The 72,089-nt window shown below is 43.2% G+C and overlaps 2 protein-coding genes across 2 annotated transcripts; one reads left to right on the top strand and one right to left on the bottom strand.

Moving 5' to 3' along the window:
• The first annotated feature begins 30,690 nt into the window (after positions 1-30,690).
• gpr27 (G protein-coupled receptor 27) lies at positions 30,691-31,812 on the top strand. The gene has a single exon (XM_039015483.1). It carries the CDS (start codon positions 30,691-30,693, stop codon positions 31,810-31,812), a length of 1,122 nt encoding a protein of 373 aa, XP_038871411.1.
• A 3,259-nt stretch (positions 31,813-35,071) lies between these two features.
• LOC120064919 (toxin MIT1-like) lies at positions 35,072-42,095 on the bottom strand. Its single transcript, XM_039015508.1, has 3 exons — positions 42,024-42,095; positions 35,363-35,488; positions 35,072-35,197 (listed from the first exon to the last, which is right to left on the bottom strand). Exons 1-3 carry the CDS (start codon positions 42,093-42,095, stop codon positions 35,072-35,074), a joined length of 324 nt encoding a protein of 107 aa, XP_038871436.1.
• Between the last annotated feature and the right edge of the window lie 29,994 nt (positions 42,096-72,089).

Below are 72,089 nucleotides of genomic sequence, written 5' to 3'. Positions count from 1 at the left end.
AAGATTATCTGGTCTGATGAAACCAAGATTGAACTCTTTGCCCTGAACGCCAAGCGTCACGTCTGGAGGAAACCTCGGACCATCCCTACGGTGAAACATGGTGGTGGCAGCATCATGCTGTGGGAATGTTTTTCAGTGGCAGGTACTGGGAGATTAGTCAGGGTTGAGGGAAAGATGAACGGAGCAAAGTACAGATAGATCCTTAATGAAAACCTGCTCCAAAGCGCTCAGGACCTAAGACGGGTGTGACGGTTCACCTTCCAACAGGACTATGACCCTAAGCACACAGCCAAGACAACGCAGGAGTAGCTTCGGGACAAGTCTCTGAATGTCCTTGAGTGGCCCAGCCAGAGCCCGGACTTGAACCTGATCGAACATCTCTGGAGAGACCTGAAAATAGCTGTGCAGCGACGCTCCCCATCCAACCTGCCAGAGCTATAGAGCATATGCAATTATCACAAAACATACACTGGGTGTACAAAACATTACAAACACCTTCCTAATATTGAGTTGCATGCGCACCCCAGAATATCAGAATTGGGCTGCCTGTGTAAACACAGCCGTACTCAAAGTAGCCTACTCAAAACCAGGCCAGCTACAGAATTGGCAAGACTACTTTCAAGAATGTAGCCTCGAGCCATGTGTGTGTCGTAAACAACAATTATGTGAGCAACAATAGTGGAATCGGTAGTTTGCCTTCAAAATAAAAGTCCTCCATTGAAACTGATGCGACATCATGCCACAATTGGACTAGATCATGCTTAACAAGGTTGGAATGACGCTATATTAAGTCAACAAAAGACAATTTTTAGTTAATTGGAACCCCAAATAAATTAGCGGTTGAAATCGCACTGTGGATGTATTAGACTTCAGAATTGCATTGGTGTAACGGTAAAATGATAAGAGTCTGCTGAATTACTAAAATGTAAATGAATGCCAAGATTGAGGTGTGGTGGCTTCAAAACAACGCCCCCTGTCAGTCATCTAGTGTATATATAAATGATTTCCCCATACATTATGCCATCATTGACTTGAATTTGAATGTCCATTCCATTTATATGGCAGCACATGCATGCTGAGGAGAGGAGAAAATGGGTCTTAACTTCACTAGGGTAGGGGGCAGCATTAGGAATTTTGGATGAAAAGCGTGCCCAAATTAAACTGCCTGCTACTCAGCCATAAAAGCTAGAATATGCATATAATTGGTAGATTTGGATAGAAAACAATCTGAAGTTTCTAAAACTGTTTGAATGATGTCTGTGAGTATAACAGAACTCATATGACAGGCAAAAACCTGAGAAAAAATCCAACCAGGAAGTGGGAAATCTGAGGTTTGTAGTTCTTCAACTCTTTGCCTATCGAATACACAGTGTCTATGGGGTCATATTGAACTTCCTAAGGCTTCCACTAGATGTCAACAGTCTTTACAACCTTGTTTGAGGCTTCTACTGTGAAGTGGGGGCGAATGAGAGGGGAATGAGTTAGAGGTCTGACAGAGAGCCACGAGCTGGCCACGCGCGTTCAAGTGATAGTTAGCTTGCGTTCCATTGCAATTCTACATACAAAAGAATTCTCCGGTTGGAACATTATTGAAGATTTATGTTAAAAACATCCTAAAGATTGATTCTATACATCGTTTGACATGTTTCTACGGACTGTAACAGAACTTTTTGACTTTTCGTCTGCACCTAGTGATCGCGCCTCATGAATTTTGATTACTGGGCTAAACGCGCGAACAAAAAGGAGGTATTTGGACATAAATGATGGACATTATCGAACAAAACAAACATTTATTGTGGAACTGGGAATCCTGGGAGTGCATTCTGATGAAGATCATCAAAGGTAAGTGAATATTTATTATGCTATTTCTGACTTCTGTTGACTACACAACATGGCGGATATCTTTTTGGGTTGTGTTGGTCTCTGAGCGCTGTACTCAGATTATTGCATGGTGTGCTTTTTCCGTAAAGTTTTTTTTAAATCTGACACAGCGGTTGCATTAAAGAGAAGTGGATCTAAAATTCCATGCATAACAGTTGTATCTTTTAGCAATGTTTATTATGAGTATTTCTGTAAATTGATGTGGCTCTCTGCAAAATCACCGCATGTTTTGGAACAACTGAACATAACGCGCCAATGTAAACTCAGATTTTTGGATATAAATATGAACTTTACCAATCAAAACATACACGTATTGTGTAACATGAAGTCCTATGAGTGTCATCTGATGAAGATCATCAAAGGTTAGTGATTAATTCTATCTCTATTTCTGCTTTTTGTGACTCCTCTCTTTGGCTGGAAAAATGGTTGTGTTTTTCTGTGACTTGGCTCTGACCTAACATAATCGTTTGGTGTGCTTTCGTCGTAAAGCCTTTTTGAAATCGGACACTGTGGCTGGATTTACAACAAGTGTATCTTTAAAATGGTGTAAAATACTTGTAAGTTTGAGGAAGTTTAATTATGGGATTTCTGTTGTTTTGAATTTCAGTTTCACTGGCTGTTGACGAGGTAGGACGCTACCGTCCCACATACCCTAGTGAGGTTAAAAATATATATATTTGAACGGTTATTACGGTGACCACAATGATGTGGCTGGCAAATTACCTTCATCCAAAATGTCATAGCCGTCACAGCCCTAGTTGAAGTGGGGACTAATTATTTAATATATTAATAATATATGTGTGTGTGTTCTGGTGAGAACGACATAATATCAGCATTACATTTTTTTAATGAGAAACTAATTGTATTAAAGTTTTAGTACGGTACATACAGTATTTACTTAAATTTTATTATCATATTCACCCAAAACATAATTTCTAAAGAATGCATTTGCAACACTTTCAGAAATGTTTCAATTAAATGTGCTATACGATATTTATGCACTACTTTAAATGTTAAAAAATGTGTATGATACAACAACAAAAATACCTCATGCATAGTAACAGCTTTACAATCCAAAGTGTAACCATAATCAATTCTAAATCTAATTTTAAATTGTCACATGCTTGGTAAACAACAGGTGTAGACTAACAGTGAAATGCTTACGGGGCCTTCTCAACAATGCAGAATACAATAAAAAAATAAAATTATACTAATAGAACAAAACAATTGGTATAAGAATGTCGGGGACAAAAATCTAATTACATTTTATTTGTCACATGCGCCGAATACAACAGGTGTAGACTTTACCGTGAAATTCTTACTTACAAGCCCTTAACCAACAATGCAATTAAGAAAAATAATAGTTAAAATATTTACTTGAAGTACATTTTTTAAAGAGTAACAACAAAATAACAGGCTATATACCGGTACAGAGTCAATATGTGGGGGTACAGGTTAGTTGAGGTAATATGTACATGTAGATAGGGGTAAAGTGGGGGGGGGGGTAGTCTGGCAAGCCATTTGATTAGCTGTTCAGCTGTCTTATGGCTTGGGAGTAGAAGCTGTTAAGAAGCCTTTTGGACCTAAACTTTGCGCTCCGGTACCGCTTGCCATCCGGTAGCAGAGAAAACAGTCTATGACTAGGATGGCTGGAGTCTTTGACAATTTTTAGGGCGTTCCTCTTACACCGTCTGGTATAGAGGTCTTGGATGGCAGGACACTTGGCCCCAGTGATGTACTAGGCCGTACGCACTACACTCTGTCGCGCCTTGCTGTCGGAGTCCGAGCAGTTTCCATACCAGGCGGTGATGCAACCAGTCAGGATGCTCTCGATGGTGCAGATGTAGAACTTTAAGGATCTGAGCCCATGCAAAATCTTTCCAGTCTCCTGAGAGGGAATGGGCGTTGTCGTGCCCTCTTCATGACTGTCTTAGTTTGTTTGGACCATGATCGTTTGTTGATGATATGGACACCAAGGAACTTGAAGCTCTCAACCTGCTCGGCCTTCCTTTTCCTGTAGTCCACACTCATCTCCTTTGTCTTGATCACGTTGAGGGAGATGTTGTCCTGGCACCACACTGTCAGGTCTCTGACATCCTCCCTATAGGCTGTCTCATCGTTGTTGGTGATCAGGTCTACCACCGTTGTGATGTCAGCAAATTTAATGATGGTGTTGGATTCGTGCTTGGCCATGCAGTCATGAGTGAACAGGGAGTGCAGGAGGGGACTAAGCATGTACCCCTGAGGGGCCCCCGTGTTGAGGATCAGCGTGGCAGATGTGTTGTTGCCTACCCTTACCATCTGGTTTTGATGTTTTTTTTTTACCTGGATTGACTTCTGTTCAATGGTGGGGGAGGTGGCAGGTAGCCTAGCGGTTAAGAGCATTGGGCCAGTCAGTAACGTTTCCCTGCATTAAAGTCCCCAGCAACTAGGAGCGACACCTCTGGATGAGCATTTTCTTGTTTGCTTATGGCCTTATACAGCTCGTTGAGTGCGGCCTTAGTGCCAGCATCAGTTTGTGGTGGTAAAAACATAGAAGAAAACTCTTGGTAAATGTTACAGGAGCAATGTCTTCAACTTCAACTCTGATGTTAACATTGGTGAGACTTGATTGTGTGTGTGCCAAAAAGAAAACACTAGCAACAGCTACAAATACTAACATATTTACAGTGCCTTCAGAAAGCTCCTTTCATCTTTGCCTCCAGTCCCTGCCACTGAAAAACACCCCCACAGCATGATGCTGCCACCACCATGCTTCACCGTAGGGATGGTGCCAGGTTTCCTCCAGACATGAAGTTTGGCATTCAGGCTAAAGTGTTCAATCTTGGTTTCATCAGACCAGAGAATCTTGTTCCTCATGGTCTGAGAGTCCTTTAGGTGTCTTTTGGCAAACTCCAAGCGGGCTGTCATGTGCCTTTTACTGAGGAGTGGCTTCCGTCTGGCCACTCTACCATAAAGGCCTGATTGGTGAAGTGCTGCAGAGATGGTTGTCCTTCTGGAATGTTATCCCATCTCCACAGAGGCACTAGAGCTCTGTCAGAGTGACCATCGGGTTCTCGTCACCTCCTTGACCAAGGCCCATCTCCCCCAATTGCTCAGTTTGGCTGGACGGTTGTCTTGTTTGTTCAAAACTTCTTCCATATAAGAATGATGGAGGCCTCTGTGTTCTTGGGGACCTTCAATGCTGCAGACATTTTTTGGTACCCTTCCCTAGATCTGTGCCTCGAACCAATCCTGTCACTGCGCTCTAAGGACAATTCCTTTGACCTCATGGCTTGGTTTTTGCTCTGACATAAACTGTCAACTGTGGGACCTTTCCAACTCATGTCCAATCAACTGAATTTACCACAGGTGGACTCCAATCAAGTTGTAGAAACATTTCAAGGATGATCAATGGAAACAGGATGCACCTGAGCTTAATTTCGAGTCTCATAGCAACGGGTCTGAATACTTGGGGTATTATGTGTAGATTGCTGAGGATTTTTATTTATTTAATCAATTTTAGAATAAGGCTCTAATGTAACAAAATGTGGAAAAAGTCAAGGGGTCTGAATTCTTTCTGAAGGCATTGTATAGGACAATTATTTAGTGTGTGTCTCTCTCTGTGTGACTCTCTCTCTCTGTGTGTTTGTCTCTCTCTCTGTGTGTTTGTCTCTCTCTCTGCGTTTGTCTCTCTCTCTGTGTTTGTGACTCTCTCTGTGTGTTTGTGACTCTCTGTGTGTTTGTGACTCTCTCTGTATGTTTGTGACTCTCTCTCTGCTTGTGTGACTCTCTCTCTGCTTGTGTGACTCTCTCTCTGTGTGTGACTCTCTCAATTCAATTCATTTTCAATGTAAGGGGCTTTATTGGCATGGGAAACATATGTTTACATTGCCAAAGCAAGTGAAATAGATAATAAACAAAAGTGAAATAAACAATGCAAAATTAACAGTAAACATTACACTCACATAAGTTCCAAAAGAATAAAGACATTTCAAATGCCATATGTCTATATATAGTGTTGTAATGATATGTAATAGTTAAAGTACAAAAATAAAAATAAATAAACATAATTATAGATTGCCATTTTCTTGTCACAACATGTCACAAATCTTGCTGCTGTGATGGCACACTGTGGTATTTCAGCCAATAGATACGGGAGTTGATCAAAATTGGATTTGTTTTTGAATTATTTGTGCATCTGTGTAATCTGAAGGAAATATGTATCTCTAATATGGTCTTACATTTGGCAGGAGGTTAGGAAGTGCAGCTCAGTTTCCACCTCATTTTGTGGGCAGTGTGCACATAGCCAGTCTTCTCTTGAGAGCCAGGTCTGCCTTTGCCTGCCTTTCTCAATAGCAAGGCTATGCTCATTGAGTCTGTACATAGTCAAAGATTTCCTTAATTTTGGATCAGTCACAGTGGTCAGGTATTCTGCCACTGTGTACTCTCTGTTTAGGGCCAAATAGCGTTCTAGTTTGCTAATTTTTTTGTAAATTCTTTTCAATGTGTCAAGTAATTACCTTTTTGTTTTATAATGATTTGGTTGGGTCTAATTGTGTTGCTGTCCTGGGGCTCTGTCGGGTCTGTTTGTGTTTGTGAACAGAGCCCCAGGACCATCTTGCTTAGGGGGCTCTTCTCCAGGCTAATTTATCTGTAGGTGATGGCTTTGTTATGGAAGGTTTTGGAATCGCTTCCTTTTAGATGGTGCAGCAGTGGGTTGTCTGTTTTGATTGTCTTGTCCTGTCCCTTGAATATATCGTTTCTCTTCGTATATATATTTATTATTTTTTATCTGATTTTCCATCTACGGACTGAACATACTCTCCTGCAACCCGCCTCACCAAATGTGGTATGGAACTGCTATTTTTACACTTTCGAACCGGAACCCCCTTCAGAAGCTAGCCAGCTACTAGCTAGCAGTCACTAGTACTAGCGGTCATCACCGCTAACTCGGACTGCCAGCCTCAGCCCGGGCAACTCCTGCCAGCCTGCCAGCCTGCACAGCGCGATATCTACCCAGAGCATATCGGACTGCTTTTCTCTACCACATCTCCACATCTCCGGATTCCTACAGCAAGTTCTGAACCTTTACTCCAGATCATCGCAGCTAGCTAGCTGATATCCGAGTGGCTACTCCTGTCTAACGTCTCTGTCCCGAAGCAAGCACCAGTTAGCCTGGAGCTAGCCTTGAACTAGGCACATCTCCCGGCTAGCCGAATGAGATCCATCAAGCAATTCCTGGGCTTCAATTACCTCTTTTGCCAATTGGCCAGGACCCTTTGCTGCCGACACGGAGCCCCGCCAATCCATCACGACTGGTCTGCCGACGTAACCGTCCGAAGGGGTTTCAACAGGCTCTCCTGTTGCGACGTCCCCCGAAGGCCCTTCTGCTAGCCCGCTAGCTGTCTGAATCGCTGTGCCTCCAGCTCGCCTAGCTACTCACTGGACCCTATGATCACTCGGCTACACATGCCTCTCCCTAATGTCAATATGCCTTGTCTATTGCTGTTTTGTTTAGTCATTTCTGTCTTATTTCACTGTAGAGCCTCCAGCCCTGTTCAATATACCTTAGCTAGCCCTTATGTTCCACCCCCCACACATGCGGTGACCGCACCTGGCTTAAATGGTGCCTCTAGAGACAAAACCTCTCTCATCATCACTCAATGCCTAGGCTTACCTCCACTATACCCACAACCTACCATACCCTTGTCTGTACATTATCCCTTGAATCTATTCTACCACGCCCAGAAATCTGCTCCTTTTATTCTCTGTTCCCAACTCATTAGACGACCAGTTCTTATCTTTAGGCGTACACTTACCCTACTACTCCTCTGTTCCCCTGGTGATGTAGAGGTTAACCCAGGCCCTGCAGCCCCCAGCATCACTCCCATTCCCCAGGCGCTCTCATTTGTTGACTTCTGTAACCGTGAAAGAATTGGTTTCATGCATGTTAACATTAGAAGCCTCCTCCCTAAGTTTGTTTTATTCACTGCATTAGCACACTCCGCCAACCCGGATGTCCTAGCCGTGTCTGAATCCTGGCTTAGGAAGGCCACCAAAAATCATGACATTTTCATCCCTAATTATAACATTTTCCGACAAGATAGAACTGCCAAAGGGGGCGGAGTTGCAATCTACTGCAGAGGTAGCCTGCAGAGTTCTGTCATACTATCCAGGTATGTGCCCAAACAATTCGAGCTTCTACTTTTAAAAATCCACCTTTCCAGAAACAAGTCTCTCACCGTTGCCGGTTGTTATAGACCCGCCTCGGCCCTGTTAGGATTTGTGTTTATTGCACTATAACCCAATGCTATATCACATGTGATTGAATATTAGCAACTGTTGGCCTGGGCGCCTGGGTGTCTGTGTGTGTGTGCTGGAAGTAACAGTTAGCCCCAGATAAGTGTGCTGGGAAGCTGTGGTTAGCCTTGAGCGAGAACAGTGTGCTCTGTATGCAGGTGCAAATAGCTCAGACAATGTTACAGAGCTATCTGACCTCAGTCTCTGGGGTGAGGGAGCGTAATCTACACAGCAACAGCGCCGGGACACCAAAGAGCGCAAAGAGGCTGGGACTAGCCTGAGCGCCGGCGATAGGCTGAGTAGAGTTTAAACCACGCTCAGCCTCTACTGTGATAGGCCAACAGATGGGTTGGAACTAGTCTGTCACAGTATAAGAACAGCTGTTTACTTACATCCTGCCAGTTCCCTGTTCTACCCTGCGGGGTGGTACAGTGAACCCGTATATACGAAAATTGCATTTACCATTTATCGCTTGAGTTTAATAAAAATACTTAAAGTATATTCGGTGACTCTGAATCACATTTTGTCCTGATACCAGATTTGAATTGACGCAAATCCCTTATAGCCCCCAGTTGTGCCCTGGACACCATATGTGAACTGATCGCCCATCATCTATCTTCAGAGTTTGTACTGTTAGGTGACATAAACTAGGACATGCTCAACACCCCAGCCGTCCTACAATCTAAGCTAGATGCCCTCAATCTCACACAAATTATCAAGGAACCTACCAGGTACAACCCTAAATCCGTAACCATGGGCACCCTCTTAGATATCATCCTGACCAACCTGGCCTCTAAATACACCTCTGCTGTATTCAACCAGGATTTCAGCGATCACTGCCTCATTGCCTGCATGCGTACTGGGTCCGCGGTCAAACGACCACCCCTCATCACTGTCAAACGCTCCCTAAAACACTTCAGCGAGCAGGCCTTTCTAATTGATCTGGCCCGGGTATCCTGGAAGGATATTGACCTCATCCCGTCAGTAAAGGATGCCTGGTTGCTCTTCAAAAGTGCTTCCCTTTCCATCTTAAATAAGCATGCCCCATTCAAAAAATGTACAACTAAGAACAGATATAGCCCTTGCTTCACCCCAGACTTGACTGCCCTTGACCAGCACAAAAACATCCTGTGGCGTACTGCATTAGCATCGAATAGCCACAACAAGATGCACATTTTCAGGGAAGTCAGGAACCAATATACTCAGTCAGTTAGGAAAGCTAAGACTAGCTTTTTCAAACAGAAATGTGCTTCCTGTAGCACTAATTCCAAAAAGTTTTGGGACACTGTAAAGTCCATGGAGAATAAGAGCACCTCCTCCCAGCTGCCCACTGCACTGAGGATAGGAAACAGAGTAACCACCGATAAATCTACGATAATCGATCATTTCAATAAGCATTTTTCCACGGCTGGCCAAGCTTTCCACCTGGCTACCCCTACCCCGGGCCAACATCTCAGCACCCCCTGCAGCAACTTGCCCAACCCTCCACCCCCCAACGCCGTTTCTCTTTCACCCAAATCTAGAAAGCTGATGTTCTGAAAGAACTGCAAAATCTGGATCCCTACAAATCAGCTGGGCTAGACAATCTGGACCCTCTCTTTCTAAAATGATCCGCCGAAATTGTTGCAACCCCTATTACTAGCCTATTCAACCTCTCTTTCGTATCGTGTGATATCCCCAAAGATTGGAAAGTTGTCTCCCCCTCTTCAAAGGGGGAGACACTCTAGAACTGTTATAGAGCTATACCTGCCTTTCTAAAATCTTCGAGAGCCAAGTTAATAAAAAGATTACCAATCATTTAGAATCTCACCGTAACTAATCCACTATGCAATCTGGTTTCCGAGCTGGTCATGGGTAAACCTCAGCCACGCTCAAGGTCCTAAACGATATCATAACCGCCATCGATAAAAGACAGTACTGTGCAGCCATCTTCATCGACCTGGCCAAGGCTTTCGACTCTGTCAATCAACGCATTCTTATCGGCACACTCAATAGCCTTGGCTTCGCAAATGACTGCCTCGTCTGGTTCACCAACTAATTCTCAGATAGAGTTCAGTGTGTCAAATCGGAGGGCCTGTTGTCCGGACCTCTGGCAGTCTCTATGGGGGTGCCACAGGGTTAAATTCTTGGGCCGATTCTTTTCTCTGAATATATCAATGATGTTGCTCTTGCTGCTGGTGATTCTCTGATCCACCTCTACACAGACGACACCATTCTGTATACATCTGGCCCTTCTTTAGACACTGTGCTAACAAATCTCCAAACAAGCGTCAACGCCATACAACACTCCTTCCGTGGCCTCCAACTGCTTTTAAATGCTAGTAAAACTAAGTGCATGCTCTTCAACCGATTGCTGCCCACACCCTACGCCCAACTTGCATCACTACTCTGGACGGTTCTGACCTAGAATATGTGGACAACTACAAATACCTAGGTGTCTGATTAGACTCTAAACTCTCCTTCCAGACTCACATTAAGCATCTCCAATCCAAAATAAAATCTAGAATTGGCTACCTATTTCGCAACAAAGCCTCCTTCGCTCATGCTACCAAACATACCCTTGTACAACTGACTATCCTACCGATCCTTGACTTTGGCGATGTCATTAACAAAATAGCCCACAACACTCTACTCAGCAAACTGGATGTAGTCTTTCACAGTGCCATTTGTTTTATCACCAAAGCCCCATATACTACCCACCACTGTGACCTGTATGTTCTCGTTGGCTGGCCCTCACTACATATCCGTCGCCAAACCCACTGGATCCAGGTCATCTATAAGTATTTTCTAGGTAAACCCCTGCCTTATCTCAGCTCACTGGTCACCATAGCAGCACCCACCCGTAGCACCCGCTCCAGCAGGTACAGTTGAAGTCGGAAGTTTACATACACCTGAGCCAAATACATTTAAAATCAGTTTTTCACAGTTCCTGGCATTTAATCCTAATACAAATACCCTGTCATAGATCAGTTAGGATCACCATTTTATTTAAGAATGTGAAATGTCAGAATAATAGTAGAGAGTGATTTATTTCAGCTTTTATTTCTTTCATCACATTCCCAGTGGGTCAGATGTTTACATATACTATTTGAGTGTATGGTAGCATTGCCTTTAAATTGTTTAACTTGGGTCAAACATTTCGGGAAGCCTTCCGCAAGCTTCCCACAATAAGTTGTGTGAATTTTGGCCCATTCCTCCTGACAGAGCTGGTGTAACTGAGTCAGGTTTGTAGGTCTCCTTGCTCGCACACGCCTTTTCAGTTCTGCCCACAAATTTTCTATAGGATTGAGGTCAGGGCTTTGTGATGGCCACTCCAATACCTTGACTTTGTTGTCCTTAAGCCATTTTGCCACAACTTTGACAGTATGCTTGGGGTCATTGTCCATTTGGAAGACCCATTTGCGACCAAGCTTTAACTTCCTGACTGATGTCTTGAGATGTTGCTTCAATATATCCACATCATTTTCCTGCCTCATGATGCCATCTATTTTGTGAAGTGCACCAGTCCCTTCTGTAGCAAAGCACCCCCACAACATGATGCTGCCACCCCCGTGCTTCACGGTTGGGATGCTGTTCTTCGGCTTGCAATGGTCATTATGGCCAAACAGTTCTATTTTTGTTTCATCAGACCAGAGGACATTACTCCTAAAAGTACGTTCTTTGCCTCATGTGCAGTTGCAAACCGTAGTCTGGCTGTTTTATGGCAGTTTTGGACCAGTGACTTCTTCCTTGCTGAGCAGCCTTTCAGGTTATGTCGATATAGGACTCGTCTTTAGGAGATCCCTGGGCCTGGAAAAAGTGATCTCTCCCTCTAGAATGGAGAAGCTGTCTTCATTAAAGTATGGGGAATCTACTGGGGGGATATAGGTAGCACACAGGAGGACATTTTTCTCTGTTGAGATAATTTCCTTATTAATTTCTAGCCAGATGTAAAATGTTCCTGTTTTGACTAATTTAATAGTGTCTTAGGTCTGCTCAGGTCCTTCAGGAGGGGGTCTTGCAAGACTGGGAGGGTGTCTCGCTGGTCTGGGCGGGGTGTCCTTTGCTCTGTTGCTTCTGTGTGAAGTGCTGGGGCTACGGTTGATCAAAAAGTGTATCCTCTTGAATGTATTTGTGCATCAGAGGCTTATGTCCTGAACGTCCTCTTTCAAAAGCATGATGTTCCCTGTGAGCTGAAAGATGAAAACAGTCATATCCAATGTACACCCTTGACTTTATATGCTAAGCTAATATTTTATCTTGGATAAAATATGGGCAAAACACACCAGGGGCATGCAGGTGGAGACGGCCAGGCAGAGGGGTGAAACCAACTAAAAGCGTGTGAAAATCACATCGGATCCTAGCTCAATAGCTAGCAAGATTTTACGCCTTACTGCTACTAAAAATGAATGAACCCCCATCAGTTATGATTAGTATTTACCTAGCCAATACCACCAGTAGAAAGCAAAGTTTGGTAGCAACTTGGGGAAGTAAATGCACTGTTGGGCATTGGGATAGATTAGCAGACAGGGTAAAGCCTCAACCCTTTTATACGTTTTTTCATTCAAATAAGCTTGAAAAAGAACGGCATACGGCATATGTTCTAATTTAACAGATCATCAAACCGACCAAAGCGTTCACCGACCCGCCCGGCTTCGGGCTGGATAATTATCATTCAATACAATGCATTTTAAAGTAAATCGTATGCACGCCTGGCCATGGTGAGTTCAGCCCACAACAGATATGTAATCATACCACCACTATCGTACAAATGTAACTGCTACATACAAAAATATCAGGTCGTCAGAAAATTACAAAAACAAAAGACCATACTTACATTTATAAAACACTGCTTTAAAAGTTATGTGCGGAAGGAGTTCATAGACTTTCCCTAAGATATTCGCTTCACTAGCTAGAGATGCGTTTCCAATCCAGACTTGAAAAACGTCATCTCGATCTCAAATACTAAAGCTGACCCCATCAACCTCTTCCTCTTCAAAGGAAAAAAGATCAACAAAGGACAAAAAAAATATACATTATAAATGGTACATGTTTCGGCTACCTCAGTCAGTCACTTCAAATTCTAGCATTAGTGCCAGAGGGTCGGTCGGTAGTGTAACAATAATTTGGTTCATTTGTTAAAGCTGGGTGGATGGTCATTTATAGTTTCAAAGCTATACATAGTAATCAGTATTTTATACATTTGTTAATTTTACTGATAATCAAACAAAACAAGATTTTATCCACATCCTCTGTCCCATTGTCGCAACATGTTTTAGGTTTCTACCAAAAACTCTTGTCTCAGGCAGTAATAACTTGTAAATTATCATAATTTGCAAACAGGTTTCTGATTTGTGCCACTTAAGTCATGAAAGGTTATGTAACAATGTTTCCAAGAAACCTTCCATTGAAACCACAATCTAAATGAAATAAGTGATTTATATTTTCAACCAAGGAAGTGGACCTACCATAGAGGCCTTCTATCTCCATGCATTAAGTGATAGACAGGCAGGGCAGTTACAGGAGGGATGTTGTTGGAAAAACAAAAAAACTGTACTCAGAGAAAATCAATGCATAATTAACTACTACTTACTTGCTCGAAGAGATAAAATGAAGTTCCTCACTTGAACTCAGCTGAACTGTTTGTACTTCGTAGATCTTTTTCAGATTGGATTCACACTCCCTTGAAATGACCTAAAAGAGAACAAGCTGCTTCTGGAAATCAAGCCCATTCCCAAACACAGATGTTTACCAAAACCTGTATCAAAGTAAGACGTTCCTTGGGCACATTGGAGCTGCATTGATACTTGACATGGCACTGTTAGCCATATCTAGAAATGACACATTCAAGGATGTGATAAGGAATTCAACATAGAAAATCAGGGAAAATAGTGGGTAGGTCAATATCTATGATTAGAGGATGATGTAGATCCCACACTATGAACTTGAAGCATGAAAAAACTTTCTCTCTGCATTTTGACTGCAATTATGCAAATGTTATGGTAAACAAGGCTATCTGCTGAACTTCGACTAAAATGTACAGTACCTTGGACAGCTGACTTTTCCAATAAACGAGTCCAGAAGTCACATGATGTTGTTAAGGTTGCCTTTACACACAAATTGGTCTTTTGACCTAGTTTGGCTGACACCTAACTCAAAGTCCACCTGAGTTCAGTCTGAAAAGGCTCCTTGATGTTTTCTGCATGATTCATCGATAATGAAGGGGGCTGTGCTATTTACAGGTTGGTTCTTCTGTGTCTTTCTCACTCAAACACCCACATGGACAGCCACACCGAGTGCCGCCCCCCTTTCAAATCCAAACAATGACAGGCCTCAACCCCGAAGGATTTTTAAGGAGAACCAATCATAACGCTCACACAATTTCTGCGCAAATACTGCATTTACAACGACCTCCTGTCCAGACCAGTGTGTCACAGCTCTCCCTGCGCTGTCAGTCACTTGTGCCGTGTCAGCCAGGCTACTTTTGACCAAAGAGTATCTATTATACTGACAAGATAGTCCAGTGACCTTTCTAACAATGGAAATACATGTCCTCAAAGATGGAAGGCATGTGGGAGGAGGCGAGAACAGGTGGAACCATTCTAGCCATTGAGAGGGCAGATATGAATGTGAACAATAGGCACAACTCCGATATAAAGAAAAAAAATTCAAAGTTGTGGAAATGCCACGTGTGTCCACTTATATCAGTGCATTCATAACCTAACCATTACGAAACTTTTATTCGATAAAATAAGCCTCACGTAGCAAATTAGCTATTACATTTTTTGTTGACCAAATTCGAAACTCTCTCATTGACCTCCATACAAAAATTCCTCACTTCGTTTTCTAATTTTCAGGGACAGATTTTGGACAGAGTAAACCCTCTCGCTTCACCTCTTCCTCTCGGTTTTGACCCACCACATCAGATCTTTTCACAGATACAAATATGCTATGTAGAACTGTTATGAATTTTATGAATAATGACTAAATGATGTATACATTTAACGTAGATCTATAACTAACAGAATTCTACCCTGTCATTGTATGATTGTATGAAATTTATTAGAATCATACATCTATAAATCTGATGTGTGTAGTTTTAGTCAGAATTAGAACAAGGACTTTTTGTTCCTTTTTTGTATGTAAGCAGGGTGCAAGTGTGAAACAAATGATAAGAGGAGCTATCGACAGACAAGCTGTACTACTGTGTTCCTTACAGGACATTCTGTCCCCACCCAGGGAGGGGAGAGACCTTGGGCTTGTAATAGATTGTATAACAGGTGGCAGACAATGTATGAGAAGGAGAAGACTTGTGAACTATATTGTCATTGTCTCGGAGAGGAGGAGGGACATTTATGATGAAATGTGAGGTATATAGACCAATGTACAGGAAATGATTAGCAGAGCTCTCGTAAATAAACATTCATGACTATTGTAGACTGGCCTCTGTCTGTTTTCATTTCTATCAGTATCCTACAAATCCTGATATAGTAGACTGAGTAGTTTAATTGAATTGGTTAATGAACATGAGAACAAAATTCTCATAACAAGAACAAACATCTCTAATATGTTGAATTAGAAATCATGTCGGCTCTATATGAGGTATTTCTGTCTGCAACGTTGGAGCAGTGAGTCAGGCTTTCCCCAAAAATGTACTAAGAAAAAACATTAAATAATTTAGCTATAGTCTCTCTGTGTTCCATAATTTTCCTACAATTCACTGAATGTACAGTGCATTCGGGAAAGTATTCAGAGCCCTTTTTCCACATTCTGTTACACTACAACATTATTCTGAAATGTATTAAATTAAAAAAAATCTTCATCAATCTACAGATAATATCCCATAATGACAAAGCGAAAACAGGTTTCTAGAAATTCTTGCAAATGTATAAAAACAAAAAAATGGAAATACCTTATTTACATAAGTATTCAGACCCTTCTCTATGCGACTCGAAATTGAGGTCAGGTGCATCCTGTTTCCATTGATAATCCTTGAGATGTTTCTACAACTTGATTGGAGTCCACCTGTGGTAAAATCAATTGACTGGACATGATTTGGAAAGGCACACCCCTGTCTATATAAGGTCCCACAGTTGACAGTGCATTTCAGAGCAAAAACCAAGCCATGAGGTCAAGGAATTGTCCGTAGCGCTCCAAGACAGGATTGTGTCGAGGCACAGATCTGGGGAAGGGTAGCAAAACATTTCTGCAGCATTGAAGGTCCCCAAGAACACAGTGGCCTCCATCATTCTTAAATGGAAGAAGTTTGGAACCACCAAGACTCTTCCTAGTGCTAGCCTGCCCGGCCAAACTGAGCAATTGGGGGAGAAGGGCCTTGGTCAGGGAGGTGACCAAGAACCTGATGGTCACTCTGACAGAGCTCCAGAGTTCCTCTGTGGAGATGGGAGAACCTTCCAGAAGCACAACTTCTCTGCAGCACTCCACCAATCAGGCCTTTATGGTAGAGTGGCAAGACGGAAGCCACCCCACAATAAAAAGCACATGACAGCCCGCTTGGAGTTTGCGAAAAGGCACCTAAATGACTCTCAGACCATGAGAAACAAGATTATCTGGTCTGATGAAACCAAGATTGAACTCTTTGCCCTGAACGCCAAGCGTCACGTCTGGAGGAAACCTCGGACCATCCCTACGGTGAAACATGGTGGTGGCAGCATCATGCTGTGGGAATGTTTTTCAGTGGCAGGTACTGGGAGATTAGTCAGGGTTGAGGGAAAGATGAACGGAGCAAAGTACAGATAGATCCTTAATGAAAACCTGCTCCAAAGCGCTCAGGACCTAAGACGGGTGTGACGGTTCACCTTCCAACAGGACTATGACCCTAAGCACACAGCCAAGACAACGCAGGAGTAGCTTCGGGACAAGTCTCTGAATGTCCTTGAGTGGCCCAGCCAGAGCCCGGACTTGAACCTGATCGAACATCTCTGGAGAGACCTGAAAATAGCTGTGCAGCGACGCTCCCCATCCAACCTGCCAGAGCTATAGAGCATATGCAATTATCACAAAACATACACTGGGTGTACAAAACATTACAAACACCTTCCTAATATTGAGTTGCATGCGCACCCCAGAATATCAGAATTGGGCTGCCTGTGTAAACACAGCCGTACTCAAAGTAGCCTACTCAAAACCAGGCCAGCTACAGAATTGGCAAGACTACTTTCAAGAATGTAGCCTCGAGCCATGTGTGTGTCGTAAACAACAATTATGTGAGCAACAATAGTGGAATCGGTAGTTTGCCTTCAAAATAAAAGTCCTCCATTGAAACTGATGCGACATCATGCCACAATTGGACTAGATCATGCTTAACAAGGTTGGAATGACGCTATATTAAGTCAACAAAAGACAATTTTTAGTTAATTGGAACCCCAAATAAATTAGCGGTTGAAATCGCACTGTGGATGTATTAGACTTCAGAATTGCATTGGTGGCACACTTATATGCACTGCACAGCCTAACCTATGGATTGTGCACCCATGAAACGGGGTATCAGTCTACTCAGTGACACCCACAAAACACAACGCTAACACAAATATTAGCATCATAGCTCTTATTGCCGGGCTTTGATTGTGGATAGCCACCTACCCAGTTAGTCTATTATGTGTGTTGAACATTCGTAACGCACTGTACGGCCTAACCTATGGATTTTCTTAAACTCTTTTTGTTCTGTATGTGTCACTGAGTAGGCTGATACCTATGGATTGTGGAACCATAAAATGGGGTAAGGTTGTAGAGTGCAATATGAACGTTTAATTCGCATAGTAGGCTAACTGGGAGGTGATTTGAAAATGTGTAACGTTCGCTAGCATCACAGCTTATTGGATGGTTAGCTAGCTTATATTATAGGGCAAGAGCAATGCATTATTGTTCCAAAATAGTTTAGTTACACGTTCATGCTGGTCAAGGTAGCATAACATTAAAGTTAGCTAGCTAGTTGGGTGTAGGTGTAACTTATGTGGAAGACCCTCTTTTCTTGTAGTTAGCTAGCTAGTTATGCAAGGCAGACACAGCAGTTTTTTTGGTTGCCTTTTGATGCATATCTCACTCCTTTCCTATCACAATGAATTGTGTTGCTGCTAGATACATTTAAGTTGGTCATTTGTGTATTTATGTTAATTGTCAAGCTAAGATGTCCACGGAGAGTGCAGGTGAAATGTTTGTCGTGTTTTGTTTTGTTTCCCCTTTCATTTTAGTCAATATGAATATCATTTTGAGATGGATTTGTGAGGTTGTTCTGTGCTCATCTGCAGATTTGTACCAGCAGGAACCTTGTTTTAGTGAAACCGCTCGGTGTAGCGCCTAAAATGGTTTGCCTCTTTCGTGTTCACCACCACTCAATTATGTATATAAACCCTGGATTGCTGATGCCATGTATTGGACAATGAGAGGCTTTGAAGCCACCGATTAGCCATATTGGCACTCCCCAGAAGGAGCAGTCCAATTCATTCCTATGGTGTCAATGGTATCAATTTAATGGATTTAGAGGACAAAATTACAGATATTTAAGTATTTTTTGTTGTAGTGGGGACAGTAAGATTATAACTTTAAAAAAAAGATACTAAGGATTTTTTTTATGTTTAGCTGTCACGCCCTGACCATAGTTTGCTGTGTATGTTTCTATGTTTTGTTTGTTCAGGGTGTGATCTGAGTGGGCATTCTATGTTGTTTGTCTAGTTTGTCTATTTCTATGTGTTTGGCCTGATATGGTTCTCAATCAGAGGCAGGTGTTTGTCGTTGTCTCTGATTGGGAGCCATATTTAGGTAGCCTGTTTTGTATTGTGGTTTGTGGGTGATTGTTCCTGTTCGTGTGTTCCTGTGTTTAGTGTTCACTATTTCGGGACTGTTGTGTCTTCGTTCGTTTATTCTTGTTAGTTTATTGTTTTAATTCTTTCTTGAAAGTATTCTAATAAATATGAATACTCACCACGCTGCATCTTGGTCCGACATTTCTTTCTCCTCGTCAGAGGAGGACGAAGACTACCGTTACATTAGCTCACATAAAATAATTTAAAAGTATGCATTAAGGTGTCTGTAATAGAATAAACAAATGTTGACATAAATGCAGTTCTATAGCTTCAAAATATTTTTTACAAATGGTGGAGGGTGCCAAGATGAAGGAATAGTGTCTTCAAAACAGTCATCTAGTGCAAATCAAGACTGTTCTCAGGGCAGGTCTGCCGATTTTGTGTCACAGAAGTCACTTTTTGGAGCAGGTTTGGAGAATTTACACAGCATGTTAGGAGAATTAATGTGGCAGGTTAGGATAATTACCGTGGCAGGTTAGGAGAATTAGGTTAAGGTAAGGAAAAGGGTTAGGGTGAGCTAAAATGCAAAATTGGCCAAGACGTGACTTTAATCTAGCTGTTAAGATGGCGGTGAAGAAGATGGCTGATGTTTTACATGCCTGTAACCAATTGTGCTATTTTGTTCGTTTTTTTTGCATTGTTTGTAACTTATTTTTGTACTTATTTTGTACATAATGTTGCTGCTACTGTCTCTTATGACCGGAAATAACTTCTGGACATCAGAACTGGGATTACTCACCACGAACTGGAAGAAGCTTTTTCCTTTAACGTGTCCGACGAGAAAGATATACTGCTCTCCCAGGAACAGGCCCAGATCCCCATCATTTGCGTGAAGAAAAGATGGAGGAAAAGAAGTCACAGATCGGGCTGTCTTTTGAGAATCCGTAGGTGAGCGAGTAAACTCCCACTGCCATCAATTCTACTTGCTAACATGCAATAATTGGAAAATTAAATTGATGACTTACGATTACGATTATCCTACCAACGGGACATTAAGAACTGTAATATCGTATGTTTCACCGAGTCGTGGCTGAACGCTGACACAGATAATATAGAGCTGGAGGGATTTTCAATACACCGGCAGAACAGAGAAGCTATGTCTGGTAAGACGAGGGGTGGGGGTCTGTGTCTTTTTGTCAATAACAGCTGGTGCGCAATGTCGAAAATGAAAGAAGTCTTGAGGTATTGCTCGCCTGAGGTCGAGTACATTATGATAAGTTGTAGACCACACTATGTACCAAGCGAGTTCTCATCTATATTATTCATAGCAGTTTATTTACCACCACAAATGCTGGCACTAAGACCACACTAAACCAAATCTATAAGGCCATAAGCAAACAAGAAAATGGACACCCAGAAGTGGCGCTCCTAGTGGCTGGGGACTTTAATGCAGGCAAACTTAAATCAGTTTTACCAAATGTTTACCAGCATGTCACATGTGCAACCAGAGGGGAAAAAAACTCTAGACCACCTTTACTCCACACACAGAGACACATACAATGCATACAAAGCTCTCCCCTGCCCTCCATTTGGCAAATTTGACCATAATTCTATCCTCCTGATTCCTGCTTTCAAGCAAAAACTAAAGCAGGAAGTACCAGTGACTCGCTCAATATGGAAGTGGTCAGATGATGCGGATGCTACGCTACAGGACTGTTTTTATAGCACAGACTGGAATATGTTCCGGGATTCATCCAATGGCATTGAGGAGTATACCACTTCAGTCATCGGCTTCATCAATAAGTGCATAATCGACGACGTCGTCCCCACAGTGACCATACGTACATGTCCCAACCAGAAACCATGGATTACAGGCAACATCCGCATCAAACTAAAGGCTAGAGCTGCCGCTTTCAAGGAGCGGGACACTAATCCGGACGTCTATAATAAATCCCGCTATGCCCTCAGACGAACCATCAAACAAGCAAAGCGTCAATACAGGATTAAGATTGAATCCTACTACACCGGCTCTGACGCTTGTCAATGAGGCAGGACTTGAAAACTGGGGTGTGTACTTAGTCCCCAAATGTACTCCCTGTTCACCCACGACTGCGTGGACAAACACGACTCCAACACCATCATTAAGTTTGCTGACGACACAACAGTGGTAGACCTGATCACCGACAACAATGAGACAGCCTACAGGGAGAAGGTCAGAGAACTGGCAGTGTGGTGCCAGGACAACAACCTCTCCCACAATGTGAGCAAGACAAATGAGCTCATCGTGGACTACAGGAAAAGGTTGGCCGAACAGGCCCACATTAACATCAACAGGGCTGTAGTGTAGCGGGTCGAGAGTTTCAAGTTCCTTGGTGTCCACATTACCAACGATCTATCATGGTCCAAACACACCAAGACAGTCGTGAAGAGGGCACAACAAAACCTTTTCACCCTCAGGAGACTGAAAAGATTTGGCAAGGGTCCCCAGATCCTCAAAAGGTTCTTCAGCTGCACCATCGAGAGCATCCTGACCTGTTGCATCGCCGCCTGGTATGGCAACTGTTCGTCATCTGACCGTAAGGTGCTACAGAGGGTAGTGCATACGGCCCAGTACATCACTGCGGCCAAGTTTCCTGCCATCCAGGACCTATATAATAGGCATTTTCAAAGGAAAATCCCATAAAATTGTCAAAGACTCCAGTTACCCAAGTCATAGACTGTTTTCTCTGCTACCGCACGGCAAGCAGTACCGGAGCGCCAAGTCTAGGACCAAAAGGCTCCTTAACAGCTTATATCCCCAATCCATAAAACTACTGAACAATTAATCAAATGGCCACCGTACTATTACATTGACCCCGCCCCCCCCATTTGTTTTGTACACTGCTGCTACTCGCTGATTATTTTCTATGCATAGTCACTTCACCTACCTACATGTACAAATTACCTCTAACCCCGCACACTGACTCGGTACCGGTACCCCCTGTATATAGCCTCGTTATTGTGTTACTTATTATAATTTTTTTACTTTAGTTTATTTGGTAAATATTTTCTTAACTCTTCTTGAACTGCACTGTTGGTTAAGGGCTTGTAAGTAAGCACTTCACAGTAAGGTCTACACTTGTTGTATTCGCCGCATGTGACAAAGATTTGATTTGATTTGATAGCTACAACCAGGCCTGCCCTGAGTACAGTCTTGGTTTCCACTAATGCGATCCTGCCTTTTGTAGGTCTGCAGATCAAGGAACGCACTCAGAATGTGTAGAATTGCATCAAACTTGCATTAAAACTGCAACATTTTCTCTGCTCCACTTGGCAAAATGTGTAGAATTGCAGGAAACTAATGATTTGCTTGTGTAACCTTCCGGTTCTAACTTCTTTCCAGGGCAACCAATTAACAGGCATGAATATGATGGTACTGGAGCTCATGCAATCTTTTTTACATTTCTGGGACAGACAATACACACCGCAATTTTAGTTGACTTATGGCTTCTCTCACTCGCCAATAATTCCATCAGGATGAAACAGTCTGTTATATTTATCTTGTTTTGATTGCATTGTATTTTTTATTTCTGAATGCATATGTATGTGCTCCATATAAAATGATCAAATACAAATGTACAATAACAATTACATAGAACAAATACAAATTCCCCATGCACAACACATTCATTCACATACCTGGGATAGACAATAACACACCCCGCAGTGTTAGATGACTTATGGCTTCTCTCACACTACAACATTTAAGTGACAATGCTCGAGATGTCGGTGTTTGGAGGATATATTGGTATGTTATTAGGCCCGAGACAATGTCAAGGGCCTTGGAAAGGAGTTATACTATTTCCACAAGATATAGTCCCGACACAAATCTAGGGCTGCTACCCAAGCGGGCTGGTCGTTCGTTCTATCGGTTCGGTTGCTAGAGACGCGACCCAGTCGTTCAGTCTTTTTGTTCTTTATCGACCCAGACATTCGTTCTAAATGTTCCATTGCCATACTGGCTTGCTTGCTAGCTAGCCAACTACAGTTAACTTACAGTCACGTCAAAAAGCACAGCCAGAATAACATCAAAGTAGCCGCATTTGCATTTGTTAATGAAGCACGATTTCACCTGGCATAGAAAATATGCTCTGTCGTTAGGTCACTATTATTCAGAGGAGCTAGCCAACAACACAACTAACACAATCACTTCAACCTGAAGCTGGAAACACTACAAACTAGCTGCACTTCGTTTCATTTTACCTTTTTTAAATGTACATTTCTATGTATATATCCATAAAAATGATGCCAGCTGATTCCTGATTTCGACTGGCTGAGAAACGCTGCCTGCATCTCGTTCCGACTCCCGACACACTCATTGCTATGGGACAGCTGGAGATTGAATTTCAATATAGAAACAATTTTATAATGTCAGAGAGACAGACAACATGCAGATCTCCGCTGTTGAAAACTAAATGTTAGTCTAAAAGAAATGTGAGATAATGATTAGATGCTTTTTATAGTGGAGATCAAATTTATAAATTGCTTGACTGATGAGACAGTGGATTGCGCAGTCAGATGGAACAGAGTAAATAGGCATTTTAAAATCATAGATTTAGCCTGTGGTAACTTGTGGAATAGACACCGGCTGGAATGTGGTTTTAACCAATCAGCATTCAGGATTAAACCCACCTGTTGTATAAAAAAGTATAAAAAACGCTACAAAAATGTGGAACTTCTAGGCTTGAACGGCACGCACATGTTGAAAACAAGCTAGCTAACAGTGTACATGGCTAGCAGGACAAGAACTAGCACAGCTACCGTAAACTCACTCACTTTTGTACATTGCCTTGGTCCATACAATTGACCTTATTTTAGCGCCCAAAAAACGTAATACTTCCAGATCAACTGTAATGTCAATACCATTGTAAAGCACAATTTCTCCCCTTTCCAACATATTCCCTGCCGAGACCTCCACGCTGCCCATTTCTGCATGATTCAAGAAGGCAATGAGCTCCGTCGGGTCTTTTTAAAAATGGCGGGTGGGGAAGCAAAACTAATGCGTGGTAGTGAGAAGGACAGATGTCGTGTGGGGAAACGGCTTTTTTTCACTCGATCTGTCCAACTTATCGCCTTTTCACCGCTAAAATGGAAATAAAACACTATAAAGAGTTTATATAATGTGTCATTACATACCTATTTGAAGGTTTGTGTCGAATTTGAATCGGGTTTTTAGGGAGGTGCTAAAGTGATCTTCAGAAGTAAACAGCGGCTTTTGAGAGTCATGATCGCTTGCAGTGATGACGCATTTCTTGTTTTAAAAAGATGAGAGAAGTGCTACACCTGGTGGAGAGAGATTGTAAGACAGAAATAGTTGCTTTATGTGCTGTACGTTACGGCATGACATGTCACGATGTAACGGAGGGTCAGTTTTTCAACTTTTCTCCAATACTATAGAACCATTACCATGTCGATCAACGCATGAATAAAAACCTAGTTCACACCCCCGATTTTGAAGTCAACACAGTCGCTACAGTCCCATTAGTTTTCTTTGTAGCCTCGTTTGAATGTCGCGGTTGCGCACATTTGTACGGAATGGGGTGAGTTTACGTTAACAAGTTAGCATGAAAACTTGGTTAAAACAACCAAAATACACTTCACATTATGACAAACTACATGTCATACATTGTACATTAGTTCATACATATTTCGTGACAGTTTGGTAGTAATTATATCAAAAGAAAGTGACATTAACTGGGAAAAGGAGCGGAGAAGCATTTTCAACCTACCATTAATTCCATCAGCATGAAACAGTCGGGGAAAATGGTGTGCAAAAATAATACAGCAGCTAGGGTGCAATACCGTCACCAAACCACACGACTTCTGTCAAGTACCTCTGAATGAAAGCTGTCAATATGAATAATTGAAACTATAAGACATATTCAAACATGAACTCAATAACATGAATTCAAAGCTTATGAAACGAATTTTTGCAAATTTAAAACAGGATATATTTTCTTACTCTGTTACACGTGCAAGGTGGGAGGTCATATATAACACCATGGAGTCTTCAGGAGGACCATTCATTCCCTCAACCCTTTTGACAACCATCTTACATATGAAATGCTCTGGAGAGCCCTGACTTTGGCAACCTAATTCTCTTTCGACCTCGTCGGGCACAATTGCAACACTTCACACATTTATTATATCAAAATTATCTTATTTTCCACAACTTTCACATATCGACTTCTCCTACAGACACTTGACACATGTCCAAAAGCCATACAGTGATTACAATGCATCGGAGCATGGAACGAACGATCTGTCAAGGTGATTCACATAACCCAAATGCACCTGGTAGAGAGGGACTCCGTACAAAAAAACAGAAGAAAAACAGAAGAACAAACAGACTCTTGACTTTCACTCCTTTCGCCACACGATTCATCCGACGTGCATCAACCACTCCAGGGATACTCTTCATTTGTGCAACAACGACTTCCCACGAGATGCCAGTTATTACCCCCGTTACAGGTGCCCTACACTACAGCAATGCACGACACGGCATATTTGTAGAATCGGATGAGACTCAACATGTGCTCTTTCTGCTACTCCGACTAACAAAAAAAATAAAAAGGCCACTTCTCGTGGTCCTTGCAGCTTTGACTTCACCCACCTCCTCTTCCACCAGTTTGGATATCAAAATGGTTCCTCAAATTTGGTACTTCATTCAGGTGGTCATCTTTTAAAAAACGTACTCCTACAAAATAATATGGGACTTTAGCAGAACACAATGTTTTCTTTTCCAAAACAACTTCAAAACAATAAAATTCTTCATCAGCCCATTTAAAATGATTATCAAAAACATGCCTGATGCTTGTTGTCAACAAAATAATATAATATGTTGTTGATACATTCCCAGTGGAAATCTAATGATCTTTAGGTCTATATGAGTAGGTCTAGTAGGCTGCAGCATGTTGCAAGAGATGTATGCCTAATTTGACCTGGGATTTAGGCATCCTTTTTATTGGCACTTTAGGCCGTATAGGCCTACCTAATTCAGTGTTTATTGGGTCTATAAAGTAACAGAACACCCTACTGTTATGAAGCATAGGCCTACATTAAGAAAAAATATTTAAAAAACAACAGTCAATAAAAGTCACATCATATGGCTACTGGCTGTTATTGTCTACCAAGGATCTGCTCTATCCTAACTGCAGGCAAATAATAGCATTCCCTAATCATGGCATTCCCTAAATGCCACTGGCACAGTTTGAGAGTTGTCCCATAGATGTTTAGTTTGGTGAAGTTCTCTAAAGTTGAATAACATATAGCATCTTTGCACAAAATAAGTACTATACAACATGAAGAGAGGTGCATTCCATAAGCTGTGAAACGGTAAGGGCCATGCTTTCTTCTCTAACCTTTACTTACACTTCCTGGTCAGTCACATAGGGTCATAGGTCACTGGTCACATGTACAGTATACAGGTAGTCTCATTGACTGTATAGGGCCTGTATAGGGCCTACACAGTCAATGAGTCTACCTGTATACATGTGACATATAAACACATGTGAGAGTGTCCCTAGAGTACAAATCATCATTAGACAGACTACAACACATAAGCTGGCCAAAATACACTACATGACCAAAAGTATGTGGACACCTGCTCGTCGAACATCTCAATACAAAATCATGGTCATTAAGATGGAGATGATCCCCCTTTGCTGCTATAACATCCTCTATTATTCAGGGAAGGCTTTCCTCTAGATGCTTGAACATTGCTGCATGGATTTGCTTCCTTTCAGCCACAAAAGCATTAGTGAGGTCGGGCACTGATGTTGGGTGATTAGGCCTGGCTCGCAGTCAGCGTTCCAATTCACCCCAAAGGGGTTCGATGGGGTTTAGGTCAGGGCTCTGTGCAGGCCGGTCAAGTTCTTCCACGCTGATCTCGACAAACCATATTTTTTCATTTTTTCTTAATGTACTTTTACCCCTTTTTTGTGATATCCAATTGGTAGTTACAGTCTTGTCCCATCGCTGCAACTCCACTACAGACTTGGGAGAGGTGAATGTTGAGAGCCATGCGTCCTCCGAAACACGACCCTACCAAGCCGCACTGCTTCGTGACACACTACTCGCTTAACCCAGAAGCCAGCCGCACCAATGTGTCGGAGGAAACACCATCCAGCTTGCAGGCGCCCAGCCGTCCACACGGGGTCACTAGAGCGCGATGGTACAAGGAAAACACGGCTGGCCAAACCCTCCCCTAACCCGGATGACGCTGGGCCAATTGTGCGCCGCCTCATGGGTCTCCCGGTCATGGCCGGCTGTGACACAGCCTGGAATCGAACCAAGGTCTAGTGATGCCTCAAGCACTGCAATCCAGTGCCTTAGACCGCTGCTTCACTCGTGAGGCCCCGACAAACCATTTCTGTATGGACCTCGCTTTGTGCAAGTGGGCATTGTCATGCTGAAACAGGAAAGGGCCTTCCCCCAAACTTTTGCCACAAAGTTGGAAGCACATAATCATCTAGAATGTCATTGTATGCTGTAGTGTTAAGATTTCTCTTTACTGGAACTAAGGGGCCTAGCCCGAACCATGAAAACAGCCCCAGACCATTATTCCTCCTCCACCAAACTTTACAGATGGCACTATGCATTCGGGCAGGTAGCATTCTCTTGGCATCCGCCAAACACAAATTTGTCCGTCGGCCTGCCAGATGGCGAAGCATGATTCATCACTCCAGAGAACGCGAACCCTGCTCTAGAGTCCAATGGCGGCGAGCTTTACACCACTCCAGCCGACGCTTGGCATTGTGCATGGTAATTTTAGGCTTGTGTGCGGCTGCTCGGCTATGGAAACCCATTTCATGAAGCTCCCGACAAACAGTTCTTGTGCTGACGTTGCTTCCAGAGGCAGTTTGGAAATCAGTATTGAGTGTTGCAACCGTGGACAGAGGATTTTTACTCGCATCAGCACGCGGCGGTCCCGTTCTGTGAGCTTGTGTGGCCTTCCACTTCACGGCTGACACGTTTTTTGCTTCTAGACATTTCCACTTCACAATAATGCCTCGATCATACCTACAGCGTCATTGCGCAAAAATGGTACGCAGCATCATCTGGATAAATGTGCAACAAAAGTAAATTTCTGTCAAGCCGTGTACCATACAGTTTGACGCATATTGTACGTTCGATAAATCCAACCTATGCACTCCTTTGAACGCAATGCTAGAAAGCAAACACAGCGTTCCATTGGAAATGAATGTACTTCTGGTGTACCACAACGCAATGACGCTATCGGTGGGATCGAGGCTAGACTACACTATACACTATTCCCCTGAAAACCGGATTAGGGGACTCTGCTCAGGCGTTTCTTTTACGCCTGCTACAATAGGCCCCATAGCTCATAACCTAACATAAACAAGTAGCCTGTGAAGGAGATAGACCCTCAATGAACCCCCGCTCTCTCTCTCCCCCTCCCTCACTCCCCTGAGTAGGCTGATACCCCAAACCCAACACCCCCTTTGGCCGCTTTCCTTCCAGTTCTCTGCTGCCAATGACTGGAACGAATTGCAAAAATCACTGAAGTTGGAGACTTATATCTCCCCCACTAACTTTAAGCATCAGCTGTCAGAGCAGCTTACCGATCACTGCAGCTGTACACAGCACATCTGTAAATAGCCCATCCAACCAATTACCTACCTCATCCCATATTTGTTTTTGTTTTTCTGCTCTTTTGCACACCAGTGTTTCTACTTGCGCATACTCATCTGCACATCTATCACTCCAATGTAAATTGCTAAATTGTAATTACTTCGCCACTATGGCCTATTTATTGCCTTACCTCCTTACTTCATTTGCACACACTGTATACAGATTTTTTTCTATTGTGTTATTGACTGTACGTTTGTTTATCCCATGTGTAACTCTGTGTTGTTGTTTTTGTCGCACTGCTTTGCTTTATCTTGGCCAGGTCGCAGTTGTAAATGCGAACTTGTTCTCAACTGGCCTACCTGGTTAAATAAAGGTGAAAAAAATTACAAATACAGTCCTGCATTTCTGTGACTCCTGCACTAAAATGCCTTGCCTGCAGAGGGCACTGGTGAATCACAGCTGTTAGATTTGTGTTATCAACTCCATAGACATAATGTATACCGTTGCCACATATCATATTGTGCCATATTATGTGCATACAGTTTGTTAAATAAGATGGATATGTCTCTAACATATCACATATAATTGCTGATAGGAATATGTGGGCTTCTGTCTTATCGCTTTTCAAATGTTTAGGCTACAAAAATTGTTGGTAGTCTTATAGGCCTAGCCTACTTGGTAATGCCAACTAATCATGTTGGCAAAGTTGTGTAAGCCTATCCTGCATATTGACCAGTCAAAATTGGACTGCATTTGGAAATATATGTGACTAAAAAAGTAGAAACAGGAATAAAATATTTCTATGTAGGCTACAATAGCCTACTGTTTGCTCCACTGGGCTCAGATTCATCATCTATTCCACGTTGATTCAACGTCATTTCATTGAAATAACGTGGAAACAACGTTGATTCAACCAGTGTGTGCCCAGTGGGCTATGTCTGTTCAGGGGATAAGAGTCATGGATCATCTGTAGTAACTTACTAAATAGTAAATGCAATCAGAAGAGTCATACACTTGGATGAGATAGTAACTCAAACACATGGGTCAATAGAACTATATCTCTGTGACCCTTGGTAGCATTTTCATAATGCACCTGTCCTGTCTGACTGCATGACTATGAAATCACTCAATTACTTACAGTACATTTTTAAATGAGATGATGATCATTGCATTTTAGTTTAGGTTGGTTGTATAAGACTGTGCCTTTAAAGCTGACTCAGCGTAAAAGTAACGGAGCCCCCCGACCGAAACGATTGCATTTGACAAGGCTTTCTATAGGCTACATGAAAAAGCATGCCTGAGGAATGCATGAGACAGGATCCAATTATTGCATGATTTCATGTATCGCAGAATAGTGTACACGCACAGGGGGAGAAACGTTTCCGTTTCTGATCTGAGGACGTGGATTACATCTCATCTATCTCGAGATTAGCCGGGGCTGTTCAGTGTTGTCGCTCTCCACCTCATTCGATTCAACCTCGTTTGGCAACGTAAATAGTATACTTCTTTTCCACAAATACAAACCAAGGCGTATAGTTTATATACAACTGTTTTTTAATTCTGGATCTATTCATTAACCATGCCTTCGATTGAGAGGACTGAACAGTGGTTTGGCTATAGCCTACCATGCCCTATTAATTGCGTGCTGAAGTGATGATGACGGCCTGTCCCCCGTTTTATGTTTATTTATTCCGCAAGACGAACGAGAACCTCCGCTTTCAGTGGAAATGGAGATATTTTTTTGAAATTTGTGCCCAATAAACGGATCCTTTTAAAATGGTGCGTGCGAAGACTGCTATAAGCAGAAAATGGAACTACGAACATGGGTGTATTTCATATTCGAAATGGACACTTGTGAGATGAAGGATTACAAGAAAAGTAATGTAAAACGGTGACTTCATTTTTCGATGGATATCAATTGCTTTTGTTAATCAGGCTATGCTTTAAACCCAGGAGAATAATGAGTTATATTCTGAATAGGTTAAAACGCAGATGCTGTTCACCCTGAGGTATTTAGACTTAAACGTGCATCATGTTCATTTTTTTGCAGGGCAATTTTGATCAATCATTGATACTTCGACGGGAGGAAGCAGGACAACTTGATGTTCGAATATAGAATCAACGCGGCTTTGACAATAGCCTGGTTGCATAGATGGCAAATACAAGCGAGTTTGGGGAAAGCAATCCTTCACTACAGAATTATGCTATCACCGCCTCTGCGGTGAAACTGGCCTCGCTCGGTCTGATCATTTGCATCAGCCTTGTAGGGAATGTGGCGCTGTCCCTGTTGGTTCTGAAGGACAGCTCCCTTCAAAAGGCTCCGTATTATTTTCTACTTGATCTGTGCTTGGCAGATATAATACGGTCTACCGTGTGTTTTCCCTTTGTGATGATATCAATCAATAACGGTTCCACCTGGACATACAGCATTATAAGTTGTAAGATTATTGCTTTCATGTCAGTCCTTTTTTGTTTCCATGTAGCGTTTCTGCTCTTCTGCGTCAGTGTCACCAGATACATGGCGATAGCACACCACAGGTTTTATTCCAAACGAATGACATTATGGACATGTGTGGCAGTGATTTGCATGGTCTGGACCCTCTCTGTCGCTATGGCTTTCCCCCCTGTATTCGACGTGGGCACCTACAAATTCATCCATGAGGAGGAACAATGCATTTTCGAGCACCGATACGTGAAAGCAAACGATACCCTGGGCTTCATGTTGATGCTGGCTGTCATCGTGGGAACAACACACGTTGTTTACATAAAGATGCTGTGTTTTGTTTATGACCACCGCAAGATGAAACCTGCTCAGCTGGTCCCAGCTATAAGCCAAAACTGGACCTTCCACGGGCCAGGTGCAACTGGGCAGGCAGCTGCCAATTGGATTGCAGGATTTGGACGTGGTCCCACCCCACCAACATTAGTGGGCATCAGGCAAGCCTCGCATAATGGAAACAGACGGCTGCTTGTCTTGGATGAATTTAAAATGGAGAAACGCATAGGGAAAATGTATTACATGATTACTCTGGCGTTTCTTCTCTTCTGGGCCCCGTACATTGTTGCTTGTTACCTTCGAGTTTTTGTCAAAGGAGGCACCATTCCACAGGTCTACCTGACTGCGGCGGTGTGGATGACGTTCATTCAGGCGGGGGCGAATCCCATTATTTGTTTCATATTCAACAAGGAGCTGAGGATCCGTCTCAGAGCTTGTTTCCCGTGTTGTCTCAGCACACAGACGCCTATGTCTATGGAGCCTTACTGTGTCATCTGATAGGTTCAACTATTGTTTTAGACAAGGGAAAACGAACAGAACTGTCATGTTGGTATTAAAGCCTATAGGTGATATTTCTCAGTTGCTCTGCTTGTCCAATTTTTCCACATAAGTTGAAGGCCACATTTTGTGATTTGCACATACAGAAAGTGTATAAAGTTGCCAATCTTGATTTCAAATACTAATAATTTAGCATATTTTATGAATCTCATTAGTATTTTCTTTGAGGATAGCCTAGGCCTATGTCAATTCTGTGAGAAAGACATATGACATGTGTGTATATTCTGTAAAGCTATTTCGTTGCTTTATTCTGAACAAACCAAAAAAAATACTTTGTATCTTTCAGAAAATCGCAGAATTATTTGTGTGGAGAAAGTGTTAACTTACTTTTACAGTAATTTGCAAATTCATGTTCTTCCTGGATGTTGACATAATCTGGTGAGACACATGCAACCAATTGTACATTCCCTGTAAAATAGACAAATACATGTTTTTTTCTATGGACAATGACCATGGGACTCTAAAAGAAGAAAAGTGTCAGTGCTGCAGAGAGGTGTTTGCATTGTTTGGACTTCTGAGTAAATAAACAACAAATGAATGATTAGTATTGCTTTGATTCTGTAATACACAATAAGCAAATGGATATTGGACAGTATCTGTTCAGTTACAATACAAAGACCATATGGGTACATCCATTTCCAATCGTCATCCACAAACCCAATTACTTCCAGCGTACCATATTGTTTGTGTATTGTAGCCCTTCTGTACTGTAGCACAAATTATGTGGTGTATTACCCTGAAACAAGAATATGATTATACTCAAATCATGTTATTTTAGTATTACTATTTTATTCCATGCTGTAATGTGAAATACGACCATTATTCGTATACCATAGTATTTAACTGGCCTTAAAGTTAGAGAGAGAACATGCACCTTGCAGTATGTACAAAAGCCAACAGTGTATAATAGTCATTATTTTGATCACTGCTCGTCTCTGTTACAGCCATGTAAATGAACATCTGTCAGCTAATTGGAGTCCTTAATCTTTGAAGTGGGATAGAGTGTGAGCTGCTTAGCTCTTGTTTCTGTGCAGAGCCATCCCAGTATACCTACAGTACACCCTCCCTCCCTGGCCTGGCCTCACTGCATTCATTACCATTACCATCACAACATGCCTGCCTCATACTGACATCTGCTCCGCTCCACTCCCAGCATGTACATACAAGGCTATCAGCAGAATCTCTGTGGCTTCTGAGATACTGACACTTACTCACCGTTGAATTCTCTCATGAAATACCATTTCAGGTCAAGCATTTTTTTATGCAACAGTTCTGCCCCAGTAGTACTCTCTCTGCCTCTTTGCTGTGCTCATGAAAAATGTTGCAGAGCCTGTACACGGCCATATTGTTATTTACTTTTCATCCCTCGAGGAAGTTAGGATGAAATCTGTGTTATTGCATAGAGTTTATGGTGCCCTTGTCTGAATATACCTACATTGAAATGGCAAAGCTCAGTGACCACATTGTATGTGCTAGTGTACTCCCAGTGAGCACCGTCTGACGCCGACATCCATGGACGTCTAAAAGACGTCATTTTGATCACTGGACTGTGGATGAGCTCCAGTATTTGGGACATTGGGAGATTGCCCCGTTAAGAAGCTAATCTATATCAACACTGAGAAACTAGTTTGAAATGTAACTAGAGCTGAATAACAGTTTCCCATGAATAAATAATTAGATTAATAGGAGTCAACGAACGTTGGTCCCCTTAACCATTGGACAAATCTAATTATAGCTTTGCGCTTTGAATAAATGCACTGTAAAATGTAGCCTGACAATGACAGATTGTCAGAGCTGTCAGACTTCTGGAGACCTGCTCCCTATTATTACAGAGAAAACTCTTCATTTGCTGATGTCAGAGGGGAATAGAACTTTCTGTTTTAACCTTTAAATGCCCAAACTCTTTAAATTCAACTACAATATTAATGAAGTATGGGTCAGTTATTTCGAATATGCTTTGGGCCCAGAGGTTTTCCTGCCCACACAGCCTGACCAGTAAAAACTGTGGGCAACAGAAACGTGGTATAAGGTGATGTGCGTGCCCTAGTTGCAGATAACAGAAAGGAACATGCTCCTTCAATGAAATGACTCCTTGATTGCATTTCCTCCCTGTCTCCCTAGAGATTATATTTAGCTTAATATTAAAGTATAATAACTTTACATTAACGTGGAGTATTCATCATGACATTGAGGAAGTCTGAACACGCATCTGTATTAAAAAAAAAAAACACTTGATAGAGGTACATGATCAGACACTTTTCCTATTTATTTGAATTGCATTTATTCCCAGAAACAAGTCCAGTGATTGAATGGCAGATCCCACCACCACCAATAACAACAACAACAGCATAATGCATATAAGGTACAGTCACATACAGTACAATACAACAACACAGTAGGGATAAAATGTCCTTTGGACGTCACACACTGTTAGAGTGGCCATTCACAATAGTAAACAGAGTAGCTCTTTTTGAAATGAGTTTGCTGTCTTTCACGAACAAACCCGAAATAATTTTATTCCATACCGGTTTAAACATAATTATGCAGATAATTAACATTCACGTTTGTAAAGTTGCAAAGCTGTGCAAGTGAAACTGTATATTTCGTGGACCTATGTACAGATCCAGTCGTTGTTCTTGTTTGATTTAGAATGGCACTAGATACCATCAGCATTTACAGTGGGTGTATTTTGTTTATTGTGAAGTCCAGAATCTTAAAGGGGTAATCCTTAGTTCCTACATCCATTTTTGGACTTATAAATTAATGATATGTACCCATTGATTCTTGAAGAATATACGTATAAATGCCTCATGAGCTTAGCTCAACTGTAGTACCCATCAAAACCCCAAATATAAGTTTGTTTTACTCCAATGTTTGTAAACAAGGTAAATGTAAAACTACAATTTTGATATCATGGATTGTCAGTCCTTGCATCCATAGTGTAGTCTATGGATTTGAGAGTGGTTGCAATTCTCCAGCCCCATCCCTCAGCTTTTTACTGAAACTGTGGTGGGGAGTCAACTTTGTTAATGTTTCAATTAAGGATTGCCGCTATAAGAAGGAAGAGCAAATTGTTCTTTTCAAATATAAGTCAACCTGAAAATGTCTATATGTTATCTTTAATAAATATAATGGAAACAGTATTTTAAAAACTAAGGCAGACCTAGAAAATGACTATCAGCATTTCCCGTGGTTGTCCTCAGAGGTAGTAGTCTGAGTAGTTGTACGGTGAAAGACATTTTGATTTGCCCTCTGATGTGGTGATGCATGCCAAATTTGGCACACATGGACATGTGTGATGTAGTCTTGTGCCAATGAAGGGAACCTGGAAACAAAGACAGAAATTCATACTGTGAACAGAATGTTATACCTTAAGGAAATCAGCAGTCTTTCTGCTGTTCCAATACAAATGAAGTGGAGACAGATATTGATTAGTGAGATATGGTGTGAGGTAATACAGAGAAGAGATGATGTACAAAACTTGGCCCACCTTGTTACTCATGGGGTGGCACTCGTCTCCCTTCTGTCCTATAGGGGCACACATCCTCAGGCTCCTGATCCACAGACTGACCGCACAGCACATCCCCTCTCCACACTGCAAGTCCTTCACACAGGCCTGGAGGGATCACACACCATTTTATAGAGTTGAAAGATGAAAAAAAGCTTTAGATTTTAGACTTCCTGTTGAATCTGCAGACGTGTTGCTGTGCGTTTTGTTGCTGTGCGTTTTGCTGCCAACTTTACGTTTTTTGTTTTGTTTTTGTTTTTAATTACCGTTTATATTTTTAGTTTTTCCATCGCAACTTTTTTCCCTCATTCAACTTTTTCACTCCGGACGCTTTATCTGGACATGGTTCGTCAACACCTTCAACAGCCGAAGCTAAGTAGTAACATTAACATGATGTCTTCTAATTGCAGTCGCTGTACTCATAATATACAGGAGAACGATCGCCTTACGGCGAGAATAGCTGTGCTACAAGCCCAGCTTCAGACGCAATCGTTAGGCAAGGGTAATTTCAGTGTAGGAAAGGAAGAAACAGCGTCTGTGCCACCAGTAAGTACAGATAGTAACGTTAGTATAAATCCCCCCGCACAGTCCCCGCAGCCGGACAACTTTCTCATGGCTTCTGGAGGGAAATGCTGTTGGAATGCTCAACCGGTGTCGCTCATTCAGCCGACAGAAACTTTCAACCGGTTTTCCCCATTATGTAGCGAGTCGGAGTCTGAGTCTTCTCTTGTCTCTACTCCTCCCGTTACGGGGTCTGAGACGCCGAAGGCTCCCACCATTAGCTCTGACAAATTGAAAACCCTAGTCATTGGCGACTCCATTACCCGCAGTATTAGACTTAAAACGAATCACCCAGCGATCATACACTGTTTACCAGGGGGCAGGGCTACCGACGTTAAGGCTAATCTAAAGATGGTGCTGGCTAAAGCTAAATCTGGCGAGTGTAGAGAGTATAGAGATATTGTTATCCACGTCGGCACCAACGATGTTAGGATGAAACAGTCAGAGGTCACCAAGTGCAACATAGCTTCAGCGTGTAAATCAGCTAGAAAGATGTGTCGGCATCGAGTAATTGTCTCTGGCCCCCTCCCAGTTAGGGGGAGTGACGAGCTCTACAGCAGAGTCTCAGCACTCAATCGCTGGTTGAAAACTGTTTTCTGCCCCTCCCAAAAGATAGAATTTGTAGATAATTGGCCCTCTTTCTGGGACTCACCCACAAACAGGACCAAGCCTGACCTGCTGAGGAGTGACGGACTCCATCCTAGCTGGAGGGGTGCTCTCATCTTATCTACCAACATAGATAGGGCTCTAACTCCTCTAGCCCCACAATGAAATAGGGTGCAGGCCAGGCAGCAGGCTGTTAGCCAACCTGCCAGCTTAGTGGAGTCTGCCAATAGCACAGTCAGTGTAGTCAGCTCAGCCATACCCATTGAGACTGTGTCTGTGCCTCGACCTAGGTTGGGCAAAACTAAACATGGCGGTGTTCGCCTTAGCAATCTTATTAGGATAAAGACCTCCTCCATTCCTGCCATTATTGAAAGAGATCGTGATACCTCACATCTCAAAATAGGGTTACTTAATGTTAGATCCCTCACTTCAAAGGCAGTCATAGTCAATGAACTAATCACTGATCATAATCTTGATGTGATTGGCCTGACTGAAACATGGCTTAAGCCTGATGAATTTACTGTGTTAAATGAGGCCTCACCTCCTGGTTACACTAGTGACCATATCCCCCGTGCATCCCGCAAAGGCGGAGGTGTTGCTAACATTTACGATAGCAAATTTCAATTTACAAAAAAAAAAATGGCGTTTTCGTCTTTTGAGCTTCTAGTCATGAAATCTATGCAGCCTACTCAATCACTTTTTATAGCTACTGTTTACAGGCCTCCTGGGCCATATACAGCGTTCCTCTCTGAGTTTCCTGAATTCCTATCAGACCTTGTAGTCATAGCAGATCATATTCTAATTTTTGGTGATTTTAATATTCACATGGAGAAGTCCACAGACCCACTCCAAAAGTCTTTCGGAGCCATCATCGACTCAGTGGGTTTTGTCCAACATGTCTCTGGACCTACTCACTGCCACAGTCATACTCTGGACCTAGTTTTGTCCCATGGAATAAATGTTGTAGATCTTAATGTTTTTCCACATAATCCTGGACTATCGGACCACCATTTTATTACGTTTGCAATCGCAACAAATAATCTGCTCAGACCCCAACCAAGGAGCATCAAAAGTCGTGCTATAAATTCTCAGACAACACAAAAATTCCTTGATGCCCTTCCAGACTCCTTCTGCCTACCCAAGGACGTCAGAGGACAAAAATCAGTTAACCACTTAACTGAGGAACTCAATTTAACCTTGCGCAATACCCTAGATGCAGTTGCACCCCTAAAAACGAAAAACATTTGTCATAAGAAACTAGCTCCCTGGTATACAGAAAATACCCGAGCTTTGAAGCAAGCTTCCAGGAAATTGGAACGGAAATGGCGCCACACCAAACTGGAAGTCTTCCGACTAGCTTGGAAAGACAGTACCGTGCAGTACCGAAGAGCCCTCACTGCTGCTCGATCATCCTACTTTTCCAACTTAATCGAGGAAAATAAGAACAATCCAAAATTTCTTTTTGATACTGTTGCAAAGCTAACTAAAAAGCAGCATTCCCCAAGAGAGGATGGCTTTCACTTCAGCAGTAATAAATTCATGAACTTCTTTGAGGAAAAGATCATGACCATTAGAAAGCAAATTACGGACTCCTCTTTGAATCTGCGTATTCCTCCAGGGCTTAGCTGTCCTGGATCTGCACAGCTCTGCGAGGGCCTGGGATCGGGAGAGACACTTAAGTGTTTTAGTACTATATCTCTTGACACAATGATGAAAATAATCATGGCCTCTAAACCTTCAAGCTGCATACTGGATCCTATTCCTACTAAACTGCTGAAGGAGCTGCTTCCTGTGCTTGGCCCTCCTATGTTGAACATAATAAACAGCTCTCTATCCACCGGATGTGTACCAAACTCACTAAAAGTGGCAGTGATAAAGCCTCTCTTGAAAAAGCCAAACCTTGACCCGGAAAATATAAAAAACTATCGGCCTATATCGAATCTTCCATTCCTCTCAAAAATTTTAGAAAAAGCTGTTGCGCAGCAACTCACTGCCTTTCTGAAGACAAACAATGTATACGAAATGCTTCAGTCTGGTTTTAGACCCCATCATAGCACTGAGACTGCACTTGTGAAGGTGGTAAATGACATTTTAATGGCGTCAGACCGAGGCTCTGCATCTGTCCTCGTGCTACTAGACCTTAGTGCTGCCTTTGACACCATCGATCACCACATTCTTTTGGAGAGACTGGAAACCCAAATTGGTCTACACGGACAAGTTCTGGCCTGGTTTAGATCTTACCTGTCGGAAAGATATCAGTTTGTCTCTGTGAATGGTCTGTCCTCTGACAAATCAACTGTACATTTCGGTGTTCCTCAAGGTTCCGTTTTAGGACCACTATTGTTTTCACTATATATTTTACCTCTTGGGGATGTTATTCGAAAACATAATGTTAACTTTCACTGCTATGCGGATGACACACAGCTGTACATTTCAATGAAACATGGTGAAGCCCCAAAATTGCCCTCGCTAGAAGCCTGTGTTTCAGACATAAGGAAGTGGATGGCTGAAAACTTTCTACTTTTAAACTCGGACAAAACAGAGATGCTTGTTCTAGGTCCCAAGAAACAAAGAGATCTTCTGTTAAATCTGACAATTCATCTTGATGGTTGTAAAGTCGTCTCAAATAAAACTGTGAAGGACCTCGGCGTTACTCTTGACCCTGATCTCTCTTTTGACGAACATATCAAGACTGTTTCAAGGACAGCTTTTTTCCATCTACGTAACATTGCAAAAATCAGAAATTTTCTGTCCAAAAATGATGCAGAAAAATTAATCCATGCATTTGTTACTTCTAGGTTAGACTACTGCAATGCTCTACTTTCCGGCTACCCGGATAAAGCACTAAATAAACTTCAGTTAGTGCTAAATACGGCTGCTAGAATCCTGACTAGAACCAAGAAATGTGATCATATTACTCCAGTGCTAGCTTCCCTACACTGGCTTCCTGTTAAGGCAAGGGCTGATTTCAAGGTTTTACTGTTAACCTATAAAGCGTTACATGGGCTTGCTCCTACCTATCTTTCCGAGTTGGTCCTGCCGTACATACCAATACGTACGCTACGGTCACAAGACGCAGGCCTCCTAATTGTCCCTAGAATTTCTAAGCAAACAGCGGGAGGCAGGGCTTTCTCCTATAGATCTCCATTTTTATGGAACAGTCTGCCTACCCATGTGAGAGACGCAGACTCGGTCTCAACCTTTAAGTCTTTACTGAAGACTTATCTCTTCAGTAGGTCATATGATTGAGTGTAGTCTGGCCCAGGAGTGTGAAGGTGAACAGAAAGGCTCTGGAGCAACGAACCGCCCTTGCTGTCTCTGCCAGGCCGGTTCCCCTCTCTCCACTGGGATTCTCTGCCTCTAACCCTGTTACAGGGGCTGAGTCACTGGCTTGCTGGTGCTCTTTCATGCCGTCCCTAGGAGGGGTGCGTCACTTGAGTGGGTTGAGTTACTGACGTGATCTTCCTGTCTGGGTTGGCGCCCCCCCTTGGTTTGTGCTGTGGTGGAGACCTTTGTGGGCTATACTCGGCCTTGTCTCAGGATTGTAAGTTGGTGGTTGAGGATATCCCTCTAGTGGTGCGGGGGCTGTGCTTTGGCAAAGTGGGTGGGGTTATATCCTTCCTGTTTGGCCCTGTCCGGGGGTTTCTTCGGATGGGGCCACAGTGTCTCCTGACCGCTCCTGTCTCAGCCTCCAGTATTTATGCTGCAGTAGTTTATGTGTCGGGGGGCTAGGGTCAGTTGGTTATACCTGGAGTACTTCTCCTGTCTTATCCAGTGTCCTGTGTGAATTTAAGTATGCTCTCTCTAATTCTCTCGTTCTCTCTTTCTCTCTGAGAACCTGAGCCCTAGGACCATACGTCAGGACTACCGGGCATGCTGACACCTTGCTGTCCCCAGTCCGCCTGGCCTTGCTGCTATTCCAGTTTCAACTGTTCTGCCTGCGGTTACGAAACCCCTACCTGTCCCAGACCTGCTGTTTTCAACTCTTAATGATCGGCTATGAAAAGCCAACTGAGATGTATTCCTGATTATTATTTGACCATGCTTGTCACTTATGAACATTTTTGAACATCTTGGCATAGTTCTGTTATAATCTCCACCCGGCACAGCCAGAAGAGGACTGGCCACCCCTCATAGCCTGGTTCCTCTCTAGGTTTCTTCCTAGGTTTTGGCCTTTCTAGGGAGTTTTTCCTAGCCACCGTGCTTCTACACCTGCATTACTAGCTGTTTGGGGTTTTAGGCTGGGTTTCTGTACAGCACTTCGAGATATTAGCTGATGTACGAAGGGCTATATAAAATAAAATTGATTGATTGATTTAGATAAAACTGAGAAGCATTAAAAGTGACTTTGTATTTTCCAAATAGTGCTCAGTCTAAGCCAACCCCTTTGTACAGATATTGATTTATTTCTGGACTGTTTGGCGCTGCTACATAATATGGAGGTTATCGCAAGCTTTTTATTAAAAAAAGGATCCTGAAATTGCTCCGAGGGATATGAACAACTTGAGTGACTGCTCTCACTTTGAATGAAGTGAAGGATCGAAATGAGGGAAGGAGGGGAGGATTTAATGTGACAATCTGGGAGGAAAATCTGTTTCTGTTTCATGTCTGCTTGTACTTATCTCAATTCATATTAGCATCCCTATATGCATCCCTGCGCTGTTCTGGCACTTTTTAGTTTTTCATCTATTATATTTCATACCCAAATTAGATACCAAATTGTCACGAAAGCTGCTAAAACAACGTATGCCCAGCTTTAGAAAATTCTGCTAAAACTATAGATTTTATGAAAAGAATCAGTGCAACTACGTAAATACCAAACAGGTTGCATGGCACCTGAGGTACTATGCAACAATGCGTACCTACATTGTACTGCCTCTGCAAAAGCTTAGCTTTAGTTATCAAAACTAGGACCACTAATATATTAAAACCTTTTTCCTAGTTAAATCCATATTCAAGGAACATGAATTGTCCAAATGATTCCATATAGATGGGTATAGATCTTGGAGACATTAAAAAAAATATTTGCCATATTATCTGACACTGGTTCACCCAGAAGGAACTGTTGCGGTTACACGGTTTAAAATGTTAACTTAAAAGACAGCAATTGTGCTCTTCTATATGGGTTGCTAAGGCAATCTCACAGCTGGCTAACCTCACATTGATTGAAAAGATACTTATACTTGCTGCAACATAACACAAACGTTCTTCTCTGGGTATAGCAAGGCTTGCACTGATAGTGATATACTTACATCAAACATGCTGTTATACAGACTGTAACTTTCTTGTTTCTTCATAAGAGGCTTCTCATGGCACTCTGAGATAATTTACCCCCTGTTATCATTTCGTTTTGGATAAATTATGATCATTATTTCATATTCAACCAAATCAAGCTTACCATAACAAAACATTACATTTCTATAGTATCATCTATTCATAACTAGTTGGCTTCAATAACCTGTTCGCTTCCACTTACCCCTGTGATGACTGCTGAGGACCCATGGGACACAAGCAGTAGGCAGAATAGCAGGGAGCAGCTGGACCGCATTGTGAAGCAGGAAAGTTCTCCAGCTCCTGTGTTCTCCAGGGTGAAAGAGATGGTCTGCTGTGCATTCCTAAGTGTGTATGTGTGCGTTAGATGGACTTGGAAAGAGAGGTGGCCTCCAAAGTCTAGTGTTGAGGACAGAGAGAGGTTTATAAACCCAGCCAGCCATTCCATCTAAATGAGTCACCAGCATCACCTCCGGAGAAAAAAAGAGAAGCCCAAGGTAAAGCTCAACACGACAATATCCTTCTGGCATTCTTTATGTTGATGCCAATTCTTCCTGTTCTTATCAACCATTATCATACCCTTTGAGTGATCTCAAGCCTGTAGTTGTGTTGTCATCCTTGAGCTGGAGATTCAGCATTCAGATATATTTCTATTAAATATACATTTCCACTTTTCCACTTTCATAAGCAATCAATTATACACTACTACTGCTTGTCGAAGATCTCATTCCAAAATCATGGGCAGTAAAGGAGTTGGTCCCCCTTCTACTGCTATAACAGCCTCCACTCTTCTGGGAAGGCTTTCCACTAGATGTTGGAACATTGCTGCAAGGATTTGCTTCCATTCAGCCACGAGCATTAGTGAGGTTGAGCACTGATGTTGGGCGATTAGGCCTGGCTCGCAGACTGCGTTCCAATTCATCCCAAAGGTGTTCGGTGGAGTTGAGGTCAGGGCTATGTGCAGGTCAGTCAAGTTCCACACCGATCTTGACAAACCATTTCTGAATGGACCTCGCTTTGTGCACGGGGGCCTTGTCATGCTGAAACAAGAAAGGGCCTTCCCAAAATTGTTTCCACCAAGTTGGAAGCACAGAATCATCTAGAATGTCATCGTATGTTGTAGTGTTAAGATTTGCCTTCACTGGAACGAAGGGGCCCAGAGTCCTAGCCCGAACCATGAAAAACAGCCCCAGACCATTATTCCTCCTCCACCAAACTTTGGTTTGGTTGGTGATGTGGACACCAAGGAACTTGAAACTCTCAACCCACTCCATTACAGCCCTGTTGATGTTAATGGGGGCCTGTTTGGCCCACCTTTTCCTGTATTCCACGATCAGCTTTGTCTTGCTCACATTGAGGGAGAGGTTGTTGTCCTGGCACCACATTGCCAGATTTCTGACCTCCTCCCTATAGGCTATCTCATCATTGTTGGTAATCAGGTCTACCACTGTTGTGTTGTCAGCAAACTTAATGATGGTGTTGGAGTCGTGTTTGGCCACGCAGTTGTGGGTGAACACGGAGTACAGGAGGGAACTAAGCATGATACCCCTGAGGGGCCCCAGCGTTGAGGATCAGCGTGGCAGATGTGTTGCTGCCTACCCTTGCCACCTGGTGGTGGCATGTCAGGAAGTCCAGGATCCAGTTGCAGAGGGAGGTGTTTAGTCCCAGGGTCCTTAGCTTCGTGAGGAGCTTCGTGGGCACTATGGTGTTGAACACTGAGCTGTAGTCAATGAACAGCATTCTCACAATAGGTGTTCCTTTTGTCCAGGTGGGAAAGGGAAGTATGGAGTGCGATTGAGATTGCATCATCTGTGGATCTGTTGGGGCGGTATGCGAATTGGAGTGGGTCTAGGGTATCTTGGATGATGCTGTTGATGTGAGCCATGACCAGCCTTTCAAAGCACTTCATGGCTTCCGACGTGAGTGCTACAGGTCGGTAGTCATTTATGCAGGTTACCTTCACTTCCTTGGGCACAGGGACTATGGTGGTCTGCTTGAAACATGTAGGTATTACAGACCCGGTCAGGGACTGGTTGAAAACGTCAGTGAGGACACTGCCACATCCGACGAGTGTCAGAGTCGGTATAGTAGGATTCAATCTTAATCCTGTATTGACGCTTTGCCAGCGGGATTTATTATAAGTGTCCGGATTAGTGTCCCGCTCCTTGAAAGCGGCAGCTCTAGCCTTTAGCTCGATGTGGATGTTGCCTCTAATCCATGGCTTCTGGTTGATATATGTACATACGGTCACTGTGGGGACGACGTCGTCGATGCACTTATTGATTGAGCCGATGACTGAGGTGGTATACTCATCAATGCCATTGGGTGAATCCCGGAACATATTCCAGTTTGTGCTAACAAAACAGTCCTGTAGCATAGCATCCGCGTCATCTGACCACTTCCTTATTGAGCGAGTCACTGGTACTTCCTGCTTTAATTTTTGCTTGTAAGCAGGAATCAGGAGGATATAATTATGGTCAGATTTGCCAAAAGGAGGGCGAGGGAGTGCTTTGTATGTGTCTCTGTGTGTGGAGTAAAGGTGGTCTAGAGTTTGTTTTCCTCTGTTTGCACATGTGACATGCTGGTAGAAAGTAGGTCAAATGGATTTAAGTTTGCCTGCTTTGAAGTCCCCGGCCACTAGGAGCACCACTTCTGGATGAGCATTTTCTTGTTTGCTTATGGCCTTATATAGCTGGTCGAGTCGGGTCTTAGTGCCAGCATCGGTTTGTGGTGGTAAATAGATGGCTTTGAATAATATAGATGAAAACTCTCTTGGTCGATAGTGTGGTCTACAGCTTATCATAAGGTACTCTACCTCAGGCGAGCAATACCTTGAGACTTCTTTAATATTAGACATTGCGCAATGCCCCTTGTCTTACCAGACGTAGCTTCTCTGTCCTGCCGATGCATGGAAAATCCAGCCAGGTCTCTATTATCTGTGTCATCGTTCAGCCACGACCTTGTGAAACATAAGATATTACAGTTTTTAATGTCCCGTTGGTACTGTAGGATAGTCTTGATCGTATGTTATCCATTTTGTTTTCCAATGATTGCACGTTGGCCAATAGAACGGATGGCAGTGAAAGTTTACTCACTCGCCTACGAATTCTCAGAAGGCAGCCCGTCCACTGCCCCCTTTTTCTCTGTCTTTTCTTCACGCAAAGGATGGGGATTTGGGCCCGTTCCCAAGAAAGCAGTATATCCTTCACGTCAGACTCGTTAAAGAAAACATCTTTGTCCCGTTCGAGGTGAGTAATCGCTGTTCTGATGTCCAGAAATTATTTTCGGTCATAAGAGATGGTAGCAGCAACAGTATGTACAAAATAAGTTTTAAAAAATAAGTTACAAACAATGCAAAAAAACTAACAAAATAGCACAGTTGGTTAGGAACCACAGTTGGTTAGTTGGTTAGGAACCACAGTTGGTTAGTTGGTTAGGAACCACAGTTGGTTAGGAACCACAGTTGGTTAGTTGGTTAGGAACCACAGTTGTTTAGTTGGTTAGGAACCACAGTTGGTTAGGAACCACAGTTGGTTAGTTGGTTAGGAACCACAGTTGGTTAGGAACCACAGTTGGTTAGTTGGTTAGGAACCACAGTTGGTTAGGAACCACAGTTGGTTAGGAACCACAGTTGGTTAGTTGGTTAGGAAAAACAGTTGGTTAGGAACCACAGTTGGTTAGGAACCACAGTTGGTTAGGTCCCGTTCTGTGAGCTTGTGTGGCCTACTCAGCCTACTTCGAAGAGCTGAGCCGTTGTTGCTCCTAGGCGTTTCCACTTCACAATAACAGCACTTACAGTTGACCGGGGCAACTCTAGCAGTGCAGAAATTTGACTAACTGACTTTTTGGAAAAGTGGCATCCTATGACGGTGCCACGTTGAAAGTCACTGAGCTCTTCAGTAAGGCCATTCTACTGCCAATGCTTGTCTATGGAGATTGCATGGCTGTTTTCGATTTTATACAACTGTCAGCAACGGGTATGGCTGAAATAGCCGAATCCTCTAATGTGAAGGGGTGTCCACATACTTTTGTATATATAGTGTATATAAAAGGATATGGTTAGAAAATAAAAGCCACACATTCCTTAGCTTTGATGCAATACATTTAAATACAATTACATGGTCACTCAATCACTGTAGGATCACCAAAAGAATGACACTCCAATAAAAATGTCTATGTCAACTGAATGAACAGAGTACATACAGTTGTCATATATCGTCCTAGGCTCACGTGATTTAAGGCCATATGTGGATATTTGTGGTATTTAATCTGCTATTGGAAGGGTTGTCATGACAGAAACTCAAGGTCTCATCTCCAATATGAAAGGCGGTAGCACTTGTGATTTTATCAAATATTTTCCCCTTGTAAAAAGATTTAATTGGCATGCCAAAATAAGCCATGCCAATTACATTGTTATATTTTCAGCAGCTAGAGGCACAGAAGTCCTTGCTGTTTGAGCCCAGATGTTCAACATCAGGAAAATGGCAGAAAAACATTTTTTATTTTAATATTGTAGTGATGCCAGAATGGCGTGAGATGGAATTTAAACTTTGGGCAACAAGTGATTTAAATGTAAAAGGTTGATAATACAAACATTTGTTGCATAGTGACTGATTACCCTCCTGCTTGAATCCAACGAGTTCCATTGTCTAGTTTGCGTGTGTTGTAGAATAGTGACATCAAGTAGAACCAGCTGGTATGTCCAGTTGGCTGCAGTTGAACTTTCCCTCATCAGTTGGTAAGGACTTGAGTCACAGTCACACCACTAACTGAGTCTCACAGGAAGCCAAGATTAAGGCCCCAGCCTCGAGAATGACGACCAAAGGTGGAGAGTGGGATAGCCCTGAACTAAAGGACACACTTCTCTTGAAGCAGTGTGACTCTGAATACAGCAGAGATGAATATGAATATCACTCAAGATCATCTATATTGTTCAACTCATTTAATTCTCTCCTTCAATGGAGAGTACCATCCAAGGTGAATATGTAATTGGCTGACATGTACATTTGCGATCTGACCCACTGATCCTGTAATAGCTGGTGAGAAAGAGGGAGGGAGGGTTGAGATGGTGAGAGAGAGACACACACACACACACAGAGAAAGAGTGAGCAGCCAGCAGTTTAAGCTGCAGGGTAGACTTTTTATTTCCAACACTGACTGAGTGCCAAGTCGGCTGAAATGACTTGGCATGCCTCCCTCCAGTGTGCTGCTCTTCCCTGATGTATCATTACTCCTTCATCATTGCACATATCAAGGTATTGGCAAGGAAGCAATGCAGAAGAAGAAGAGCTCGCATAAATGCATCACCTGGACAGAAACGTTCATAGAAAGAGAATATGTCAGAGAAATTGATTTTATTTCCTTAAATCTCAGGGTGAAGGTGTTTCCATCCACTTCAAAGCCCCAAAGTAGAGAACACTTAAGCACAATGCAGAAACCATTTACAGTATAATTTAAGTAAAAATAGGTTAATTTCTACATTGCCCACTGTATTTTCAGTGTGCACTTCAATATTTCCTGAAATATTTAACCTTATTACTGCAAGTGGGTCATTTTGTATTTCAAAGCACTTCATCTTATTTTCTGCCCGTGACAGGAACCAGTCTGCTTGCCAATCTGGAGCTCTTGACCAAGTCTCAAAGCAATACCAATCCAATGAGATAAACAAGGAGACATAAAACACAAGGAATAAGTATAGAGGCTAGGAGGACAAATACAACAAAACACCCTGGCATGGAGTGAACTGTCTTTCATATATGATCGGTTTCCGTTACTTAAAATGATGGGTAACATACTCATTTAATGGAACATTTGCAGTATTACTTTTTTGCATATTTTACAGCTATAACAGTTATAGTCCTATCTAAGGATTTTCACTTGAGAATTGGAAAAGGGTTGCCAATGAGGACTGATCATTTGATGTGTCATCCCCTCCATAAAACAACTATCACTGGTCTAACACCCATACTACATAATAGCCAGACAACCACACACATTGTATTTATCAAGTACCCTCTGAGCCCAATTGTTCCTCTGTTCCATGCAGAACCTGCTGTTGCCTTATGATTTAGTAACCACAGTGCATTACAGAAAGCCCCATTTTATATTGTGCCTGCTTGCTAGTGTTGGCTGAGATTTTAGAGACAGGCAGCCCCGTGAGGAGCCAGGCTGAGGTGTGCCACACATTGTTACACTCGGAGGAGTGCAGTGGGTTCGGTTCATTCTGACGAACACAGAGGTAGTGGCACAGAGGCTCTTTAGAAAGCATTGCAGCAGGTTCACCGACACAGTAAAGGTCGCTTACAGACGAGGGGTTCTTTTTTAGGAGGCTTGCGTCTTTCTTCCTGTTCTTGTTCCTTGGCCTGGAGCTTGGGGGAGGACTGGTACGGGGGCGTTTGGCAAGCTGACAGTCAGAAAGTTCAAAGCTCCTCTGTGTGTCAGGAGCAATTACTGGCTGGCAGGAAAAAGCTTGGCTCATGGAGTAGGACACTAATGTCTCTGATATGATGTAGACCTAGAGCCAAGTCATGGTTTACTTTACATGAATGATAAAGGCCCCTCTTTGGCTGCTGGCTGTGCAAGGTTTAGAATAAACAATTGACTTACCATACATAATGTATACATCAATGATGTCGCTCTGGCTGCTGGTGATTCTCTGATCCACCTCTACGCAGACGACACCATTCTGTATACCTCTGGCCCTTCTTTGGACACTGTGTTAACTAACCTCCAGATGAGCTTCAATGCCATACAACTCTCCTTCTGTGGCCTCCAACTGCTCTTAAATGCAAGTAAAACTAAATGCATGCTCTTCAACCGATTGCTGCCCACACCTGCCCGCCCGTCCAGCATCACTACTCTGGACGGTTCTGACTTAGAATAAGTCAGAACCGCTTCATAACTACAAATACCTTGGTGTCTGGTTAGATTGTAAACTCTCCTTCCAGACTCACATTAATATCTCCAATCCAAAATGAAATCTAGAATCAGCTTCCTATTTTGCAACAAAGCATCCTTCACTCATGCTGAAAAACATACCCTTGTAAAACTGACTATCCTACCGATCCTTGACTTCGGCGATGTCATTTACAAAATAGCATCCAACACTCTACTCAGCAAATTGGATGCAGTCTACCACAGTGCCATCCGTTTTGTCACCAAAGCCCCATATACTACACACCACTGCGACCTGTATGCTCTCGTTGGTTGGCCCTCGCTTCATATTTGTCGCCAAACCCACTGGCTCCAGGTCATCTATAAGTCTTTGCTAGGTAAAGCCCCGCCTTATCTCAGCTCACTGGTCACCATAGCAGGACCCACCCGTAGCACGCGCTCCAGCAGGTATATTTCACTGGTCACCCGCAAAGTCAATTCTTCCTTCGGCCGCCTTTCCTTCCAGTTCTCTGCTGCCAATGACTGGAACGAACTGCAAAAATCACTGAAGCTGGAGACTCATATCTCCCTCACTAGCTTTAAGCACCAGCTGTCAGAGCAGCTCACAGATCACTGCACCTGTACATAGCCTATCTGCAAATAGCCCATCCAACTACCTCATCCCCATACTGTTGTCTATTTTATTTAGTTTTGCTCCTTTGCATCCCAGTATCTCTACTTGTACACTCATATTCTGCACATCTATCACTCCAGTGTTTAATTGCTATATTGTAATTATTTCACCACTATGGCCTATTTATTGCCTTACCTCCGTAATCCTAAACTCATTTGCACACACTGCACATAGACTTTTTCTACTGTATTATTGACTGTATGTTTGTTTATTCCATGTGCAACTCTGTGTTGTTGTTTGTGTTACACTGCTTTGCTTTATCTTGGCCAGGTCGCAGTTGTAAATGAGAACTTGTTCTCCACTAGCCTACCTGGTTAAATAAAGGTGAAATAATAAATAAATAAAAATCAGGGTTCCCCAACTTTCAGGGTATTTTTTTTATTGTTGGACATAAAAGACTGTAGAAACACTAGAAAATCAGCTCCAAGTGATTTTTAATTTTGGAAATCTGTTGCCAAGTATTTCCATGCATAATATATATATATATCAAGGTTTGAAATGATTATGTTTTAGTCAAATATTATATCTGCTTGTGGTCAATTTGCAGTCTACAAATGATTTCTAATTATGTTCCGGTCGCCCGACCATCCGCTCAAGAAAAAATAGGCCCTCGGCTGAAACTAGTTAATGATCCCTGCTATACATGAATTAAGACATCTTTGACTTCTGTTATTCCTGGTGAGGGAGGGGATGGGGTTGCTGGCTCATCCACATAAATCTACTCTGAGCCTGTCCCCCCAAGGCAATCCCCAATCTCATTTTCTCTGCATGCATAAATTCAACTTGGTCTCAGGGCATTTCGTATTATTCTATATGTATATCTGAGACACTCCATATGGAATGATATGTTACGTTTGGTATGGTAGTTAATAATTTGTGGATGTCCACCCATTTCGTATAATAAAATGTTAAAGTTTTCTGTTCCAATTTTTGGGTTGCTAGACTCGTTATACGCTCACCCATCCACACCGAACAACCACCCTACTTTCGTTTTTGCCTTAAGTAACCATCTGTCTTATGTAACCATACCAAACGTAGCATATCATCCTAAATGGAGTGTCTCGGATTTACGTACAGAATAATACGAAATGCTCTGGGACCAGGTTGCTAAATTGTGTAAGGAGCACATGCCATGAGATTGCGGGTTATTGTGAACATCAGGCTCTTTTGGCTCTGGACATCTCCTAACTAGATCAAAGCCCAGGGTAACATCATGTGCTGCTGTTCAAATCCCCTGGCATCCCCACTGGGCATCTTCCCTCCCTCATAAGGCACTGCAGGATTTCAACTCTTCTCTGCCCCTCTTCATCTGATGCTTTTTATCTCAATTACATGGCCCCCCTTGTGCGAGATGGGAGTTAATCCTGGTGTTGCCGTGATCCCACCGGCTGGGATGATCCATCTGAAGGGATTAGGGATGCCTGAGGGAGAAAGGAGAGTGGGAGACCCAATAGGGAGTTCAGATCAGGGGTGAAATCTCATGGGGAGCCAGCAAAATGAGTTGCCTTTTAATTGCTGGCCATGCCTAATCCCATAGAGTTATAACACCTGTGGTGGTGTGGTGTGTGCGTATTTGTCCCCATCCAATGATACGTGGAAAGAGAACGAGTGATAAGAAGAAAGAATGAGACAAGGCTATGACAAAAAAAATCCACATTCATTATTATAGGGTATAAATCCTATTTCTAAATCCAATTTCTCTCAAACTGTCCCAAACATTCTGATCTTCAATATGTTTTTATTTATTTGATAACAATTTTTTACCTTTATTTTAACAGGGAAAACATGTAAGAAATGTAAACATTTAATAGCAATAGTTTTCGTCAATGTACCGTGCCTTCCCCTCTATTCATATTAACAATTGTATTGTATCCCAAACACCCAAAATATGCAGAGTTGCCTTGGTTGTCTATGTCATAGCTACAGCAAGGATAGAATGTACTAACTTGAAGGTCACAACAACAGCTGCACATTATTTATTTTTATTGGTTTTGAACTATGGCAGAATAGCCCTGGTAAAGTTCACTGCATTCACCCCCCCCCCCCAAAAAAAAAACATATATATTTTTAATTATATCTACACTGAGTCTACAAAACATTAAGAACACCTGCTTTTTCCATGATAGACTGTCCAGGTGAATCCAGGTGAAAGCTATGATCCGTTATTGATGCCACTTGTTAAATCCACTTCCATCAGTATAGAGGAAGGGGAGGAGACAGGTTAAAAAAGGATCTTTAAGTCTTGAGACAGTTGAGATGAGTACCATTCAGAGGGTGAATGGGCAAGACAAAATATTTAAGTGCCTTTGAACGGGGTATGGTAGTAGGTGCCAGGCGCACCGGTTTGTGTCAAGAACAGCGACACCGCTGTTTTTTTCACGCTCAACAGTTTCCCATGTGTATCAAGAATGGTCCACCACCCAAAGGACATCCAGACAACTAGACACAACTGTGGGAAGCATTGGAGTCAACATGGGCCAGCATCCCTGTGGAACACTGACAACACCTTGTAGAGCCCATGCCCCAACAAATTTAGGCTGTTCAGAGGGCAAAAGGGGGGGTGCAACTCAATATTAGGAAGGTGTTCTTAATGTTTTGTACACTCACTGTATGGGTATGCTATACAGAGAGAACCAGAACTTTAGCCTTGGATGTGTTCAGTTCAATTCACATCTATTTAGGTGATCCTTTGACAGTGATCCTTTGCTCGCCTGAGGTAGAGTATATCATGATAAGCTGTAGACCACACTATTTACCAAGAGAGTTTTCATCTATATTTTTTGTAGCTGTCTATTTACCACCACAAACCGATGCTGGCACTAAGACCGCACTCAACGAGCTGTAAAAAGCCATAAGCAAACAAGACAATGCTCATCCAGAGGGCACTCCTAGTGGCCGGGGACTTTAATGCAGGAAAATTTTAATCTGTTTTACCTACTTTCTACCAGGATGTCACATGTGCAACCAGAGAAAAACTCTCAACCACCTTTACTCCACACACAGAGACACATACAAAGCTCTCTCTCACTCTCCATTTGGCAAATCTGCCCATAATTATATCTTCCTGATTCCTGCTTACGCAAGCAAAAACCAAAGCAAGAAGTTCCAGTGACTCGCTCAATACAGAAGTGGTCAGATGACGCAGATGCTAAACTACAGGACTGTTTTTCTAGCACAGACTGGAATATGTTCCGGGTCTTATCCGATGGCATTGAGGAATATACCACATCAGTCACAGGCTTCATCAATAAGTGCATCGATGACGTTGTCCACACAGTGACAGTACATACATACCCCAACCAGAAGCCATGGATTAGAGGCAACATTTGCACTGAGCTAAAGGGTAGAGCTGCCGCTTTCAAGAAGCGGGACTCTAACCTGGATGCTTATAAGAAATCCCGCAATTCCCTCAGATGAACCATCAAACAGGCAAATAGTAAATACAGGACTAAGATTGAATCCTACTACACCAGCTCCGACGCTCGTCGGATGTGGCAGGGCTTGCAAACTATTATGAACTACAAAGGGAAGCACAGCTGAGAGCTGCCCAGTGACACAAGCCTACCAGATGAGCTAAACGACTTCTATGCGTGCTTCGAGGCAAGCAACACTGAAGCATGCATGAGAGCACCAGCTGATATGAGTAAGACCTTTAAACAGGTCAACATTCACAAGGCCGCAGGGCCAGACGGATTACCAGGACGTCTACTTCAGGCATGCGCTGACCAACTGGCAAGTATCTTCATTGACATTTTTCAACCTGTCCCTAGCCAAGTCTGTAATACCTACAGTACACTACAGTTCAAAAGTTTGTGGTCACTTAGAAATGTCCTTGTTTAGAAAGAAAATAAAAAATGTTGTCCAATAAAATAACATCAAATTCATCAGAAATACTGTGTAGACATTGTTAATGTTGCAAATGACTATTGTAGCTGGAAACGGCAATCATGGAATATCTACATAGGCGTACAGAGGCCCATTATCAGCAATCATCACTCCTGTGTTCCAATGGCACATTGTGTTAGCTAATCCAAGTTTATCATTTTAAAAGGCTAATTGATCATCAGAAAACCCTTTTGCAATTATGTTTGCACAGCTGAAAACTTTTGTTCTGATTAAAGAAGCAATAAAACTGGCCTTCTTTAGACTAGTTGAGTATCTGGAGCATCAGCATTTGTGGGTTCAATTACAGGCTCAAAATGGCCAGAAACAAAGACCTTTCTTCTGAAACTCGTCAGGCTATTCTTGTTCTGAGAAATGAAGGCTATTCCATGCGAGAAATTACCAAGAAACTGAAGATCTCGTACAACACTGTGTACTACTCCCTTCACAGAACAGCACAAACGGGCTCTAACCAGAATAGAAAGAGGAGTGGGAGGCCCCGGTGCACAACTGAGCAAGAGGACAAGTACATTAGAGTGTCTAGTTTGAGAAACAGACGCCTCACAAGTCCTCAACTGGCAGCTTCATTAAATAGTACCCACAAAACATCAGTCTCAATATCAACAGTGAAGAGGCGACTCCGGGATGCTGGCCTTCTATGCAGAGTTCCTCTGTCCAGTGTCTGTGTTCTTTTGGCCATCTTAATCTTTTATTTTTATTGGCCAGTCTGAGATATGGCTTTTCCTTTGCAACTCTGCCTAGAAGGTCAGCATCCCGGAGTAGCCTCATCACTGTTGACGTTGAGACTGTTGTTTTGCGGGTACTATTTAATGAAAGGCTGGTCATGACTACATGATAATCCCAGAAACCCTAGACCCACTCCAATTTGCATACCGCCTCAACAGATTCACAGATGACGCAATCTCTATTGCACTCAATTCTGCCCTTTCCCACACCTGGACAAAACGAATACTTACGTGAGAATGCTGTTCACTGACTACAGCTCAGCGTTCAAAGCTCATCACTAAGCTAAGGAACCTGGAACTAAACACCTCCCTCTGCAACTGGATCCTGGACTTCCTGACGGGCCGCCCCACAGGTGGTAAGGGTAGGCAACAACACATCTGCCATGCTGATCCTCAATACGGGTGCATGCTTAGTCCCCTCCTGTACTCCGTGTTCACGCATGACTGCATGGCCAACAATGGCCAAGCATGACTCCAAGGCCAAGAATGGCCAAGCATGACTCCAACACCATCATTAAGTTTGCCAATGACACAACAGTGGTAGGTCTGATCACCGACAATGATGAGACAGCCTATAGGGAAAAGGTCAGAGACCTGGCAGTGTGGTACCAGGACAACAACCTCTCCCTCAACATGTTCAAGACAAAGGAGCTGATCGTGTATGACAGGAAAAGGAGGGCCGAGCACGCCCCCATTCTCATTGACGGGGCTAAAGTGGAACAGGTTGAGCGCTTCAAGTTCCTTGGTGTGAAGAGGGCACGACAACGCCTATCCACCCTCAGGAGATTTGCATGGGACCTCAGATCCTCAAAAAGTTCTACAGCTGCACCATCGAGAGCATCCTGACTGGTTAAATCACCGCCTGGTATGGCAACTGCACGACCTCCAACCGTAAGGTGCTACAGAGGGTAGTGCGTACGGCCCAGTACATCACTGTGGCCAAACTTCCTGCCATCCAGGACCTCTATACCAGGCGGTGTCAGAGGAAGGCCCTAAAAATTGCCAAAGACTCCAGCCACCCTAGTCATAGACTGTTCTATCTGCTGCCGCATGGCAAGCAGTACCAGACCACCAAGTCTATGTCCAAAAGGCTTCTTAAAAGCTTCTATCCCCGAACCATAAGACTGCTGAACAGCTGATCAAATACCCGGCTACCCAGACTATTTGCATTGAGCCCACCCTTGTTTTATGCTGCTGATACTCGCTGTTTATTATCTATGCATAGTCACTTTACCCCTACTTACATGTACATATTACGTCGACTAACCTGTACCCCCACACATTGACTCGGTACCAGTACTCCATGTATATAGCTTCGTTATTGTAATTTTATTGTTGCTCTTTTATTTTTTACTTTAGTTTATTTAGTAAATATTTTTCTTAACTCAAATTTTTCTCAAAACTTCATTGTTGGTTAAGGGCTTGTAAGTAAGCCTTTCACGATAAGGTGAAATACCTGTTGTATTCGGCGCATGTAACAAATACAATTTGATTTGATTTGAAAATTGTCTTTAACATCCCTATCCTCAAAATTGTCGTCTTCAAGATCTTCCCACTCAGTCCACATACTATCCATCACACCTACACAACATTCATTGTGTTTTTAGTGCTTTTCCCTTGGTGTCATAAAGCTTTACAATACTTGTGTTTGAAAGTCCCACATAAGAGATAGTGTTTGACGTAAGAGAGAGATCCACTCTTTCAGAAAATATGTAACCTTCATTACAGGACATTCACTATCATGCAAATAGCCCTTTACCTCGCAAGGTCACAGCTCATCAATTCAGAGTCCTGTCCTTGGTTCCCCACAAAGACATCTGCTCATGGCAATATCCATTCAAACCTGCACCAAGCCTCTACAAACTATTACCACTTGAGCTCCTTCTAGTCTCTAGAACAATACAGTTCCTTCATTTTCTCCTTAAGTGGATGGCTATACCCAGAAATTAAGGGAGACATGCTGATTGCGTTGAAAAGTCTTCACTTTTTCACGTTCTTCAACAATACAGTACAAATGCACTGATGAGTCATACTGTAGCTGGTGTTTTCTGACTGTTGATCAGTGTCCCTCTCGAGATTCTAGTTACCATCAATGTTCCCTCAAAGGGGACTGAGCAAAGTTTAGGTCTTGTGAGTGGAAACTTGAATATTGTGAGCCTGTACCCTTATCAGTTTTATACAGTAGCCAATAGGCTATTGTGGCTATTTGAGAATAATGTAGGTCTACCAACAATACCAATGGAGAAAATTCCATAACATTTTAACATGGAAATAGCTTTCGATTTCTATGATATAGCCTACAGTAGCCTATATGTGGTGTTCAATGCAGGCCTACATTGCATGAGACTTTTTAAAAGGGCTTGACATTAATTTATGATTTTTTACTTGGTCTGTAACACCATAGGCAAAAAAGGTGACTGTAAATTGCATTGTATTGTGTTGTATGATGCAGGAAACTACTTTACAAAATAAAATGTGTTATTATTACCATATAGTGAATTAGACAATATAGGCTACCCCTCTGCCTATTGGCTTATTTGCATATTCAAGCCTGTTTCAAAATACAACACTCCCCTTTAATTAAGACATCAGCTTTTTACCTAACTGGCTTTTCAAAGACTGCTTGAAATCTAGCCTACATGTTTTGTGCTCTTGTAGGAGGCAGTAGCTCCACATTGCCGATCTATACTTATCTATAACTGGGCTAATAACTCGCTAACTAGCAAAGAATATCAACAAATGTGCAGACACGCAGGCTCTGTGCTCTGATCTGAACTGATCTGAAAAGTAATTTACTCATGGGTGATTGAAAGACAGTTGGTGGGCTACCCCACTGATAGAATTCTACTCCATTGCGCTCTGGCTCTGCCTACAACAAAATCACAGACTCAATCTTGCAAAGTTGGATTTGTTTTGGTTTGTTGCATTGAAAAGGGGCTGATATAATGTTGATTCGATCACAGAAAAAAACGTTGATCTATATAGTGCAAACTAATGGGGCGAACTCAGTGAAGTTCAGTCTCTTGTCTCTCCACGGCCTGGCATTTGTTCTGCGCAGCAGTCCTGGAGGAGGTGCGTCCTTAGAGGGAACAGCCTTAATATAATCATTATCAGCATTATTTATGAGTTATGACTCATTGCATTTGAAGATTCTGAAACAAAAAAACAATGAATATTACAACTAAATATAATTAAATGGATCGCAATGTCACGTTCTGACCTTAGTTATTTTGTTATTTCTTTGTTTTAGTATGGTCAGGGCGTGAGTTGGGTGGGTTATCTATGTTGGCTTTTTCGTTTGGCCTGGTATGATTCTCAATCAGAGGCAGGTGTCGTTGGTTGTCTCTGATTGAGAATCATACTTAGGTAGCCTTTTTTTTCCTGAGTTTCGTGGGTGGTTGTCTTCCGTGTCTGTGTGTTCCACACGGAACTGTTTCGGTTTTAGTTCTTTCACTTTATTGTTTTGTATTTCAGTGTTCAGTTTTGTCCCATTAAATATTCATCATGAACACTTACCACGCTGCGCTTTGGTCCTCCTCTCTTTCTCCCAACGAAGATCGTTACACGCAAAGCATCAAATAATGAAAAGGTATGAATCGGTTCAACTCTGACTTATACAATGGTGTCGAGTTAGGACTTATGAACGAGCACTCAATTCCTGTGTAATGTATCTGTTTGGGGTTCAGATCTACATGCTAAAGGTTTCTCTGCCTCTGGTGGAGATGGACCTTTGCCAGTATAAACAAACACAGCAGTGCGGACATACAGCACAACACGTCCCTATTGCTAGGACGGGGGCTCTATGTGTAGTGTATGCAGTGCTGTGGTGTGATGCTAATACAAGGTGACACCAGAGACTGGGATGGCCCCGGGCCTGACACCCCTGACACATAGGGCAGGTCATGTAAGGGCCTGTCATAGCAGATTAGCGCTGACCACATTATGAGCCTCATAAACACATCATTACTGCTGATGAAAACACTTGAGAAGAGAACCCCAGTCCCCCCCGTCCCTGTCCCTGTCCTCCAGACCTCCACAGGGACAGACAGTCATGGAGCCATGCATGGGAATTTCCCATTATCCCCACTGTTCTTATTTTCACAGTACTGTACATAGTGTGACAGTGTGCTGATATTAATTGTATTCTGTTACAGATGTTTACATGGCAGGCGGCAATTTGCACAGGTATAACAACACAAGGCAGCATTTGATAGATTTTAAGGCCCAGTGCAGTCAAATGTGATTTTACTGTGTTTTGTATATATTTCCACAGGTTGGAAAAATACTGTGAAATTGTAAAAATTATGATAATGCCCTTTTAGTGTAAGAGCTGTTTGAAAAGACCGCCTGAAATGTCAGCCTGTTTTGGTGGGATGGAGTTTTGGCCTGCCTGGTGACATCACCAGCCAGTAAATTAGTTAATAGGCCAATAAGAAAGAGAAGTTCAAACCTGTCACGGATCCCTCCGGAACTTTCATTACGCACACCTGTGTCCTATTCACACTGATTAGTATTTGCATATATGTGCCCTTTGGTTTCCATTGGGCTGTCCATTATTGTTACAATGTCCGTGGTGCATGTGAGTACCTGTGCTGTGTGTTTTGGCTTTCGTGCCATTGTGGATTGCGCAGATTACGCGTCTCGTCCCGTGTGTTAATCATTGTGCGCGTGTGTTATTTATTCGAGGTACTCCTCGCTCTTTTGTTTGGGTTTCTACCCTGTGTTTTGTGTAGTGTTTGTCTGGTCTTTGTCCCTGTGCCTTTACACGGCACACCGTAATTTGGGTGAAATAAAAAAAACTATTACGCATTCCTGCGTCTGTCTCCCGAATCTCTTCAAAACAATGTGACAAAACCTCTCTGCCAATAACAGCTAGTTCTCAGTTTTCCCCTCCCCACTCAGACAGTCCTAATAAATTCTTGCTTGAGAAAATGCTCTTTGCTAAGGAGCTATTTTTGTTTCCTTTTGACCATTTTAAGTGAAAACAATGACAGTAAGGTACTTAATTGTTACCCAGAAATGATTTGCTATTGAGATAAAAACGGTTGCCTTGGGCCTTTACTGAGAAACCCAGGACTCCCAGAATAGCAGACATCAAAATTATAGATGCCAGGTTTGAGATTACAGGATTATCTGTCATTAAACAATATGGTATTTTTACCCCTTAATCATATTACAATCAACTTTTACCAGTTGAATGTAAACCCAAATATAAGTCTATTTTGTATTAAACATTTCCAGAAATATTTGATAGAAATATGCAAATGAGGTGCTATCTCCTGAAATATGCACATATTTGCATATCACACATCCATTTTTCTGGACACTGGATGAAGTCAGCCTAAATATTTTGTTTTCACACTCCAGGACCAGACTTGTCCAGAGCAGATTGTGGATAAATGGCTTTTTTAATCTTTCTACCTGTAAAATACTAAATACATGAACAAAAAATGCATTTGTTACATATTTATCCCCCAAAGAAATTCTAGAATTAAAAAATTTACAACATATCAACAATTCCCTCTGGGCAAGTCTGGAGAATATATCTAAGTAAACCACACACAATTTGGTGAATGCAGATGCTTCTGAGGCTGAAAATGAGTTGTGTCTGGTGTGTGGGATGTGTCTGCCTTTTGGGAAATGGCAGTTAAAGACAAGGACACTGAATGTAGACTACCAAACACCTATTTAGACTCAATCACCATCTCTTCAAAGTAAGTTACTAAATATAGTCCAGTTTGTAACACTCAATATGAAATGGGCTTTTCAATTATGTGGAATTTAATGTAGTGAGTTTTGAAATTATTGATGTATGCCCATTATAAAGTGTTTAAAATTCATTAAAATCTTGACGGTAGTATGATAAACTAAAGGCAATATACATTTTCATCAAGTTTTTGACTTTTGTATGTTTACTTTCTGAAAATACTCATGTTAATGGACCGAAATACTAACAAATCTCAAAATGAATACTGTAAGTAGATGCAAAAATGTAATTTAAGCCTGTGGTGCCTGGCCTTAAGAACAAATTTATGAAATGCACCATCCAAAGAACAAAAACCTTTGAAGACTAGTGTCCCCTAATCACTGTCCTTAGAGATTGGGGTGCCCCAATAGCCCAGAGCAAGGAGTGTTTACTATGGCTCTCTGACACTACTTCCTGCATCATCAGTCTCCCATCCAGAAAAAAACCTGGTCCCACCCTGCTTACCGTCAGGTGAATGCTAGCAAAGGGAAGCAGGGTGGTTTGGCTGTTGGCAAACATGAACAGCCTCCTCCTCAGACAAACATGAAGATATTATCTTGATATTGATTTTATACAAGATGAAGAATCCCAGCTGTTTCAATTTCAGCCCATACAGAAATAAGGAAAGGTCAACATTTCTATATGACACAGAGCTGTCAAACATCAGGAGGCTCGGAAGGACAGTTCACTTTACAACATGACCTGCTTTGAGTGGAGTCAAGACATTACGACTTTCAACATTTAAAAACCAAACCAAATCATCTATGATGCAGAAAGCAATTTAAATATTGCTCATCTATCATCAAAGAATGTTGTGAAACCACGATCAGACCGGCAGAGTTAAGAGTGTCTTTGAGGATGCCAACCATGCAGCACATGTCCCTTGCGAAATGCGAGATAGCGAGAAAGAGTGAGGACAATGGAGGGAGGGAGTAGGTGGAGTCCCTCCCGATGGTCTATCACAGCCTTAAAAGTCGGTCATTCTCCAGGAGGAAGAGAAGAACTTTGGGTTATTTGCGTAACCCCGGTTCTATGAGAATACGAGTGAGATGTGGCACTTATAGGATACGCCTTAGGGCGGGTCACAAGCTCGAAGTATCCAATCACACAGGTCGAGTGGCGAATGAGGTGAGCCCCTCTCCTAAAGGGAGCCACTCGCCCGCTAACTGGTCATTCTCGAGCATGCCTCTCTTGCGAGCAGGGAAAAGCAGTGATATATCTCACTTGTATTCTCATAGAACCGGGGTTATGCAAGTAAGCCAAAGTTCTATTTCTACAACTCATTCTGATGTGTACCCTATGGGATATGGCCACCTCCTGTAACACAGAAATACTCTCCGAAGCCAGGGTAGTTCCAACAGCATCACCCCACAGAAGCTTTGACACTCAGGACAGTATGCGCCAATGAAGATGCAGTGACGTCTAGTTGGTAAAACCTCATAAAAGTATGAGGGGTGGCCCAACATGCCAACTTGCAAATCTCTTGTAAAGAGATGCCTTTGAACAGTACCCAAGTGGAATGAGCCCTCAGGCCCTCCGGGGGCTGTTAACACTTGCTATTATAAGCCAATATAATAGCCTCTACTATCCAATTGGATCGCTGTTAACGAGAGAGGAGCCTACCCTTGCAGTGGGGTGCTCAAGACACGAAACGTTGGTCACTCTTACGCCATGCTCTCGTTCTATCCAAGTAGATGCGCAAAACGTGAACTGGATATTAACGATGGAGGCGCTCTTCTTCTATACAAGTGAACGGCGGCGGGTGGAATGCCATAAGCTTTAACACGAGACAATTGTAATCGCTGTTGACCTTAGTCATAAATGCGGGGTTGTGTAACAATGTTACCTTTGATAACCACTGGGCAAACTGTAGGCACAAATGGTGGCTAGACCGTATCTCTCCCAGAGTCTCCAATCCCATTAAAGGCGATTCCCGCTGGACAACACGTCCGCTCCCACATTCAATACGCCTGGGACATGAGTCGGGCGTAATGAACGCGGAGTGCCCTGCTCCACAGGATAATCTTGACAGTTTATGTAGACGCAGAGAGCGAGTGCCAGAGCTGCGGCACAGGGGGCACTTGGGGGTTGAGTGGATGCATAGAGATGAGCCGCTGCATGAGCGTTAGGGTTTTAGGACTACAGATGTGCCTCTCCCCCCGATTTTGAAGGGCGTGAATGGGGTCTGTACTGCGTCCTCTCTACCTCTGGGGGCATACCCCTAGGTAAGACTCAGCTTATACTCAGCTGGCCCCTCCCCAGATTTTGTGTTAAATGCTCAACAACAAAGCTTTCTTAGTGTCCAACAAGCTTTCTCTGCCCTTAACCTTGTTCTGAACACCTCCAAGATCATGTGGTTCAGAAGAAGAATGCTCCACCTGTGTGATTACTATCTCTGAGGCTTTAGAGCTTGAAGTAGTCCCCTCATACAGGTACTTGGGAGTATGGGTAGATGGTACACTGTCCTTCTCTCAGCACGTATCCAAGCTGCAGGCTAAGGTTTAATCTAGACTTGGTTTCCTCTATCGTAATCGCTCCTCTTTCACCCCAGCTGCCAAACTAACCCTGATTCAGATGACCTTCCTACCCATGCTCCCGGGTGGCGCAGCAGTCTAAGGCACAGTATCTTGGTGCTAGAGTCCCAGTGTCATCCAGGTTTGGCCGGTGTAGGCCGTCATTGTCAATAAGAATTTGTTCTTAACTGACTTGCCAAGTTAAATAAAGGTTCAATTTTAAAAAATGCTAGATTATGGAGATGTCATTTATAGATCAACAGGGATGGGCATCTGTTCTTTAGCATTCGGCCATCAGATTTGCCACCAATGCTCCTTATAGGACACATAACTGCACTCTATACTCCTCTGTAAACTGTATAACCGACGCAAGGCCCACTGGTTGATGCTTATTTATAAAGCCTCTTAGACCTCAATCCTACCTATCTGAGATACCAACTGCAACCCTCATCCTCCACATACAACACCTGTTCTGCCAGTCACCTTCTGTTAAAGGTCCCCCAAAGCACACACACCCCTGGGTCGCTCCTCTTTTCAGTTTCCTGCAGCTAGCGACTGGAACGAGCGTCAGTAAGAGGTCATTACTGACACTTGTGGCTGCTTCGCATGATGTATTGTTGTCTACCTTTTTGCCCTTTGTGCTGTTGTCTGTGCCTAACAACGCTACCATGTTGTGCTGCTGCCATGTTGTGTTGCTACCGTGCTGTGTTGTCATGTGCTGCTGCCATTCTGTGTTGTCTTAGGTCTCTCTTTATGTAGTGTTGTGGTCTCTCTTGTGATGTGTGTTTTGTCCTACTTTTTTTATCCCCCGTCCCCACAGGAGGCCTTTTGCCTCTTGGTAGAGTGTCATTGCAAATAAGAATTTGTTCTTAACAGACTTCCCTAGTTAAATAAAAAAGTTTTAAAAAGATTAAACTGTGTCTGTGTCATGACTCTCTGTTGCTGGTCCCCTTAGAAGATCACAACTATTTCTCTGTAGAACAGGGCCATCTGTTGTATGACCTTGGTTGTACTTCAGTGATCACAGTTCCTTTTTGTGTGCATGTGTTTTTGTCTTTGTACCTCATGTTGTCACCAGGTTGGAGTTCAGGTAGGTTTCTTGTCCATCTGTCGTAGTAAAACTTTTGCTTTTATTTTTATTTATTTTTTATTTTTTACTTTTTCACTTTCTCTCCTTTAGTTTTTAGGTTCTCCTTGATGGGTAAGTTGTTCCTCAGTCTGTGTCCCATGAGGAGCTGTGCTTGTGAAAACCCACACTCAAGTGGCATCGTGCGGTATACAAGCAGACTCCTGTAGAAGTCAGTTCAACTGTCCTTTGCTTTGTACATCCGTCTCTTCACTGTCTTGAACATATCATTTCACCAGTCCGTTCGATTGTGGGAAGTGTGGACTTGATGTAGTGTGGGCAAAGTCCTAGTCCTTGCTGAATTGCTTAAACTCTGCATTAGAGAATTGCGGTCCATTATCGCTGAAGACTTCACTCGCCACCCGTGTTTGGAGAATATGGATTTCATACATGTTATCACAGCGTCTGCGGTGGTGGTGGTTCAGCCTACAAACCTCTGGAATCTGTGACAATAAGGTGATCCATTACATTACATGTGAAAAGGTCAGCTCCAACCTTTTGGTAGGGTCTCTCGGGTGCAGGGTTGGCCATTAATGGCTCTGCATGTTTGCTTGCTATTGCAGACATGTATTACAGTTTGATATTTCGTCTGTCACATATTGGTTAATTCTGGGCAAATAAATTATTCACATGCTCTCTTCTTGCACTTCTTGATTTCTAGGCGCCCTGTATGAATCTTTTTTAACTTTTCCTTCCTCAGATTTTTCAGAATTACTATTTTGCTTCCTTTGTAGACAATGTTTTCACCTACTGTCAGCTCAGCTCTGCAGTCCAGTATTAGGTTATGTCTTGTGAGCAGTCTTGGTTCATGTTAGGCCATCCATTGATGATTGTTTTCTTCATGTTTGTCAGTGTTGTGTAACGTCCTGACCAGAGTTCTTATGTGTTTTGCTTGTTTAGTGTTGGTCAGGACGTGAGCTGGGTGGGAATTCTATGTTATGTGTCTAGTTCGTCTGTTTCTGTGTTCAGCCTAATATGGTTCTCAATCAGAGACAGCTGTCAATCGTTGTCCCTGATTGAGAATCATATATAGGTGGCTTATTTTGTGTTGGGAATTGTGGGTGGTTGTTTCCTGTCTTTGTGTTTTGTCTGCACCAGCTAGGACTGTGACGGTTAGTTCGTTTGTTATTTTGTATAGTGTCTATGTCTAACGTTAGTAGCTTGTGTATTGCACTTTTGTTTGTAGCTTCACGGTCGTTTGTTGTTTTGTATTAGTTTGTCAGTATCTTGTCTTTGTGTTTAATTAAATTCATGGAAAATTACCACGCTGCACATTGGTCCTCCGATCCTTCTCTCCTCTCCTCGTCCGAGGAGGAGGAAGAGCTAGACTGCCGTTACAGAACCACCCACCAAACTCGGACCAAGCAGCGTGAGTACGAGCAGCAGCGGCCCACTACACAGGAATCCTGGACATGGGAGGAAATTCTGGAGGGTAAAGGACACTGGGCTCACATTGGAGAATATCGCCGCTCTCGGGAAGAGATGGAGGCAGCTAAAGCCCAGGAGCGGTGGTATGAGGAGGCAGCACGGAAGCGTGGCTGGAAGCCCGTGAAGAAACCCCAAACATTTCTTGGGGGGGGGGGGCTAAAGGGTAGTGTGGCGAAGGTAGGTAGGAAACCTGCGCCCACTTCCCATGCTTACCGTGGAGAGCGGGAGTACGGGCAGACACCGCGTTATGCGGAAGAGCGCACGGTGTCTCCTGTACGTGTGCATAGCCCGGTGCGGGTTATTCCACCTCCCCGCACTGGCCGGGCTAGATTGAGCATTGAGCCAAGTGCCATGAAGCCGGCTCTACATATCTGGCCTCCAGTACGTCTCCTCGGGCCGGTGTACATGGCACCAACCTTACGCATGGTGTCCCCGGTTCGCCAACACAGCCCAGTGCGGGTTATTCCACCTCCCCGCACTGGACGGGCTACGGGGAGCATTCAACCAGGTAAGGTTGGGCAGGCTCGGTGCTCAAGGGAGCCAGTACGCCTGCACGGTCCGGTATATCCGGCGCCACCTTCCCGCCCCAGCCCAGCCCAGTACCTCCAGTTCCAGCACCCCGCACTCGCCTTATGGTGCGTGGCCCCAGCCCAGTACCACCAGTGCCTACACCACGCACCAGGCTTCCAGTGCGTCTCCAGAGGCCTGTTCCTCCTCCACGCACTCTCCCTATGGTGCGTGTCTCCAGCCCAGTGCCTCCAGTTCCGGCACCACGCACCAAGCCTCCTGTGCGTCTCCAGAGCCCTGTACGCACTGTTCCTTCTCCCCGCACTCGCCCTGAGGTGCGTGCCCTCAGCCCGGTACCTCCAGTTCCGGTACCACGCACCAGGCCTATAGTGCGCCTCGAGAGTCCAGTGTGCCCTGTTCCTGTTCCCCGCACTAGCCTTGAGGTGCGTGTCTCCAGTCCGGTACCACCAGTTCCGGCACCAGGCCTACTGTGCGCCTCAGCAGGTCAGAGTCGGCCGTCAGCCCAACGCCGCCTGCACTGCTCGTCTGCCCAGCGCCGTCTGAGCTGCCTGCCTGCCCAGCACCATCTGAGCCATCCGTCTGCCCAGCGCCATCTGAGCCATCCGTCTGCCCAGCGCCATCTGAGCCATCCGTCTGCCCAGCGCCATCTGAGCCATCCGTCTGCCCAGCGCCATCTGAGCCATCCGTCTGCCACGAGCCTTCAGAGCCATCCGTCTGTCCCGAGCCATTAGAGCCGTCCGCCAGTCAGGAGCCGCTAGAGCCGTCCGTCAGTCAGGAGCCGCCAGAGCCGCCAGCCAGTCAGGAGCCGCCAGAGCCGCCAGCCAGTCAGGAGCCGCCAGAGCCGCCAGCCAGTCAGGAGCCGCCAGAGCCGCCAGCCAGTCAGGAGCCGCCAGAGCCGCCAGCCAGTCAGGAGCCGCCAGAGCCGCCAGCCAGTCAGGAGCCGCCAGAGCCGCCAGCCAGTCAGGAGCCGCCAGAGCCGCCCTCCAGTCATGAGCCGCCCTCCAGTCATGAGCCGCCTTCCAGTCATGAGCTGCACTCCAGTCATGAGCTGCCCTCCAGTCATGAGCTGCCTTCCAGTCATGAGCTGCCCTACAGTCATGAGCTGCCCTACAGTCATGAGCTGCCCTCCAGTCATGAGCTGCCCTCCAGTCATGAGCTGCCCTCCAGTCATGAGCTGCCCTCCAGTCATGAGCTGCCCTCCAGTCATGAGCTGCCCTCCAGTCATGAGCTGCCACTCTGTCCTGAGCTACCTCCTAAATCATGTGGGGGCCTTGGGGAGGATTCTTAGGCCAAGGTCGTGGGCGAGGGTCGCCACTCAAAGGACGCTAAGGAGGGGGACAAAGACAGTGGTGGAGTGGTGTCCTCGTCCACCGCCGGAGCCGCCACCGCGGACAGATGCCCACCCAGACCCTCCCCTTGAGTTTTAGGGGTGCGTTCGGAGTCCGCACCTCAGGGGGGGGGGGGTACTGTAACGTCCTGACCTGAGTTCTTATGTGTTTTGCTTGTTTAGTGTTGGTCAGGACGTGAGCTGGGTGGGAATTCTATGTTGTGTGTCTAGTTCGTCTGTTTCTGTGTTCAGCCTAATATGGTTCTCAATCAGAGACAGCTGTCAATCGTTGTCCCTGATTGAGAATCATATATAGGTGGCTTGTTTTGTGTTGGGGATTGTGGGTGGTTGTTTCCTGTCTTTGTGTTTTGTCTGCACCAGCTAGGACTGTGACGGTTAGTTCGTTTGTTATTTTGTATAGTGTCTATGTCTAACGTTAGTAGCTTGTGTATTGCACTTTTGTTTGTAGCTTCACGGTCGTTTGTTGTTTTGTATTAGTTTGTCAGTATCTTGTCTTTGTGTTAATTAAATTCATGGAAAATTACCACGCTGCACATTGGTCCTCCGATCCTTCTCTCCTCTCCTCGTCCGAGGAGGAGGAAGAGCTAGACTGCCGTTACATGTTGTGCCTTTTTCTGTCTCAGTCCGTATGATTTCCATCTGTGACTGGCAATGCTGTTGTGATCATTTCCACATATACTCTCACTTCTTCATCTGCTTCGGTACTCGCTAGCACCTTCGGGTCCACAGCTCTAGAAAGAGTGCACATCATCTTTCCTGGAGTGTATGCTACATTCAGATAATAGCTTTGTAGTTTGATCATCATTCTTTGAGAATCATCAGTTCATCAGTCTGTCTCTGTCTAGCTTTCCACCACAATAACTATTTTCACTAGGTTCAGTCTGTAACAAGCTGATAAGCCTAGTATAGCCTGCACATCCTGGGGTACTACAATGAATGACAGTGTGCACAGTGTTCTTGTATGACACTTTGGCAATGCACTTCCCTTTAACTGGAATCTCAACATCTGCATAACCTTTAACTTTAGGGCCATGCAGTTTCGGTCTTGGCCCTTTTCTTTTTTTTGTATTTTACCCCCTTTTTCTCCCCAATTTCATTCTTGTCTCATCGCTGCAACTCCCCAATGGGCTCACGAGGCGAAGGTCGAGTCATGCGTCCTCCGAAGCATGACCCGCCAAACCGCGCTTCTTAACACCCGCCCACTTAACCCGGAAGCCAGCTGCACCAAGCCGTTCAACTGGCGACCGAGGTCAGCCTGCAGGCGCCCGGCACACAGGTCAAGAGACACATTTGAGGTGACAGAGAGTGACACATGATAACTGACGTTGACATTCACACTCTTGCCTGCGTCTAACTGATATAAGGTGTAATCATTAGTCCAACAGTTGCAAACGAGAGTTTCTATTGGACAAATTCAGGTATGTTTATCCTCTATTTGTTCCGTTTGCTTCCGTTTAAGAAACGTTTTTCAACAGAATCAATGGAATGAATACACCCCTGATCACGCATAAACACAGTTCACTTTCATAGCAGCCACGTTATATTCCTTCTCACATGCGCTCTCCTACTCTCACCTCTTCCCTTTGCTTGTTACGCTCGTCGATGGAAGGATCGGACCAAGGTGCAGCGTGGTAGGCGTACATTTGAATTTATTAAATGAACACTGAAAAAACAACAAATACGAAACGTAACGTCTAGTAGGGCTAAACAGCAGAGTACCATAAACAAGATCCCACAAACTACAGGTGGAAAAGGCTGCCTAAGTATGATCCCCAATCAGAAACAACAATAGACAGCTGCTTCTGATTGGGAACCATACCCGGCCAACAAAGAAATAGAAAACATAGATTGCCCACCCTAGTCACACCCTGACCTAACCAAATAGAGAATTAAAAGGATCTTTAAGGTCAAGGCATGACATTGCTTGTGGACTTCAATGCACAACACATCAGCTGTATGAGACCAGTTAAAAAAACGTTACATACAGCCTGTATCGTTGTCACCATATTTGTTAATGTAACGTCATAGTCAGCATAGCTAATAGAACTAATACGTTAGTAAACCTGCTACAATCAGGCAGTAACGTTAGTGTACAGTCAGTAAGCAATAAATTAGTAAAACCAGAAGCTTACCTTGACTTGGAAGAGTTCCAATGTTGTGTTGGATAGTCATAGCCAGCTAGCTAACATAGCATCCCTCTGTTAAAGCAGGGTGTTTCAGTAGGCTGAACTAGCTAGCTGCATTTGCTAGTTAAGTTAGTGAAACTGAAACTGAAGAAAAAAAAATACAATCTCTCTCTCTATTTCTCTCTTGCTTCTCTTTCATTTTGGAAGAAATGAATTTGTTCAAAACTGTTCAACTGTCTTTCTCTCTTTGAGTGAACTAGCCACCACATTTTGTGCACTGCAGTGCTAGCTAGCTGTAGTTTATGCTTTCAGTACCAGATTCATTCTCTGATCCTTTGATTGGGTGGACTACTTGTCAGTTCATGCTGCAAGAGCTCTGATAGGTTGGAGGACATCCTCCGGAAGTTGTCATAATTAATGTCTATGTCTATGGAAGGGGGTGGGAACCATGAGCCTGCTAGGTTTTGTATTGAAGTCAATGTACCCAGAGGAGTACGGAAGCTAGCTGTCCTCCGGCTACACCATGGTGCTACCCTATAGAGTGCTGTGGAGTCTACTGTAGACCTTCTTTGAAAATAGTGTTTTAATCAATTATTTGGTGACATGATTATATTTCAAATAGCTTTATCTAAAAAGGAAAACTTTTAAAATGTTTAAAAATATATTTTTTTATTAAAATGCTTCTCCTTCCACCTCTGAGGAGACTCCACTGTCTTAAACTCAGTCTCTGATATCACATTCACCTGTGCAGCTGTATCTAGTTTAAATGAAATAATAATGTCATTCACCTGCAAACAAAGAATCCTATCCTTCTTTTTAGTGTTTTTTTCAGATACAGCATCCATATATAACTCCTCTAGTTCATTTTCACTCAATGCATCTGCTTGGGTTTGCTTCCCTTTATTCTTACAACAACGAGCACTGTGGTTATTTTTGTTGCATTTGTTTCACGTCTTGCTGTATGCTGAAACATTTTCGGAGGATGATGTGTTCCACAACAACCACATGCTTTTTGGTTGTCATCCATCACATTTTTATTCTTGGCTGGTCGCTCGCCTTTTATCACACAGCCACTATTTTTGTTTGATCTGTGCGTGGCCTGTTTTTTCATTGCATCCACGGTGCAACTACCATCACCAAACAGTTATTTTGCATGTGATTTCACTGTCTCTGCAGCCCTACACAGTGCTATAGCTTTATCCAAGTCCAGGTCTTGCTCTCTCAGCCCATTGTCTGGTATTCACACACAATCCTGTCTTTTATCAGAGATTCTATCAGTCTGCCAAACTCACACGTATTGCTCCTATTACACAATTCCGTCGCATACTGTATCAATGGATTCTCCGGTTTTCTGAGTGCTAGTGAAAAATCTGTGCCTCTCAAACATCACATTTTGTTTTGGTATACAGTAACCTTTAAACTTCTCTAATCTTGCCATCAGTCTATCTTCCTCTTCAGTTAACTCTAAGTTATTGCACACATCCAGTGCCTCTTCCCCTATCACATGTAAGAACCCTGACGCTTTCATCTTTTCACATCAGTTTCAATCGCAGCTGGGTACAGTTCAAAATGTACAGCTACATTGACAGTAAACTGAAGTTTTGGCGGTGGATGTAAACCTTCCATTTTCCGAACATTATCTACACTTCCCATGTACGTAATGATATTATGCTTTTATCTACTTATTAGCAGTGATGACTGTTATGCTAGCTAGCCTCACTTTACGTAGCCTAGCATTGGTGCCATTAGCTTAGCATCTTATGGTTATCCAGTTTGTTGCTTTGTTGAGTTGTTTATTGTGTTTTTCCGTCCTTTCGGTTTCTTCTCATCCATTCAATCACTTCTGACATCATGTTGTGTTAGGATTCAATGAATACACTGTAATGAAAGAGAATGAATGTTTAATGAAAGAATATAGTTTTTACATCTTGTCAGGAGGCACGTATTCATACAACTTTCTGTCACATTCAACTGTCACCGAGTAGCTCTCCTGCGCATGCAACAAAGTGTGTGGTTTGGATCTTGCTGGACAGGGGCTTGTCCCAGTTACGTTTGGCTTCTGACACTGGGACCGCTGGGAGGAGTTGTTTCTCCAGGATGGTGTGAGAGGAGTTTCCTCTTGTCGAACCAGTCCATTTCGGCGCTGCCACCCCCCACGGGTGCAGGCCAGTTGATTCCAAGCTTGGTCTCTGCCTGTTTATAGACATTGACAAGCCCGAATTCTTAATTGGGTGCCGATGCTGCACTGAAGGCGGAAGAGAACCTCGAGCCGTTGGGTGAGTTTCATCATCAATTTGGAGTATTTCTGGAGTATTTCATCCATATCAAGGTTCTCATCCTCCTCGCTCACTGTTTCATATTGATATAGCGATTCGAGGGTTCCGTATTCCATTGCCGCCTCCCCGGACAGTAAGGTTTGTGAGTTAGCGTCATCACCCGAAGGCTGTGAGGGCGACAAATATTGTTGGGGTTTACTCTGTGCACTTGCCAGTTTTCAGGTAGTGCCCTACAGTGCACGCATAACTCTGGGTTAGTGAGTGATGCCGCAGCGTGCTCAAAACCCAAGCAGGCGATACACATGGGATGTGCATCTGGATCCAATAGTAAAAGTGCATCTCCCTCCCTCTTCCACCCTGCTCCCTGCATCAGCAGCCTGCTTACCCAAGACAACAGCCCCAGGGTAAAATGCACAGCATTCGGCCTGGATAACAAGGTGCTCCCCTTATTAATAGAACACATAAATTAGTTATAAGAAAAGCACAAATATTAAAATTCCCATTACAGGGCCCTAAGCTAAATTTTGTTGAACTTCTTGATTTAGCCTCGGTTTCAATTCTCCTCGTTAGGAGATGCGACTGAGAATGAGATTTGGGTCTTGGAGGCGTGCTTTGATGTGGGTGTCTCTTGTGTGTGTTTGAACGTGAGAAGCTTTTGTACTTTAATTCTACCAAAACAGTACACAGTTACATTCACTCTTCCCTAGATAACTTGAAACAGTCTAATTAGGTCTTGTGTCTGGAAGTAGTCAATTTTGACACTAGAATAAATGTTGCTGACTAATATCGATGCCATATAGGCCATTTTCTACCAGAAGTTGTTCATTGCCTTTAGTTGCTCTTTGAGCGAGCACACATAAAACTGTGCTTCTTGAGTAGGGACTGTGGCTAACACAGCCCTAATTACCAGGAAGTGTGGATGGGACAGAGCTGTCTGTGTATTAGATCATGTTTATGAATGGTAATTGCTGCTCTGATATATCCA

Source organism: Salvelinus namaycush, chromosome 20, assembly GCF_016432855.1.
Source record: "Salvelinus namaycush isolate Seneca chromosome 20, SaNama_1.0, whole genome shotgun sequence".
NCBI classification, from domain to species: domain Eukaryota; kingdom Metazoa; phylum Chordata; class Actinopteri; order Salmoniformes; family Salmonidae; genus Salvelinus; species Salvelinus namaycush.
The sequence above is the reverse complement of the archived record's forward strand: the minus strand, read 5'-3'. Positions and strand labels throughout refer to the sequence as shown.

Coding starts and splice junctions, on each gene's coding strand:
- gpr27 (XM_039015483.1), top strand. CDS start 30,691: ATGGCAAATACAAGCGAGTTTGGGGAAAGCAATCCTTCACTACAGAAT.
- LOC120064919 (XM_039015508.1), bottom strand. CDS start 42,095: ATGCGGTCCAGCTGCTCCCTGCTATTCTGCCTACTGCTTGTGTCCCAT. Junction 35,489..42,023: donor CCTCAGCAGTCATCACAGGG/GTAAGTGGAAGC, acceptor TGATCCCTCCAG/GCCTGTGTGAAGGACTTGCA. Junction 35,198..35,362: donor GCCACCCCATGAGTAACAAG/GTGGGCCAAGTT, acceptor CTTTGTTTCCAG/GTTCCCTTCATTGGCACAAG.